Source organism: Triticum dicoccoides, chromosome 5B, assembly GCF_002162155.2.
Source record: "Triticum dicoccoides isolate Atlit2015 ecotype Zavitan chromosome 5B, WEW_v2.0, whole genome shotgun sequence".
In the NCBI taxonomy this organism is placed as follows: Eukaryota; Viridiplantae; Streptophyta; class Magnoliopsida; order Poales; family Poaceae; genus Triticum; species Triticum dicoccoides.
The window spans coordinates 696,454,390-696,516,071 of NC_041389.1; the positions used below are offsets into that span (position 1 = coordinate 696,454,390).

General features: G+C 47.5%; 1 protein-coding gene and 1 pseudogene across 1 annotated transcript in view; both read left to right on the forward strand.

Annotated features, from left to right (window-relative positions):
• The first annotated feature begins 21,159 nt into the window (after positions 1–21,159).
• LOC119310566 lies at positions 21,160–29,353 on the forward strand (annotated as a pseudogene).
• Positions 29,354–47,008: 17,655 nt separating this feature from the next.
• The window catches only part of LOC119310567 (uncharacterized acetyltransferase At3g50280-like), a 45,942-nt gene continuing 31,268 nt past the window's right edge, over positions 47,009–61,682 (forward strand). Inside the window, exons 1-4 of the mRNA XM_037586272.1 lie at positions 47,009–47,800; positions 53,256–53,601; positions 54,734–54,836; positions 55,526–55,726. Of these exons, the coding sequence (XP_037442169.1) occupies positions 47,009–47,800; positions 53,256–53,601; positions 54,734–54,836; positions 55,526–55,726 (1,442 nt within the window). The remainder of the gene's footprint in view (positions 47,801–53,255; positions 53,602–54,733; positions 54,837–55,525; positions 55,727–61,682) is intronic.

Here is a 61,682-nt window from a genome sequence, read left to right on the forward strand (position 1 = left end):
CATGTACATCGAGCGCTCTAGTCATGTCTCCCTGCCACACACAAACTTGACATGTGCCATCTAACGTTCCGGTAGGCCAGTCGCCCTATATCTTTGACTTGCACACACACACACAATTTCGATGGCTCTCTTCATCGATCTCGCACCCACCCACTTGATCCTCTAATCCACTCTATCGTTAGCTATGACCCCTCCCTCTCTTCTCGTGGATTGCCCGACCCTCTATGTATGATATGGACAGGCATCCATTTCACACACATTGCATGCCAAATTTTGTTTGAGATGTCATCGACACATATTCCCACAAATAATTCACGAAATCAAACCCCCACCCCACCCCACCCCCACCCAAAACAAAAAACACTCACGAACGCGGTTTGTATCTCTCACACACACCCACGTAGGTGGGGGACGTGCACGAAGAGAAGAGGTGCATGCACGGCGCACGTACTCCCATCTCTTTCCCAACCACACCCGCGCGGGTACACGGTGGAGCTCATTTCTGTACGAAAAAGGCAGCCCATGTGGTAATTTGGCACGTGTATTGGTTGTCCACTTGGTGGAGGGAGGATCGTCTACCACGGTGAACAAATTGCGACTTGACGTGTTATGTTAAAAAAGAGGCAAACCATGTGGGGACTACCTTAGAGGCAAGGCTCTATACACTGGAGTACTTTTGATGTGTCTCGTCAACTCGCAGAACGAGGAGAAGCTTGCTTAGTATGCCGCCTTCCCCGCCCACAGGCGCGGTGGCTCGCAGGATGAGGTGAAGGTTGCTCCGCCTTACGCCCGCTCCCTCGCCCATGCGCGCGGTGGCTCGCAGGACGAGGAGAAAATTTTACTACTCCCTCAGTTTACTCCTCGTTCCTACTACCTTGGTTATAGAGATTATATCATATTATTTGGAATTTATATGTCCTTTAGTAGATTTCAATATGAACTACTAGTACATACTCCAAACACTGATGTATATAGACGTATTTTAGAGGTGTAGATTCACTCATTTTGCTCCGTATGTAGCACTCTCCCTCGCCCCTCAACCCTCGCCCACGTGGTGGACGTGCAACAATTCATTCGGTCTCATATAGCCAGAATGATACATATTGCACTACCATTATTGCTCGACTTCCCAAAGAGGGGAAGAGCCAATCGCAAGGTTAATATTTTGGAGATGCCAAGCGCAAGGTTATAGAAGAACGAGTAGTAGGTGCCGCGTCATTTATAAATAAAGTTTTTTTCTTCAGTGGCACGTACGCAATATGATAGGTTCATATGGAGAGAAAAGGAAACCGCTCCACTATATACTTAGTCAGGATGGGCGAGCCTACACGGTTGCTTGCTGGGGTTGCTCTCTTCACACTCTCGCACAAAACGACTGTGGCCACATCTCTAACATCCCAGCGGATCACATCCGCTTGGGGAAGGGGTGGATGCTTAGTGTAGATGTGGTGGCCGTCGCCGACAGTGAAAACCCACTATCGGCACGTCCCGATAAGGGGTCCCCGCCGTTCACTCTCACAAAGCCAGTGAGGTTGCCTTCGTCCCTTGCTCACTGCCGCGACGTGGGCAGTTGCCGCCTCCCGCCGCCCTCCTCAAGGTTGAGCTACGTCCCTCAGGTACAACTCCCTTTACAACCGGTTGCACCACTGCTCCAACTGCACACATCACTCCTGTGGATATGTAACATCCCAAAATTTTCCAAATTTTGGAATGTTAATATATAATAAGATATTATCGAGTGAATTGCTATGATTTTCATGGGAAATTAAAAACCTTCTGATTCTTGTTTCAAATATTTCAATCCAATTGCTTTTCTTTTGGACACCTATGAAATATTCTGAAACCACAAATAAAAATGGAGTGAGAATAAAACGACTTTCTCAAAATGTGCTGGAAGAATGTTTTATGTGAAGTTCTTTGAATTTTTAGTTCCATCTGAACTTGGATCTTAATTGGAGTTTTTGTGCCATTTAAATATTTACAAATTATTCAAACAAAAATTGAATGAGAGGAGATAATGTGACTTCTCCAAAAATATATTTGGAAATATTTAATACGGTACAATTATCATTTTGGGAATTTTCAAAATCTAAATTGATTTTAGAGTAATTCAATTATGCCATAAATGTTAATAGTATTTTGCGCACACAAATAATTTCATTAGAATCTGGAACTATATTTTGTAGGCACCAAAGTATAATTATGTGTATGCCAACATTATCTATTTAAAGTTTTTTCTATGCAACAAAGGTATTAACAAAAATAAATAATGTATATAACCATGGCCCAACATAGCCCAGGTGGCCGAACAGCCCACGAGCTAAGGGCTCGTCTTCCTCCTCGTGCCAGTACAATACAAAGGGGCATCCATGGCCACGTACCACCCCCACCTCCTGCCCACCCCTTCCCCTTCTCTCCCTCGCCCTGAAACTCCTCGGAACGGAACCCCCTCGCCTGCCTCGGCCCCACCCATCCCTCAGTGCATCTAGGAGACTCCCATAGTGGCCATTACAAGGCAGAGGAACAGCCACCATTAAGAACCACCATCTGCTCGAATTCTGACCTCCCCTCTCCTATAAATAGTACCCATAGGCGCACCTAACATCCCTCGTCCCCTCCCAAGAAAACCCCTCTCTTCCTCGTCCTCCTCTGCGAGCAATTGCTCGTCGGAGTTTGGCAACTCCGGTGGCCGCTCCATGATATGTCTCCATCGTATCTATAATTTTTGATTTTTCCATGCCAATATTGTACAACTTTCATATACTTTTGGCAACTTTTTATACTATTTTTGGGACTAACATATTGATCCAGTGCCCAGTGTCAGTTCCTGACTGTTGCATGTTTTATGTTTCATAGAAAACCAATATCAAACAGAATCCAAACGGGATAAAAACGGACGGAGAATTATTTTGGAATATTTGGGATTTTTCGGAGGAAGAATCAACGTGAAGCAGTGTCCGAGGTGGCCACGAGATAGGGGGGCACGCCCTCCCCCTGGGCGCGCCCTGGCCTCTCATGGGCCACCCGTAAGGCGGTTGACGCTCTTCTTTTGCCGCAAGAAAGCTAATTTTATGAGAAAAATCTGGGCGAAAGATTCACCCCAATCGGAGTTACGGATCTCCAAATATAAAGGAAACGTGAAGGGGCAGAAACAGAGAACGCAGAAACAGAGAGATAGATCCAATCTCGGAGGGGATCTCGCCCCTCCCAAGCCATGGGAGACAAGGACCAAAGGGGAAACCCTTCTCCCATCTAGGGAGGAGGTCAAGGAAGAAGAAGAAGAAGGGGGCCTCTCTCCCCCTTGCTTCCGGTGGCGCCGGAGCGCTGCCGGGGGCCATCATCATCACCGCGATCTTCACCAACACCGCCGACATCTTCACCAACATCTCCATCACCTTCCCCCATCTATATCCAGTGGTCTACTCTCCCGCAACCCGCTGTGCCCTCTACTTGAACATGGTGCTTTGTGCTTCATATTATTATCCAATGATGTGTTGCCATCCTATGATGTGTGAGTAGATTTCCGTCGTCCTATCGGTGATTGATGAATTGCTATGATTGGTTTGAGTTTCATGCTTTATTATTGGTGTTGTCCTATTGTGCCCTCCGTGTCGTGCAAGCCTGAGGGATCCCCGCTGTAGGGTTTGCAATATGTTTATGATTTGCTTATGGTGGGTGGCATGAGTGACAGAAGCACAGACCCGAGTAAGTAGGTTGTTGCGTATGGGATAAAGAGGACTTGATACTTTAATGCTATGGTTGGGTTTTACCTTAATGAATCTTTAGTAGTTGTGGATGCTTTCTAGAGTTCCAATCATAAGTGCATATGATCCAAGAAGAGAAAGTATGTTAGCTTATGCCTCTCCCTCAAATAGAATTGCAATAGTGATTACCGGTCTAGTAACATAGTCAATTGCTTAGGGACAATTACACAACTCCTACCACAACTTTTCCATACTCGCTATATTTACTTTCTTGCATCTTTATCTAAACAGCCCTTAGCTTTTATTTACGTACTCTTTATTATCTTGCAAACCTATCCTTTCACACCTACAAAGTACTTCTAGTTTCATACTTGTTCTAGGTAAAGCGAACGTCAAGCGTGTGTAGAGTTGTACGTATCGGTGGTCAATAGAACTTGAGGGAATATTTATTCTACCTTTAGCTCCTCGTTGGGTTCGACACTCTTACTTATCGAAAACTGTTGCGATCCCCTACACTTGTGGGTTATCAAGACCTTTTTCTGGCACCGTTGCCGGGGAGTCATAGCGTGGGGTGAATATTCTCATGTGTGCTTGTTTGCTTTATCACTAAGTAATTTTTATTTGTTGTTCTTAGTTGTTTTCTATCTTTAGTTATGGGTAGGAAACGCAAAATACCAAAAAAATTAGTTGTACCTACTGCTCCAATGGTTGAAGAACCACTCAAAATCTATCACACTACTGAAGCTTTTTACTTGGATCATCTTCGATCCCTTTGTGCTCGTGCTGAAACCCCAACTAGCTTAGTTGAGGGCAAATCTTAAGATGAGCATGCTTGTTATGTGCGACACCATATATCTGAAAAAGGGAAAGTATTATGGGATCAAATTCAACGTTTGCAATGCTATGCTTGGAATTTATGTGAAATATATGATGTACTTGTTGTTCTGAAAAACCCTAAGAAACACCTTCCCTACCAATGTGAGTTTATTGATAATGGAATCGTATCTTCGTATGCTAAGGGTGTTTATAATTACTATGATGTTCAACAAATTGAAGATTCGTTGCTTTTAAGGGCGCTTTTGAAATTGCTTCTTTGATTGAAAAGTATGATGCTACTCTTTACAAATCTGAAAGTTTTGCCATACTTGAATATTGTTATGATAATTATGCTTCTAATGCCTATGTTAAACCATATATTCAGAAATTCTCCGCTGTCCAAGAAGAGATTAATATTTTGCAAGAAGCTATGGAAGAAGAAATTGATGAAACTATGAGCTCATTAGATGAAAAAGATGATGAGGGGAGCAAAGAACAAAAGGAGGAAGAGCGGATTAGCTACCGGTGCCCACCTTCTAATGAGAGTAACCCTTCAACTCATACATTATTTAATTCCCCTTCGTGCTTACTGAAGGATGATTACTATGATGATTGCTATGATCCCTTGAATTTGTTTGAAATATCCCTTTTTGATGATGCTTGCTATGCTTGTGGCCAAGATGCCAATATGAATTATGCTTATGGAGATGAACTTGCTATAGTTCCTTATGTTAAACATGAAATTGTTGCTATTGCACCCACGCATGATAGTCCTATTAGCTTTTTGAATTCTCCAAACTACACTATATCGGAGAAGTTTGTGCTTATTAAGGATTATATTGATGGGTTGCCTTTTACCATTACACATGATAATTTTGATGAATGTAATATGCATGTGCTTGTTGCTCCTACTTGCAATTATTATGAGAGAGGAACTATATCTCCGCCTATTTATGTTTCCAATATGATAGAATTGCAAGAAACTGTTTATACTATGCATTGGCCTTTACTATGTGTGCATGAATTGTTCTTTTATGACATGCCGATGCATAGGAAGAGAGTTAGACTTCATTGTTGCATTATATTTGTTACTTTGTGCTCACTACTAAATTACAAATCATTGTTAATTAAAATTAGCTTTGATATACCTTGGGATCCGGGTGGATTCATTACTTGAGCACTAAAATGCCTAGCTTAATGGATTTAAAGAAAGCGCTGCCAGGGAGACAACCCAGAAGTTTTAGAGAGTCATTTATTTCTGCTGAGTGCTTTTATATAGTTAAAAAACAAAAAAAATAAAGAGGGGAACCTAAAAACTTTTCAAAAAGGAAAGTGAAAGTGAGAAAGACAAGCATTGTTGAAGTGGGAGCTAGCCTTGAACTTTGTTCATGCTCACGGAAACTTTTCATCAAAAATAATTATCCCCTTGTACAATTCCATTGTTTTATAAAATAATGTGCCAAGGTTTGCCTTTAGGATGTTTACAATGCTTGTTGGTTTGTACAGTGCAGGACATAAACTTTGGCTGTAGTGCATGATTTTACATTTTTTACTGGAACGTCAATTGGTTCTGATTCCTTTTGCACTGTCTTGCTATACAACTTTTTTATTTTTAATAATTTTGGTAGAATTGTTGGGGTACCAGAAGTATGGTGGATGTTCAGATTGCTACAGACAATTCTGTTTTTGACAGATTCTGTTTTGGATGCATAGTTTGCTTGTTTTGATGAATCTATCAATTTATATTAGTGGATTAAGCCATGGAAAAGCTATATTACAGTAGACACAATGAAAAAATAAAATATGAATTGGTTTGCTACAGTACTTAGAGTGGTGATTTGCTTTATTATACTAACGGATCTTACCGAGTTTTCTGTTGAAGTTTTGTGTGGATGAAGTGTCTAATCGAGGAAGTCTCAATATGAGGAAAAGGAAGAGAGGCAAGAGCTCAAGCTTGGGGATGCCTGAGGAAACCCAAGTAAATATTCAAAGAGACTCAAGCGTCTAAGCTTGGGGATGCTCCGGAAGCCATCCCCTCTTTCTTCAACAAGTATCGGTATGTTTTCGAATTCGTTTCGTTCATGCATTATGTGCAAGTCTTCGAGCGTCTTTTGCATTTAGTTTTCATTTTTCTTTTATGCACCATGATGGTATGCGATATTCCTTGGTTGATTTATAGAATGCTCATTGCACTTCACTTAAATATTTTGAGCATGGCTTTATAGAATGCTTCATGTGCTTCACTTATATCATTTGAAGTTTGGATTGCCCGTTTCTCTTTACATAGAAAACTGCCATTTGTAGAATGCTCTTTTGCTTCACTTATGTTTGTTAGAGCGTGGGCATATATTTTTTAGAAAGAATTAAACTCTCTTGCTTCACTTATATCTATTTAGAGAGATGATAGGAATTGGTCAATAACATGGTTAGTCATAAAATCCTACATAAACTTGTAGATCGCTGAATATGATATGTTTGATTCCATGCAGTAGTTTTGCGATATAAAGATGGTGATATTAGAGTCATGCTAGTGGGTGGTTGTGGATTGTAGATTCACTTGTGTTGAGGTTTGCAAGTCCTGTAGCATGCTGAAGGAAATATGCCCTAGAGGCAATAATAAAGTTATTATTTATTTCCTCATATCATGATAAATGTTTATTATTCATGCTAGAATTGTATTAACCGGAAACATGATACATGTGTGAATACATAGACAAACATATAGTCACTAGTATGCCTCTACTTGACTAGCTCATTAATCAAAGATGGTTATATTTCCTAACCATAGACATGTGTTGTCATTTGATTAATGAGATCACATCATTAGAAGAATGATGTGATTGACATGACCCATTCCGTTAGCCTAGCACTTGATCGTTTAGTATGTTGCTATTGCTTTCTTCATGACTTATACAAAGTTCCTGCAACTATGAGATTGTGCAACTCCCGTTTACCGGAAGAACACTTTGTGTGCTACCAAACGTCACAACGTAACTGGGTGATTATAAAGGTGCTCTACAGGTGTTTCCGAAGGTACATGTTGAGTTGGCATAATTCGAGATTAGGTTTTATCACTCTGATTGTCGGAGAGGTATCTCTGGGCCCTCTCGGTAATACTCATCACTTAAGCCTTGCAAGCATTATAACTAATGAGTTAGTAATAAGATGATGTGTTACAGAACGAGTAAAGAGACTTGCCAGTAACAAGATTGAACTAGGTATTGGATACCGACGATCAAATCTCGGGCAAGTAACATACCGATGACAAAGGGAACAACGTATGTTGTTATGCAGTTTGACCGATAAAGATCTTCATAGAATATGTAGGAACCAATACGAGCATCCAGGTTCCGCTATTGGTTATTGACCGAGAATAGTTCTAGGTCATGTCTACATAGTTTTCGAACCCGTAGGGTCCGCACGCTTAACGTTACGATGACAGTTTTATTATGAGTTTATAAGTTTTGATGTACCGAAGTTTGTTCGGAGTTCCGGATGTGACCAAGGACATGATGAGGAGTCTCGAAATGGTCGACACATAAAGATTGATATATTGGAAGCCTATATTTGGACATCGGAAAGGTTCCGGGTGAAATCGGGATTTTACGGGAACACCGGGGGGTTACAGGAACCCTCCCGGGGGTTAATGGGCCTTAGTGGGCCATGAGGGAGAAGAGGAGGGCCGGCCAGGGCAGGCCGCGCACCCCCTCCCCCCTAGTCCGAATAGGACAAGGAAGGGGGGGTGGCGCCCCCCTTTCCTCTTTCCGCTCCCTCCTTTCCTTCTCCACCAAGGCAAGAGGGGGGAGTCCTACTCCCGATGGGAGTAGGACTCCTCCAGGCGCACCCCAAAGGGGCCGGCCTCACCTCCCCCTCCCTCCTTTATATACGGGGGCAAGGGGGCACCCCCTCCACCATATTCCACCTCGGTCATATCGTCGCGAAGCTTAGGCGAAGCCCTGCGCCGGTAGAACATCATCATCGTCACTACGCCGTCGTGCTGACGGAACTCATCCCCGAAGCTTTGCTGGATCGGAGCCCGGGGATCGTCATCGAGCTGAACGTGTGCTGAACTCGGAGGTGCCGTACGTTCGGTGCTTGGATCGGTCGGATCCTGAAGACGTACGACTACATCAACTGCGTTGTGCTAACGCTTCCGCTTACGGTCTACAAGGGTACGTGGACAACACTCTCCCCTCTCGTTGCTATGTCATCACCATGATCTTGGGTGTGCGTAGGAAATTTTTTGAAATTACTGCGTTCCCCAACAGTGGTATCAGAGCCTGGTTTTATGCGTTGATGTTATATGCATGAGTAGAACACAAGTGAGTTGTGGGCGATACAAGTCATACTGCTTACCAGCATGTCATACTTTGGTTCGGCGGTATTGTGAGATGAAGCGGCCCGGACCGACATTACGCGTACGCTTACGCGAGACTGGTTTCACCGTTGAAGGCACTCATGCTTAAAGGTGGATGGCGGGTGTCTGTCTCTCTCACTTTAGCTGAATCGAGTGTGGCTACGCCCGGTCCTTGCGAAGGTTAAAACAGCACCAACTTGACAAACTATCGTTGTGGTTTTGATGCGTAGGTAAGAACGGTTCTTGCTAAGCCCGTAGCAGCCACGTAAAATTTTGCAACAACAAAGTAGAGGATGTCTAACTTGTTTTTGCAGGGCATGTTGTGATGTGATATGGTCAAGATGTGATGCTATATTTTATTATGTGAGATGATCATGTTTTGTAACCGAAGTTATCGGCAACTGGCAGGAGCCATATGGTTGTCGCTTTATTGTATGAAATGCAAACGCCCTGTAATTGCTTTACTTTATCACTAAGCGGTAGCGATAGTCATAGAAGCAATAGTTGGTGAGACGACAACGATGCTACGATGGAGATCGAGGTGTCGCTCCGGTGACGATGGTGATCATGACGGTGCTTCGAAGATGGAGATCAGAAGCACAAGATGATAATGGCCATATCATATCACTTATATTGATTGCATGTGATGTTTATCCTTTATGCATCTTATCTTGCTTTGATTGACGATAGCATTTTAAGATGATCTCTCACTAAAATTATCAAGAAGTGTTCTCCCTGAGTATGCACCGTTGCCAAAGTTCGTCGTGCCCAGACACCACGTGATGATCGGGTGCGATAAGCTCTACGTCCATCTACAACGGGTGCAAGCTAGTTTTGCACACGCAGAATACTCAGGTTAAACTTGACGAGCCTAGCATATGCAGATATGGCCTCGGAACACGGAGACCGAAAGGTCGAGCGTGAATCATATAGTAGATATGATCAACATAGTGATGTTCACCATTGAAAACTACTCCATCTCACATGATGATCGGTTATGGTTTAGTTGATTTGGATCATGTGATCACTTAGAAGATTAGAGGGATGTCTTTCTAAGCGGGAGTTCTTAAGTAATATGATTAATTGAACTTTAATTTATCATGAACTTAGTCCTGGTAGTATTTTGCAAATTATGTTGTAGATCAATAGCTCGCGTTGTTGCTTTTATATGTTTATTTTTATATGTGTTCCTAGAGAAAACTATGTTGAAAGATGTTAGTAGCAATGATGCGGATTGGATCCATGATCTGAGGTTTATCCTCATTGCTGCACAGAAGAATTATGTTCTTGATGCACCGCTAGGTGACAGACCTATTGCAGGAGCAGATGCAGACGTTATGAACGTTTGGCTAGCTCAATATGATGACTACTTGATAGTTTAGTGCACCATGCTTAACGGCTTAGAATCGGGACTTCAAAGACGTTTTGAACGTCATGGACCATATGAGATGTTCCAGGAGTTAAAGTTAATAGTTTCAGCAAATACCCGAGTTAAGAGATATGAAGTCTCCAACAAGTTCTATAGCTAAAAGATGGAGGAGAATCGCTCAACTAGTGAGCATGTGCTCAGATTGTCTGGGTACTACAATCGCTTGAATCAAGTGGGAGTTAATCTTCCAGATAAGATAGTAATTGACAGAATTCTCTAGTCACCATCACTAAGTTACTAGAACTTTGTGATGAACTATAGTATGCAAGGGATGAAGAAAATGATTCCCGAGCTCTTCGTGATGTTGAAATCGACGAAGGTAGAAATCAAGAAAGAGCATCAAGTGTTGATGATTGACAAGATCACTAGTTTCAAGAAAAGGGCAAAGGGAAAGAAAGGGAACTTCAAGTAGAATGACAAGCAAGTTGTCACTCCCATGAAGAAGCCCAAAGCTGGACCAAAGCCTGAAACTGAGTGCTTACACTGCAAAGGAAATGGTCACTGGAAGCGGAAATGCCCTGAATATTCGGTGGATAAGAAGGATGGCAAAGTGAACAATGGTATATTTGATATACAGGTTATTGATGTGTACCTTACTAGTGTTTATAGTAGCCCCTGAGTATTTGAAACTTGTTCGGTTGCTAAAAATTAGTAACTCGAAACAGGAGTTACAGAATAAACAGAGACAAGTTGAAGGTGAAGTGACGATGAGTGTTGGAAGTAGTTCCAAGATTGATATGATCATCATCGCACACTCCCTATACTTTCGGGATTAGTGTTGAAACTAAATAAGTGTTATTTGGTGTTTGTGTTGAGCATGAATATGATTTGATCATGTTTATTGCAATACGGTTATTCATTTAAGTAAGAGAATAAATTGTTGTTCTGTTTACATGAATAAAACCTTATATGGTTACACACCCAATGAAAATGGTTCGTTGGATCTCGATCGTAGTGATACACATATTCATAATATTGAAACCAAAAGATGCAAAGTTAATAATGATAGTGCAACTTATTTGTGGCACTGCAGTTTGGGTCATATCGGTGTAAAGCGCATGAAGAAACTCCATAAAGATGGATTTTCGGAATCACTTGGTTATGAATCATTTGATGCTTGCAAACCATGCCTTTTGGGCAAGATGACTAAAACTCCGTTCTCCGGAACAATGGAACAAGCTATTGACTTATTGGAAATAATACATACCGATGTATGCAATCCAATGAGTGTGGATGCTCGTGGCAAGTATCATTATTTTTCTGACCTTCACAAGATGATTTGAGCAGATATGGGTATATCTACTTGATGAAACATAAGTGTGAAATAGTTGAAAGGTTCAAAGTATTTCAGAGTGAAGTGGAAAAATCATCGTAACATGAAAATAAAGTTTCTACGATTTGATCGAGGAGACAAATATTTGAGTTATGAGTTTGGTCTTCAATTAAAACAATGTGGAATAGTTTCACAGCTCACGCCACCTGGAACACTACTACGTTATGGTGTGTCCAAACGTCGTAACCGCACTTTATTGGATATGGTGCGATCTATGATGTCTCTTACTGATTTACCACTATTGTTTTGGGGTTATGCATTAGAGACAGCTGCATTCACGTTTAATAGGGCAACGTCTAAATCCGTTGAGACGACACCGTATGAACTATGGTTTAGCAGTAAACCTAAGCTGTCGTTTCTTAAAGTTTGGATTTGCGATGCTTATATGAAAAAAGGTTTTCAACCTGATAAGCTCGAACCCAAATCGGAGAAGTGCGTCTTCATAGAATACCCAAAGGTAACTATTGGGTACACCTTCCATCACAGATCCGAAAGCAAGATTCGTTGCTAAGATGGATCCTTTCTAGAGAAGGAGTTTCTCTCGAAAGAAGTGAGTGGGAGGAAAGTAGAACTTGATAAGGTAATTGTACCTTCTCCCAAATTGGAAAGTAATTCATCACAGAAATTAGTTCCAGTGATGCCTACACCGATTAGTGAGGAAGTTAATGATGATGATCATGAAGCTTCAGATCAAGTTACTACCGAACCTCGTAGGTCTTCCAGAATAAGATCCGCACCAGAGTGGTACGGTAATCCTATTCTAGAAGTCATGTTACTTGACCATGATGAACCTACGAACTATGAGGAAGCGATGATGAGCCCGGATTCCGCAAAATGGCTAGAAGCCATGAAATCTGAGATGGGATCCATGTATGAAAACAAAGTATGGACTTTGGTTGACTTGCCCTATGATCGGCAAGCCATTGAGAATAAATGGATCTTTAAGAAGAAGACTGACGCTGATGGTAATATAACTGTCTATAAAGCTCGACTTGTTGCAAAAGGTTTTCAACAAGTTCAAGGGGTTGACTACGATGAGACTTTCTCACCCATAGCGATGCTTAAGTCCGTCCGAATCATGTTAGCTATTGCTGCATTTCATGATTATGAAATTTGGCAAATGGATGTCAAGACTGAATTCTTGAATGGATTTCTAGAAGAAGAGTTGTATATGATGCAGCCGGAAGGTTTTGTTGATCCAAAAGGTGCTGACAAAGTGTGTAAGCTCCAGCGTTCCATTTATGGACTGGTGCAAGCATCTCGGAGTTGGAATAAACGCTTTGATAGTGTGATCAAAGCATATGGTTTTGTACAGACTTTTGGAGAAACCTGTATTTACAAGAAAGTGAGTGGGAGCTCTGTAGCATTTCTAATTTTATATGTGGATGACATATTATTAATTGGAAATGATATAGAATTTCTGGATAGCATAAAAGGATACTTGAATAAAAGTTTTTCAATGAAAGACCTCGGTGAAGCTGCTTACATATTGGGCATCAAGATCTATAGAGATAGATCAAGACGCTTAATAGGACTTTCACAAAGCACATACCTTGACAAAATTTTGAAAAAGTTCAAAATGGATCAGGCAAAGAAAGGATTCTTGCCTGTGCTACAAGGTGTGAAGTTGAGTCAAACTCAATGCCCGATCACAGCAGAAGATAGAGAGAAAATGAAAAATGTTCCCTATGCTTCAGCCATAGGCTCTATCATGTATGCAATGCTGTGTACCAGACCTGACGTATGCTTAGCAATAAGCTTGGCAGGAAGGTACCAAAGTAATCCAGGAGTGGATCACTGGACAAAGGTCATGAACATCCTGAAATACCTGAAAAGGACTAAGGATATGTTTCTCGTATATGGAGGTGATAAAGAGCTAGTCGTAAACGGTTACGTCGATGCAAGCTTTGACACTGATCCGGACGATTCTAAATCGCAAACCGGATACGTATTTTTATTAAACGGTGGAGTTGTAAGTTGGTGCAGTTCTAAACAAAGCATCATAGCGGGATCTACATGTGAAGCGGAGTACATAGCTGCTTCGAAAGCAGCAAATGAAGGAGTCTGGATGAAGGAGTTCATTTCCGATCTAGGTGTCATACCTAGTGCATCGGGACCAATGAAGATCTTCTGTGATAATACTGGTGCAATTGCCTTGGCAAAGGAATCCAGATTTCACAAGAGGACCAAGCACATCAAGAGACGCTTCAATTCCATCCGGGACCAAGTCCAAGTGGGAGACATAGAGATTTGCAAAATACATACGGATCTGAATGTTGCAGACCTGTTGACTAAGCCTCTCTCACGAGCAAAACATGATCAACACCAAGACTCCATGGGTGTTAGAATCATTACTATGTAATCTAGATTATTGACTCTAGTGCAAGTGGGAGACTGAAGGAAATATGCCCTAGAGGCAATAATAAAGTTATTATTTATTTCCTCATATCATGATAAATGTTTATTATTCATGCTAGAATTGTATTAACCGGAAACATGATACATGTGTGAATACATAGACAAACATATAGTCACTAGTATGCCTCTACTTGACTAGCTCATTAATCAAAGATGGTTATGTTTCCTAACCATAGACATGTGTTGTCATTTGATTAATGAGATCACATCATTAGAAGAATGATGTGATTTACATGACCCATTCCGTTAGCCTAGCACTTGATCGTTTAGTATGTTGCTATTGCTTTCTTCATGACTTATACAAAGTTCCTGCAACTATGAGATTGTGCAACTCCCGTTTACCAGAAGAACACTTTGTGTGCTACCAAACGTCACAACATAACTGGGTGATTATAAAGGTGCTCTACAGGTGTTTCCGAAGGTACATGTTGAGTTGGCATAATTCGAGATTAGGTTTTGTCACTCCGATTGTCGGAGAGGTATCTCTGGGCCCTCTCGGTAATACTCATCTCTTAAGCCTTGCAAGCATCATAACTAATGAGTTAGTAATAAGATGTTGTGTTACAGAACGAGTAAAGAGACTTGCCAGTAACGAGATTGAACTAGGTATTGGATACCGACGATCAAATCTCGGGCAAGTAACATACCGATGACAAAGGGAACAACGTATGTTGTTATGCGGTTTGACCGATAAAGATCTTCGTAGAATATGTAGGAACCAATATGAGCATCCAGGTTCCGCTATTGGTTATTGACCGAGAATAGTTCTAGGTCATGTCTACATAGTTCTCGAACCCGTAGGGTCCGCACGCTTAACGTTACGATGACAGTTTTATTATGAGTTTATAAGTTTTGATGTACCGAAGTTTGTTCGGAGTTCCGGATGTGATCACGGACATGATGAGGAGTCTCGAAATGGTCGAGACATAAAGATTGATATATTGGAAGCCTATATTTGGACATTGGAAAGGTTCCGGGTGAAATCGGGATTTTACCGGAACACCGGGGGGTTACCGGAACCCTCCCGGGGGTTAATGGGCCTTAGTGGGCCATGAGGGAGAAGAGGAGGGCCGGCCAGGGCAGGCCGCGCGCCCCCTCCCCCCCTAGTCCGAATAGGACAAGGAAGGGGGCGGCGCCCCCCTTTCCTCTTTGCCCTCCCCCCTTTCCTTCTCCACCAAGGCAAGAGGGGGGAGTCCTACTCCCGGTGTAATGTTGAGTTGTAACGTTGTAATGTTGAGTTGTAAGTAAATAAAAGTGTGATGATCATCATTATAGAGCATTTCCCTATAAAAAAGAAAAAAGAAAAGAAATGAAAGGCTAAAAAAGCCTAAATAAAAAAAGGAGGCCAAAGAAGCCCACCCAAAAAAGAAAAAAAAGGGGGCAATGTTACTATCCTTTTTCCACACTTGTGCTTCAAAGTAGCACCATGTTCTTCATATAGATTGTCTCCTATGTTGTCATTTTCATATACTAGTGGGAATTTCCATTCTAGAACTTGACTTGTATATTCCAACGATGGGCTTCCTCAAATGCCCTAGGTCTTCATGAGCAAGCAAGTTGGATGCACACCCACTTAGTTTCTTTTGTTGAGCTTTCATACATTTATAGCTCTTAGTGCATTCGTTGCATGGCAATCCCTACTCCTCACATTGACATCAATTGATGGGCATCTCCATAGCCCATTGATTAGCTGCGTCGATGTGAGACTTTCTCTTTTTTTGTCTTCCCCGCATAACCTCCATCATTATATTCTATTCCACCTATAGTGCTATATCCATGGCTTGCGCTCATGTATTGCCTGAGTGTTGAAAAAGCTGAAGCGCATTAAAAAGTATGAACCAATTGCTCGGCTCGTCATCGGGGTTGTGCATGATGGGAGCATTTTTGTGTGATGAAAATGAAGCATGGCCAAACTATATGATTTTGTAGGGATAAACTTGCTTTGGCCTTGTTGTTTTGAAAAGACATGATTGCTTTATTAGTACGCTTGAAGTACTATTGTTTTTATGTCAAATGATAGACTATTGCTTTGAATCACTCGTGTCTTAATATTCATGCCATGATTATACATATGATCAAGATTATGCTAGGTAGCATTCCACATCAAAAATTATCTTTTTATCATTTACCTACTCGAGGATGAGCAGGAATTAAGCTTGGGGATGCTGATACATCTCCGTCGTATCTATAATTTTTGATTGTTCCATGCCAACATTCTACAACTTTCATATACTTTTGGCAACTTTTTATACTATTTTGGGACTAACATATTGATCCAGTGCCCAGTGCCAGTTCCTGTCTGTTGCATGTTTTATGTTTCGCAGAAAACCAATATTAAACGGAATCCAAACGGGATAAAAATGGACGGAGAATTATTTTGGAATATTTGGGATTTTCCGGAGGAAGAATCAACGCGAAACAGTGTCCGAGGTGGCCACGAGATAGGGGGGCGCGCCCTCCCCCCTGGGCGCGCCCTGGGCTCTCGTGGGCCACCCGTAAGGCGGTTGACGCTCTTCTTTTGCTGCAAGAAAGCTAATTTTACGAGAAAAATCTGGGCGAAAGATTCACCCCAATCGGAGTTACGGATCTCCAGATATAAAGGAAATGGTGAAGGGGCAGAAACAGAGAACGCAGAAACAGAGAGATAGATCCAATCTCGAAGGGGCTCTCATACCTCCCAAGCCATGGGAGCTAAGGACCAGAGGGGAAACCCTTCTCCCATCTAGGGAGGAGGTCAAGGAAGAAGAAGAAGAAGGGGGCCTCTCTCCCCCTTGCTTCTGGTGGCGCCGGAGCGCTGCCGGGGGCCATCATCATCACCGTGATCTTCACCAACACCACCGTCATCTTCACCAACATCTCCATCACCTTCTCCCATCTATATCCAGCGGTCCACTCTCCCGCAACCCGTTGTACCCTCTACTTGAACATGGTGCTTTATGCTTCATATTATTATCCAATGATGTGTTGCCATCCTATGATGTCTGAGTAGATTTTCGTTGTCCTATCGGTCATTGATGAATTGCTATGATTGGTTTGAGTTGCATGCTTTATTATTGGTGCTGTCCTATTGTGCCCTCCGTGTCGCGCAAGCGTGAGGGATCCCCGCTGTAGGGTTTGCAATATGTTTATGATTTGCTTATGGTGGGTGGCGTGAGTGACAGAAGCACAGACCCGAGTAAGTAGGTTGTTGTGTATGGGATAAAGAGGACTTGATACTTCAATGCTATGGTTGGGTTTTACCTTAATGCATCTTTAGTAGTTGCGGATGCTTGTTATAGTTTCAATCATAAGTGCATATGATCCAAGAAGAGAAAGTATGTTAGCTTATGCCTCTCCCTCAAATTGAATTGCAATATTGATTACCGGTCTAGTAACATAGTCAATTGCTTAGGGACAATTTCACAACTCCTACTACCACTTTTCCATACTCGCTATATTTACTTTCTTAAATCTTTATCTAAACAGCCCCTAACTTTTATTTACGTGCTCTTTATTATCTTGCAAACCTATCATTTCACACCTACAAAGTACTTCTAGTTTCATACTTGTTCTAGGTAAAGCGAATGTCAAGCGTGCATAGAGTTGTATTGGTGGTCGATAGAACTTGAGGGAATATTTATTCTAACTTTAGCTCCTCGTTGGGTTCGACACTCTTACTTATCGAAAACTATTGTGATTCCCTATACTTGTGGGTTATCACTCCACGCCGCCACGGGACGAGGCCGAGCCCGGGACATTGCCCAACGGACTTACCTCGTCGACCTCTTTGATGTCCTCCTTCTACTTGACGTCAGGGAGCTTCTTCTACTACTCCGGTGACCTTCTTCCGCAACTCCGGCGACCAACTCCGGTGAGCTCTCTCTAAATCCCGTAATTCTTTCTTTTCAAAAAAATATCAAAATTCAGAAATTCGTATCTCCCAAACCATATGTCCGATTTTGACAAATAAGATATTCCCGGATTCGTTGAAACCTGTACATTTTTATGAAAGTATAAAATCTCACTTTTGGGCAATATAAAATTTAGTTTTGATTTAAATGGTAAGATGAGTATTTTTACTATATCTTTTGTTGTGCAAATCTTATAAAAATGTTTTATATATGAAAGTTGGACCTTAGGACCTGAGTTTTCTGTTAGAACTCATTGCATGAATTTTCAGCAATGTTGAGTTGATGTTTTAACATCAACATCTTAGTTTGACCTTCTTTGATGATCGTTTAATAACTTTGTTAAATTAGAATTTGACTATAGGTTAAATCTCCTAGATGGATCCATAGAAACCCTCTCTGGTCATTTGAAACCACCACAAAATTTGGAGTTACAAGATTAAGAATTTAATTCTTTTATCTTGAAACCTATGCCATGTCATTGTCGTTTCCCCAAGTCAAATATTCCGAATAGTCTTGTGATAAATTTGTCGTAGAACCCGATCTCACAACCCTTCAAATCAAATCCTCACTTAGTATCAATATTAACCAATCCTAGAATATGACTATGTCATATTTTCTTCCAATACCACAGCTGATCCTATATTAACCCTAACCGTGCCCTAGAAATTATGATAATGGCAATCGAATAATTTGTGTTGTTATTTGGATCTTCACTTAGATTTTTATTGTGTGTTGAATTCTTGCTTGAATCATTGTTATGTGAATGTGGATATGCCGAGTGTCTTACTTGAGTTATTTATCGCGTTAGATTGCGATGAGTGCGAAGGTGAATTCTACAAGGAGGTAGAACCCTCTGAATGCGAAACCGAAGGCAAGTTGCAATTTGATCATGCCCTGACCTATATTATTTAAATTATGCATATCTCTTTAAATGTAATATTATGCATGTTTTAAAAAAGTTTGCAAAGTATTTTTAGTAGCTAGAGCCTTAGGTTCAAGACTTACTACCACGCTTGGCTGCGCTTGCAAATGGGTGGGTTGAAAATCAAACAAGTTTTAAACAAATAAACTTGCCATCTTTTGGGCAACGTATTGTGAAAACTTTTTAAAAACAAAAGTATATACTATTTTACTTCTACTCCCTGGGCAGAATGGTATTGACAGGAGCGTCTACAAGTGATTGCGCCCATCGGGGTCTTGCAGTGAATGCGCCCGACTGGGGTCTTGCACACACGTTTTTGGTGGGGACCGCCGTCCAGGGGACTGAGATCTTCCCAGTACAGTTTGATGTAGCTTCCAGTATAGCCACATGCTACTATGGGCTCTAGCTTAGCTTAGTACTAACAGGAAACCCTACCCCAGGACCGCCATCGGAGAGAGGCCATCATGCCGAAGTTGCGGGCGGCTTGGCGGTATAGGGGGCTGTTACGGAAAGGCTTAGTCACAATCTCCTCCTAGTCGTACACCCAAGTGTGTCACGATAAATGGGGTTGGTTGTGTCATGTGGGGAACGTGTACGACCTTTGAAGAGGGTTTAACCTAATCGATTAGCCGTGCCCCTGGTTACGGGAAAATTTCAGCAACTGAAGACTTGGACTGAAGAAGAATCTCCCCTCTCTTTTCTAAAAGTCTATTTAAAGGGAAGGGAAAGTTGAGGAATGAGCACAGTGAATGTGTTTCACTTCAACCATATTTATGTTTTACCAAAATTTGGAGAATGAGCACTGGTGCGTATATCCATGTGTCTCACTCCTACCTTTTATACTAAAAAAACTATTTCTATTTCAAAAGAAGTTAACAAAAACTAGTATAGGAGAAAATTGGCTTTATGCAAAGGAAACCTCCACCAATACTATCCTGCATGTATATTCTATTAAACTTTCCTTTGCAACTTGCGAGTACATTCCACGTACTCACCTGCACCTGTCATGTGCAGATCTTGACAGATTAAAGGATGATAGGGTTATGGTCTACACTCAACGAGCCCAGTGGCGTTGATGGAGTCCTAACTTAGCGACTACGTATTATTCCGTTGTATTATGTGCCAGCACTGATCTGTGCCAATGGTATGTGTTTGTTTAATTCTGGATGTACTGTTGTAGTAAAATGATGTATGTTTTACTGATGTTCATTTTTGTTACTGTGTGTGCTAGCTATGATCCAGGGATAGCACAGTAAGCACAGAGACTTGGATTTTACCAAATCCGGGTCGTGACAAAATGGTATCAGAGCATACCTCGACTGTAGGACGTGACCCTAGAAAATGGTTTAGAAATAGGAAAACCTTGATAGGAACAACTTATAATTTCGATAGCACCGACAAGTATTCTCGTATCCTCTTCTTTTCTTTACTAAGCTCTCTTCTGCTCTCAAAAACATAGATGACCAACCTTCGAGACTCCAATGACTTTGACAATGATATTTGGTATGGATTTTTAAGAGCCAAAAGGTTACTTCACGAAATTGATGCTAAGCAAAGGCGTCTCCAATACTGAAGTTTAGATCCAAGAGGTTGAAGAAGAACTGAAGACACACAAGACTAAGATGAATCTTAAGATTTCCACTACCAAGGAATATCCTACTTGATTCAAATAGTATACAAGGCCACCATGAGAGTTGTGAAATAAACGAAAGAGTGCGAGTGATGTGCCCGACCATGAGAACTCATGTGGATAAGGGTACCATAGGAATTGTGTGAATGAAATGTTTGCGTGAAATTTGGATTTTTGTTGGAGTTCTTCGCCATTGATTTGAATTTTGTTGTCATTTGGAGTTGTGTGATTTAAAATGTTTCGTTGTTAGGATACGAATCACGTAGGTATGTACTATTTATTCAACCTTGAGAGGTGTAAGTTACGGAGGATTAACAGAAGACCTTCATATGAGTGAAACGTCACACACTGAAGACTTCCAAGAACTAAAGGATTGAAGACTTCAGGACGAAACCTTAGTAAACGAGCCTATTATAAACGCTAAGCAGGTAGGAGTTGGTTGTTGATTGTGGCGTGTGTTTGTGTGTGTGTGTGTGTGTGTGTGTGTGTGTGTGTGTGTGTGTCCATCTCTTTTCCTTCCTAAGCTTTATCTCACCTAGACCAAAACCTTAAACCATGGAAGAACCAACCACTAAACGTTTCCTCATGGAAACAACCACATTTCTTTGAAGGAGATACATACCTTGTTGTTTTGAACTCTACCTTTCCTTTAACCTGCAGATGGCAACCCTTTACGAGTCATTCCACAAGGGCCCAGAAATGATCATGACTTTGACTAGTGACCATGATTTTCCAAAGATCTTGAAGGATATGATGGGACATATTCACCTTGAAGGAGATGCTGTCTACAAGGGTTATCCTTTCATTGAAAATGGAGTGGAACTTTGGTACGTGGAAATACACCTCTTTCGTGAAAAAGGAGTTTGCCCAAAGACTACTGGGCAATACTTTTTCATTTCCCGAGTACCTCGAACCACCTTCTTTGACTCTGTTCGTGAAGCTGCCATGGAAGCCATACGTCGGATTGGGGAAATCCTTGAAGCCAGACTCCGTCATGCCCAAGAGTATTTGCGGGAAGTATATGTTGAGCTGATGGACATGAAGTTCATGGCTGTCATGAAGGAGCATAGGATTAAAGAGTTCAAGGACTACATCGCACGTTTTCAGCTGGACTAAACTTCTTACGAAGGAATAAGGAATAATGTTGGGTTTACACGCTTGACCATACCAATCCATGTGGATGGCAGCACTTGTAATAATCTATTTTGAACTCGAAATTGTACGAGAGGTTAAAGGATGTAATAAGGAATCTATTATAAGGAGAATGCAACTCTGGCACACAAAAGTTCTGCTATTTCTCAGATGTAAGTTATAACACGACTATGTAGTCAACATCACCCAAAAGCGTTTTACTAGGTTTGCAGGTGAAGACCTCTTTAAGAGGAGTGAGGAAGACTGAGTGTTAGAACACGCGGTTCACCTGTCTACATATGAAGTAATGATTTGAGTACGGGATGGATTGGCCCCCATACCGGAGACTCTTATTATATACTTTCCTATGTGTGATTGGTAAACCGGAGAGACTTGAAACCTAAGAAGAGTGTCATTGCGCAAGCCTAAAACCATAGAATGGTAAGATGTATTACCCTTATAGATAGGCTCTCGTGCCTAACGTAGATGGTATGGTAAGGACGAAACATGAAGGAGTTCTATCAGAAGCTTTCGACCACCATGAGAGTCTCGGTAGTAGTTTTGGTGTCTATGGATTATGAGAAAGACTTTTCTTTTGAGGAAAGCCCAGTTCTAAACCATAGAAACTCTAGGAAGAACCATCATGGAATTAAGAAATTATGGAACCCCCACAAGTTTGTTTTTAAGGGTGGTAGTTTCTCTACTTCTTTGCCCCGCACATACCTCTACTGGATTCTATGTACTGTATTTGTGATGAGTGTATGTCTCATCAACTAGTCCCAGTAATCTTATTCTAATCACGCTTCTTCAATTTCTTTGCCACAGGGATGCTCATCTCGATTTTGGTGAAACTGCACAAAATGATCCGATGGTCAAAAGGTTGCAAACTTCATTTATTAGGAAGCTCGAATGTTGCCAGCAAATTGAAGCCTGGTCAGGGCTCACGGTTCGAGGGCTAGGGACTGCATGGATTGTTTTTTCTTTAGCTGTCTCTGTTCCAAAATAAGTGTCAACTTTAGTAGTAGTACAACTTTGTACTAAAGTTTGCACAAAGTTGAGACACTTATTTTGGAACGGAGGGAGTACATATTTGCTATGATCTGTCAGTCATTGAGATGCAATAGCATGCATGTTAGTCTCCTTTGTATTTGATGAAATGTTGCAATGGGCAACCTTGGACGCAAGATACATGTAACAGAAGCTGGAAGCTTCATAGCATTGTACAAATTTATCTCGCTGATAAATTACAATACGTACTATACTAGTACTTCCTCCGTTCCTAAATATAAGTCTTTGTAGAGATTTCACCATGAACCACATGCGAATGTATATAGATGCATTTTAAGTGTAGATTCATTCATTTTGTTGCGTATGTAGTTCACCTAGTGGAATCTCTACAAAGACTTATCTACTAGTAATAGCTAGCCCCCACTACTAGGAATTCTCTATCCTCTCCTTGAGCCACATCATCAAAATTGATGTAGCCGTTAGATGAAGTAAACCAGTCCATAATAGCCGTCTGATCTAGACGTTGAGAGGCTCCGCACTAAGCCACATGCAAGCATGCAGAAGTACCGTGGCACATGCATGTGAGTGGGTTTTAAATCACATCAACATGTCTGCATGCAAGCATGCACAGGTAGCATGCATGTAAGTGAGCTTTTAAGTCCCATTAACATGTCAAAAAGAAATATATAATCCCATTATGAAGTAGGAGTTGGCTGATCTTTTTTCCTTACGTGGGATGATCTAAATGATGATAGGAGTTTATTTAGTTTGGCTACCACATTTGTCATGCGGTTATAGAGTTTTCTTAGTTCTATGAAATCGATAATTTTGCACAGAGGGATATACGGCTATTCCACGGAACCGCGCGGGGACTCATCTAGTAATATTTAGGAACGGAGGGAGTACTATGTAAAGAGTTAGGTGTCGCACGGTGATAGTGTGAGGTGGGCCATGTAATCACTGAGCATGCGTGTTTTCACTGCTCTTGCACAACTCTGATGTAAGAATGGAGAAAATTGTAATCTAGTATTAGTAGTACCTCCTTTGGCCAAAAGTGTGGGACATCCAGCAGTCCTACCACATCAGTAATAAAGACCAATGAGCCGTCAAATCACGTAGACCCAACAGTAAGTTGGACGAACGAAGCAACCATCACACTTGCGCTAGTAAGAGGTTGCGTCCGCTCTGGCCGGGCATGAATGCGGCACCGATTCTTTGGAGCGGCACTGACCATTTAGGGCGGGAAGCGCGCGCGGGCGATGGAGGAGCTTTGGGTGGGCCAGGCTGGCCAGGAGCGGGCGTGGCAGCTGTCCGCATGTCCCTACCGGACACGCCCGGAAACGAGAAGATGCACCGACTCTCGCGGCTAAAATCGTACACTACACACCATCTCTCTGTAGGAGTAGGTCGATCTGTAGCTCTCTCTCTAACACACACATGCTGTTAAACACACACACGCACACGCACGCACCTTGGTCCCGTTGTACCTTCTAACGTGACTTATTACACCTAGACGGAGGGAGTAGTAAGTATACGAGATACGGTGGCACACTCACTTAAGTCAAATACAAGTGCCCAAAATATGTGTGCATGTTATAATAAGGATTCACTTAAAATAGTACGTGAGCGAACAGAGGGATCAATTGGACAGTGTTCCCGAGCAGTAGCGAGATGTGTGAGGTAAGATACACCGCTGGCGCTTTCAATTTTTCTTATCAATTTGTTTGTTTCACCCTCTGGCTGGTGGGACCCAACGTACTACGTGGAGAGAGGTAAGGTGACTAAGGCTGCATTATTTCTGCACCACTATGGATAGTCTTACCACCAAAGCCACATGACACGATTATGATTGAAATCCCAATGACTCCCACACACACACACACAAAACACGGCATGCTTGTCACATGAATGCAGGCATGTATAAAAGGTTATTTTCCTCTCGTTGAATATAACGGGAGGGTTGTGTAGCTGGTTAGCCTGTTCGCTCATCAAACTTGAGGTCTCGGGTTCGATAACTACACTTGAGCATAATTTGTGCCAGGAGGATTCTTTGACTGGTTAAAATGGATGGATACGGAGCTATATGATCTCGTAGTGATTGTATAATCACCTCATCACATATAAGCTGCAGCCTCGGCACTTGTTTTCTAGGGTTTGCACGTTTCACTCTCTCTCTCTCTCTCTCTCTCTCTCTCTCTCAAGTATATATATACACGCTGGAGCCTCAACGCTTGTAGTTGCTCTCTTCACACTCTCTCACCCTCTCCAGATCTAAACAAGACTTCGTTGGCCTCTCTCTCCCCTCACTGCTGCTCAAAGAGCTAGCAGGATCCGTCCGCCGGGAAGGGAAGGAGGCTTAACGCTGTCGCCGTCGGCGAGGGAGGGAATCCACTATGGCACAGCTGTTCACTTTCCACCCAGCGGCGGCGCGGGAGGTCCTCCGACCCCTTCTTCTTCGCTGCTGTCCCGTCGCCCACCGAACCATGCCCCATGAACCTTAAGGTATAATTTACTTACTCCACATGCATTGCTCTAGCTGCATGTATACCATGAATCTAGGATGTGGTTCAAAGAGGAAAGGAGTGGGGGAAAGTAGTGGGAAAAGTTGTATAGCATAAATCTAGGACATGGTTCAAAGAGGAAATGAAGGGGGAAAGTTATATAGCATGAATCTAGGACGTGGCTCAAAGAGGAAAGGAATGGGGGAAAGTAGTGGGGAAAGTTTTATCGCATAAATCTATGGTGTGGTTCAAAGAGGAAAGGAAGGGGCGAAAGTACTAGTTCAAAAAGGAAAGGAAGGGACAAGGCTGTAGAGTTTGAGCAGGACTAGATTTGATGCGCTCACATAGGGAAACGTGTCTAAAGATAACAAAACTGGGACCAACACAAATATGCTCCTTGGATAATTAATTAACCGAAGCTACCCACCTGTGTCCCGCTGAGCCGAACGGAAGCTTCAGTGACTTAACTGCAAGTGCAGTTGCGTAACTGACATGTAGCCTGTTGGGCCCACGTGTTAGTCAGCCAACTATACCAGCAGTTAAGTAGAAGCAGCGTTCTTCTCCAGCGCAGCTCTCCGACTCCACGTCGCCGCCAAGAAGCTAACCGGACGTCAATGGTCAACCCACCTAGCTTGGCTTCAACCGAAGGGTAGCAGCGGTGGCCTTTCTTGGACCCAAGCGGCGGCGACCTACCGTGTTCTACTCTTCCTCGTTTTCTGTGTGGCGCGGCCTCGTTGGCAGCGGGGCGGGGCCTCGGCGGAGCCGGCGATGTCCTCTGTCTCGTTGCCGGCAGGGTGGGACCTCGGCTGAGCCGGTGATGTCCTCTGCCTCGTTGTTGGCGGGACGGGGCCTCGGCGGAGCCGGCGGTGTCCTCTGCCACGTTGTTGGCTCCGTGGGGCCTCGGCGGAGCAGGGCCTCGTTGACGCCAGCGGAGCGGGGACTCGTCGGAGCCGGCATTGTCCTCTGCCTCATCCTCGGTCTTGCCAAACAGTGCCTCGCCCGCTTCATCGCCCTCTTTGCTAGCCTCTTTGTAGGTGGCCGCAGCCTCCGCCACCCGCATGTGGTACCGCCAGCGCTCGACGCGGCCCTTGCGGGCGGAGCGGTACGAGTCGACCAGCGCCTCCTGCTCCGCCCGCTCCGCGGCGATCCGCTCCTCCGCCTACAGGTGCTCCTGGAGGAGATGGTGGTTGTAGGCGGCGTCGGCCTGCGCCTCCCGGAACTGCTCCTCACGCATCTGCCTCACCGTGTCCATATATTGGGCACGGGCCTCGCCGATGGTCATGGTGCAATGCACTGGCAAGGATGGTGCGGAGGAGGGGGTTGGCGCCGGATCGTCGACTAGCATGTTCTCCATTGGGACGTCGTCGTCCTTCGGCTGCCTGCCGGCCAGCCGCTCGGCAGCAATGGCTACCATCTCCTTGTGGTCCATTGTCCGCCCGTCCCAAAGAGCGCTGGAGCGCGAGGAAGCCATGGTGGGCAGTAGTGGTGTGGACAGGAGAAAGGAAACGGATGCGGATGACTGCGGCTATGACCGGCGCAGCAGTTTATATAACAATGGTGGGCGGGCGGAGGGACGAACGTGTGGCGCCGGAGTAGCCGCCTCGGCAACCGCGTATCATTAATGTGGGCGGCAGATGGACGGACGGACGGCACTTGTGTCGTTTGAAGGCGAAGCAATCACCTGCACCCGGAAGCGGGGCGGGCGTCGCTGACTGTTTCGGGCGGAAAGCGCGCGCGGGTGAGGAGATGACTTTACTTGGAGAGGATGATAATGAGGACCCACCATATCCATAGCCTCACATATGCAAGTGCCTCCTTATTATATATATATATATATATATATATATATATATATATATATATATATATATATATATATATATAGTGACACTATTCTAACCCTGGATTAGAATAACTATTCGGATCTACAATCATGTACAAGCCAGGTGTCTTCCCAGAATCGAACCTGAGTACCGTCCCTAACCGAGAATGTTTCAAATTAGAAAAAAGAATTCCTTGGCCTTCATTACCCCCCTCCAAAAATGTGAATCACCAGGTTTTCAATAGACTTGAGAAATAGCATTGGATCCCACGTACTTGTTACGAATGATTTCCTGCCATACTCCATTCTCAGTGAGTAGTTTGTACACCCATTCGCTGAGAAGAGCAATTTTCTTAATCTCAAGGTCTCGAATTTCATGTGTCCCTTAAGTTTTAGGTCGACATAATACAGTCCACCTAACCGGGACGACATTTTGGCAGTTCTTCAACACCTGTCCAAGCTATGCCGTGCCAACGCCGGCGCTGCCGACGATGTCATGATCTCCACGCCATTGCCCGTGTTCGGCAGGAGCAAGAGTTTCCTCGGCGGCTGCTGCGCCGTTCCCGTCCCTCTGCCCTTCGGCAAGCTGGAGGACGCCGTCGGCCAGCGCGTACATGCGTTCCCGCCGGTGTAGGAATGCTTCCTACATTTCTCCTCCGCGAGCGTGAAAGAGATCAAGGCGAAGGCGAACGCGGAGATGTGAAGCTCCGGCACCACTACCACCATCTCCTCGCTGCAGGCTCTGCTCGCGCACTTGTGGCGCGCCATGTGGCGAGCCCGGCGGCTCATGCCGGACCAAGAGACGGCGTACATTGTCCTTGTGGGATTCCGTGGCCGTGTCGATGGCATACCGGCTTCCTACGCGGGCAATGCAGTGGGGAACGTCGCCGCTAAATCCACCGCCGGCGATATCGTGGACACATGGGCGGAGCTACAGGGTGGCCAGGGTGGGCCGCGGCCCACCCTGGGATTTTCGGTCAGGTTATATACCTATGGATTTCTAACTGGGCCAGGAACAAAATCAGCCCAATAACACTTAGCGATCAGATCAATCCAGCGAACGCAGCCATGCCCTCGTCTCGTCCACATCTCGCACAGGAGACAGGACAACATCCCAGCCGCCGTTCCTCGCCTCACCGGCTCGCCGACCTCCCGGCCTCGCCGGTCGCCGGCCGGAGCCCAACCCGCCTCTCCTTCCCGCCTGGCCCTCGGCTCCACCTCTCCAGTCGCTCCCCCGCGGCGCCCTACCCTCTCTGGCGGCGCCACTGACCTGGGTCGCCTAACCCTGCCGCCCCGCCCCTTCCTCCGGCTTCCGGCCTCCCTGCAAAGCCGCTGGCCGCCGCCGCTGCTCACTAATCAGTCTTCGGCGGCAGCAAGTGTGCAACCTGATTTAATGTACCGAAAACCCCCAATTTTGATTTAGGTTTTTTTTGCACTATGCTTTCCATGACATGAACTGATGAACAGATACATAATTTTGCTCATCATTTTCTGCCTCAATTACATTCATTGATATAAATTAATTTTTGTTGCAGACTTATTGAAGAATGAAGAGGACCGGACACATTGTTTCTCTTTTCGGAGAGAAGCTATGAAGATAGGAAAGAAGAAGGCAGAGAATCTGTCAGATGTTGGCGAAGAGCAAACCAAAGAACTTGTCTGTATGATGCTTGTGGCCGAAGAGCAAACTAGAGAACTTGTGTGTATGACGGTTGTGATTGAAGAGCAAACTCGACAACGAGCAGTGTCTTTGTCAAAAGTGACCATAGAGCAAACTGAAGGGCAAACTCAAGAACTTCTTAAGATATGTACTATGGTCCATATAGTATGTACTATGTATGCTTTTTTATGTAAAACTTGGACTTAATTGAGATTTTTCGTGTGTTTGTAACACCATATTGATCTATTTCTATGTAATTGATATCTAGTTAGAACGTTCACATGTCATATTTTTTTAAAAAAAAAATTGCGCACGGACCACCCTGATGTCAAATGCTAGCTCAGCCACTTCGTGGACAAGGGCCTGGGCTGGACGGCATGGCTCCTGAACCGGACCATTGCGTCGTTTGATGAAGCCATCGCTAGGGACAAGCTCGCGTCCTGGCCACAACAACCTAGCTTCATGCACCTTCCCGCGCTCTTGGCGGCCGCTGCCACGGGCACGATCACAGGAAGCTCGCCGCGGTTCAATGTGTACGGGAACGACTTCAGGTGGGGCGCGCCGGTGGCTGTTCGGAGCGGCTCAGGGAACATGGTGGATGGGAAGGTGACTGTGTATGCAAGTCGAGCCGGCGGAGGGAGCATGGCGCTGGAGGTGTGCCTCGCTCTAGAGGCGCTCGCTAGGCTCGTCGCCGATGAGGAGTTCATGAGCGCCACCGGTACCGTTGAATAATGAACGACCGAATCTCTCTTTTGCAGCAAAAAATTAGCAGTACTAGTTGGATCACTCATCTTCAATGACTGCTATCATTCTATGTTTTAAATAGCCCGCTATAGCTCCGCTATAGCATTGCTATAGTGTTTACAGAAGGTCTTGTGCTAAGAGACTTTGGTCCAAACAAATGAACAAACATTATAAATAGCGCGCTATAGCTCCGTTGTAGCATTTAGAAGAGGCCCGCAGCTAAGAGGGTTAGTGCGCTATTTAAAATTATGGCTATGAATGAGGTTGAACCGAAAGCAAATTAATGCACAATTTGGTTTATTAGGCCGACTAGACTAGATTTCTAGATGGTTCTATGTTCTAGCAAGCAAGCAGCCATAGTACAAAAAAGCCAAGTTCACTGATCTTGCAGGTCAGCTGCATGTGGGAAGATCGTCCAGGCACCAATGTCCAATGTGACGCTGATATGCATCAAAACCGGCCGGAGCGGGTGGTTACTACTTACTCCGCATACTTCATAGTTGCTACCGTGAGACCACTGGGGGATTGCAAGTGATCCTCGGATTTCTGAGGCCTCTCAAGCCTACCAAAGTTTAGCTGCTAAGTAGAAAATTGCCTTCACTCAACCTGTTTGATTTCTCTTCTATTCCTTCCTCTATTCTGACTATTCAGTGAACTACTAGCCAACGCCATGTTTGCTCTATCCCATCTTTTATAGCTTGGTTTGGGTAACATGTCGCGTGTACAATAATGTGTGTTATTTCTCTGTCGTGGCTATGGACAGGGAGCCAAGGAGCATGTTGGTCGTCTGAGAAAGATAAATACACATGGCACCATTTAAGAGTAGTTGGTAGTAATAGTTACTTTGAAAATGTAACATGCCCATGTTCGTCCATATCTCTTAAGGCATAATGTGCTTCCCATGCCTTGTTGGGTCGTCATGGAGTCGGAGCTACTGTGGAGGGGCCTTGGTGGTGACGATAACATGAGATGGATGGCCTGTTGCGGGGCTTGGCTCTGCTTTTTTCTCGTACAAGGTTCATCGCTAGAGTCAGAGCTGTCTGGTCACTAGCATGGGTGGCCGACTGTTTGGCATGGATCGGCATGGGTTCCACCATCTGTTGCAGCGCTAGCTTCGTCGGTGGTCGTCTAGGGTGAAGTCAGGAGTCGCTGGCTCCTGGAGGAGTGATGACGATGGCGCTCAATGACAACCTCGACATATGTGGGTAGCTAGGTTGGCTTGTGTGGCCTGGTGTGTGGGCATTTGTGATGGTTTTTGCCTGTTTTTTCGTCTGTTAACCGGACAATTCTCTTATTCTTCATTAATGAGATGAAACAAAGATTTTGCCTCCATTTAGAAAATAAGACAATGCAGGATGTACAACAAAGCGGGAGCACATTTTATCTGGTTATAATTCTGCTTTTTTATCAAAGCTATAATCCAATGGGAGATAATTTATTATGAGTTGATTCCCTTATCATTTCAGCTTCATCGTCACCTTACTTTTGCTTGGTTGAAGTTAAAGCGCATGAGAAGGGAGGAGGGTTGGCCAGAAGTAAGTGAGGCAAAAAGTAGGCTCCATCTCTGTTACATCTGTTTAGGAAACTAAATTTGCCCCTTTACTCATTTCTATTTCACTTGTGTATGAGAAGTGATACAACTTTATTTCCATTGCTGCCATTTTGCTTACTGTGAGCTAAATCTGTACAATCAATCGAACATTAACTGTAATGAGTGGAAGATGGCCTGATAGAGTGTTCTCTATAATGCATGGCTAGGTAGCCGTGTTTCATAACCCAAGGTGTTCACCTTCATCTAATAACTCCCAAGTCTTCTACCGTTCATCCTATGCTCGCTGAAACTACTGATTGAACTATTTTGTTATGCAATGTTTGTATCACGCAGTGTCATGTATATTCCCTTTCAGATTGAGTCACCACCAATGTGTGGTCCATCCACGTATTGAGTCACGCGGTGTCGGACGTCTTCGTCCAGCGTATACATGTGTTCCCGCCGGTGCAGGAATGCTTCCTCCATTTCTCCGCCGTGAGCGTGAAGGAGCTCAAGGCGAGGGCGATTACCGAGATGCCCATCTCCGACACCACTACCACTATCTCCTCACTGCAGGTCCTACTCGCGCGCCTGTGCCGCGCCGCGCCGTGTGCTGAGCCTGGCTGTTCATGCCGGACCAAGACTCCAGGAGACAGCGTACATTTGTCCTTGTGGTATTTCGTGGTTGCGTTGGTGGCATACCGGCATCCTACGCGGGCAATGCGGTGGGGAGCGTCAGCGCCATGTCCACTGCCGGCAATATGATGGGCAAGGGCCTGGGCTGGGCGGCCTGGCTCCTGAACTGAGCCATGGCGTCGTGCGACCAAGTCAGCACTAGGGACAAGCTCGCTTCCTGGGCTAACGAGCCTAGCTTCAATTGCCTGCCCGCATTCGTAGCTGCCGTTCCAACGGTGGGACATGGATCCTCTGACTTAGAAATCCCTGCCATAACCTGCCTTTGAGTCACTGACAGGTGGGCCCCATGGGCTATGAGACCCATGTGTCAGTGACTCAAAGGTAGGCTAGTCCAGGTAGGGGATCCTCGTCCCCGACGATGACGTTCACAAAGCTGGCAAAAATCACTATTCTGACTTGTGGACGAAGCAATATCACAAAATGAACCGTTGGCGAAGAAAAATCATCCAGCAGCCTGAAAATAAGTCAATATGCAACAATTGACAGCTAGACGCTACACTATACAATGTAGTGCCTAGTATCTAGGCGTTGCACTAGTGGCTGCACTATTTGCCACTACATCTTGAAGCGTCCACTAGTGTAGCGCCTAGCCGCTAGGCACTATTTCTCAGGCAGCCCTGCGACGTTGGCCAGCCGTGTAGCGTCTATCCCTCAGTCGCTGCGCAATGTAGCGTGTCGCCTAATTATCGAGTGCTACACAAAAAAATTAACCGGATGAAAAAATTTCGCCAACTATTCATTTTATGATATTGTTTTGTCCACTGATCAAATTTGTCGTTTTTGCCCACAAAGCTCGCCGCGGTTCAATGTGTACGGAAAGTCAGAAACGACTTCGGTAGTGGCGCACAGGTGGCTGTCCGAAGCGGCTCGGTGAACAAGGTGGATGGGAAGACGGCGATGTACGAGGGCTGACACGCTGGAGGCAGCATGGCGCTGGAGGCGCTCGCTAGGCTCGTCGAGGACGGGGAGTTCATGGGCGCAACCAGTACTGCTGATGCTGAATAATGACCAACCGTATCTCCGACTCTGTTGTGCAGCAAAACTTTGTATGATCGATCACCCATCTTCCATGATTACTTTACCTTCTTTTTTCTTCTTTCCTTTTTGCAAATGATTACTTTAGCCAGTGCCGCTGAATAATGTCGACTACTCCTATACACACGACAGCATATGCACGATGTTTGCACGAGAGACAATCAAGCCGTCCATGCATGCAACAGACGGCAGCACATCGCTAGGATGGGTCATCGTGCAATTGACGTCCAGACTGTTCATCGTGTGTGCAGCAGTTCCGAATAATGTTTGACCATGATCCTCTTACAACAAAATTTTGCACTCATTGTCGATGACTGCTATCGACGACGACCAAATCTAATCCATCCATACAACAATCGGCCAGGCCAACTCCAATTGTCGATCCAAAATGAACGTACGTTTTGTCCGGATTTTATCCGTTTCGGTCAGAAAAACATACTGCCCCGTCCTGTTTTCTCTTTCCGCCTACTAGGGCACCCAATCGGGCGGCTCCATCTCATTTTGTCCGGCTCGTGATAAAAAAAGAAGAAGCCCACCACACATCTAGAAACATAGAAATAAATTTAATTAAACCGTGCTAAAATATTTAAACCATCCAGAAAAGTCCGGCCGCACATTAAACTTAACTTAATACTTAAAAAACACTAAAAAAACTGGACGCAGCCGCCATGGCCGTCCTCGATGCCGCTACCATCTTCACGTGCCGATGTCCTCCTCGTCGTCGTCCTTGGTGAGGTCGATGTACGGCAATGGCTACTAGAGGTGTGCTGGCGGCCCCTGTGGCGGCTACATGGCCGGAGGTGCCTGCACAACCTCTTCCCGCGATGGGGACAACAACCACGCCTCACGCACCCACGAGGGAGGCACGGCCACGTACTCGGGCGTGCACGGCACCGTGTCCATCCACGCTCACCTTTGGCCCACCATTGCCGCAAAATGCAGCTCGACCGGTTCCTCCTCCTCCTTGATGACGGCCTCCTGCAGCTCCGGGGGATGGGAACATCGCACCAGTCGGTTTTCTTTCTTTTGGTCTCTGACCGGACTCTGTACATGGCCATCGGCCCTCTTCTTCTTCAATGAATAACAGCAGCTCTCGAACAGCTCAAAAACTTACATCTCAGCCTCGACTGAGCCCCCGCGTCGCTCCACACGAGCGACACGGGCGGCGATCCAGGCTCCCTCCGGCAGCCAGCCCCTCCGTCGTCTCCCTCCTCGCCGCCGCCGGGACGCGTCGCCGGGCGAAGCCCGTGTTGCAGAGGCAGAGGCGGGGCTTCTTCTCCAGGGTGCGGACGGCCCGTGGCTGGCTCGTGCGGCGTCGACGCGTGGTCGTCGCGAGCTCTGCGCCGGCGGGCTGGAGCTTCTCCCCTTTGGCGGGAGCGGCGGATCCTGGGCCCTCACGCCCGGATCTGGTGGTGTGCGGGCGGAGCGCGCAGGGAGGCCGCTGCGGGGATGCGGGCGTTCAGGGAGGCCACGGCGACGGCGCATGCGTGCAAGGGGCGAGCGGGGGTCTCGAGCGTGGCGGGCATGGAGCTCGGGCGTGGATGGAGCAGCTCGGGCGTGAGGTGCCGCAAGTGTCTCCGACGAGGCGTGCAGCCAACAACGGGTCCGAGGCGACGTGCAGCGGGAGCGACAGATCTGGTCCCTGTGGGTGCTCGGCGTGCGTGGTGCTCGCCGGTGCCCCTGATGTTTGGCTGTGGCTCGGAACCGTGGTGGTTTTTGGCCTCGGGCAGCGCTCATCTGTTCCTTCCCGGCATGGTGCTCGGCATGGAATGGTGGCTCGCTGCGTCCGGCGGTCATGGGTCCGGTCGGTCGCTGATGGTTCTGGTGCCTGCTAATGGAGTTTGGCTGCTGATGGACATGCAGCGAGGGAAGTTGGGCTGCCGGATTGGCTGTCGACCGGAGGATTATGAGGGCTGGGTGAAAACCCATCTCTGGCCATGGCCAGAGCCTGTGACGGTGGCGTCTATGGACGCCGTAACCTTGTTGAAGGCGTCGACAGGATGCTCTCTCTTCCTCTGCGAGGGACAACTCCGGGGGAAACCCCAGACCTGGAGGGTCGGTCGTTGGCGGCGTGTTGGCGTCGTTTCCCTCTCGAGGGCATCGATTTTGGAGTTCAATCCGGTCAGAGGGACCACCTGGTGTGTTTGGAGGTTGGTGGTATGCGTTGGTGTGGCGTCGAGGCTTCTGTGGCAACGACGATAGGGCAAGTGAAGTCGGAGACATTGCAGTGGTAGTCGGCTCTTCTTCGGCGTGTTCCCGGGATTACCTCGGTTTGGTTGTTGTGGTGAAGTCGGAGCTGCGGCGGCGGGGCCCCTGTGGCAACGATGACACGCAGCACGTGGTCCGTTCGGTGGTCTTCCACGACGCCAGTCTTGCATAGTTCTCCTTTGGATCTTTGCTTCAGAGTCGGAGCTGCGTAGCCCTCGATGCGGGTGGTTGAGTTCTGGAATGGATCTTCATGGTTTCCTACTCAGCCTCTGCGGTGAGTGTTGGTTCGACATTCGTCCACGGAGAAGTCGAAGTCGCTTGCTCAGGAATTAGGGATGGCGATGACGCCTGTTTGGGGGAGAAGTGATGACGCTGACGCTTGTGTGCTAGTTTGACAAGGCACTCTTTGTAAAGGTGTGCGTGGGATATCTTGGTGTGCCGCTCAGCGATTTGTGACGGTTTTCGTCCAGTTTTCCGTTGATTAACTGGGCAATTCTCTTCTGCTTAATTAATGGATGAGGCAAATTTTTTGCCTCCGTTTTGAAAAAATAATAACAATAACAGCAGCTCTCCGAGAGGGGCGTTTTGGCACCCGAGCTCACCTAGTCCCGATATCTGGACCGAGCAACGAGCAGTTGGGATCTGTGCCAAAATCATTTTTCCTGGAGAATACTGCGTGCGTTAATTCCGAATACATAGGCTGGAGTTAGTTACATTTATACCGCCTGGCCCACGATAGACGGTGCTGTTTGGAAGGGGCCGTTTAGTTTCCCTCTCGCTAGGGTTCTGTTCCTCCCGGGGCGATCTTGTCGCCGCCGTCGAGAGTCTCGTCCCCTACCTTCGCTTCTCCCCTGGCTCTCCCGATCGGGGGGTTCTCTGTTACGCCCTTCCCTGGCAGGCGGGGCAGGCGGGGGGTTAGGGATCCATCTGAACGGCCTGATCTAGTTTGACTCGGGTTAGGGTTTGAGATGTCATCAACCAAGCCTTCGGGATCGGCGGCGGCTGGTCCAGCGGAGATCGACGACGTAGATCGGCTGATGAAGGAGTTGGGGCTGCGAGAGGAAGACCTAGATGATGTGGTTTTTGATGCAAAGGAAGCACCGGCGGAAGCGGCTAGGTGGATCGCGCTTGCGAAGGTGCACTCTACCAAAACCTACTCGCAGTACTGGTTCTTCCGGAACATGAGAGCAGCCTGGGACCTTGCTCAGGAGGTGAAATTCAAGCCACTGGAGGAAAATCTCTATACAGTTCAGTTCTCCTGCTTGGGGGATTGGGAGAGAGTTACTCAGGAGGGTCCATGGCACTTTAGGGGAGACGCCGTTATCCTCAAGCCATATGACGGTATAACAAAACCCACCACTGTTCAGCTTGACACCATTGAGATCTGGGCGCAGATTCATGATGTGCCACCCCTGTATGCTCATCTAGTGCCATCTCTTGCGGCTAAGGTGGGCGAAGTAATTTTCACTGAACCGATATCCCAAGATTTCGCGGGTAACTTTCATCGTGTCTGGGTCAGGATCAATGTGACGAAGCCGCTGAAGAGTGCCGTATCTATGATCCGAGAGGGAAAGCGCCAAATTTACAGAGTTAGATATGAAAAACTTCCCGATTGGTGCGCCGTCTGTGGTATGTTGGGACATCTTTTCAAGGAGCATGGCAACGGAATCCATCCTCCATCGGCTTTGATTTTCAAAGACCTAAGGGCAACATGGGTAATGCGTACGGGTCAAGGTCCGGGAGGTGGACGTGGCCGCAGAGGGGGACGCAGGGGAGGACGCAACGGCGGACGTGGTAGGGGTGCACAGTACGTTGGCACTGAGCATGTGGAAGACCCGGCTGCAGATCAGGATGCTGAGATGGAAGAGGTGGACAACAGAAAGAGGTCGTCAGAATTAGCTACAATTCAGAATAGTGTGCCATCGTCATATATAGCAGCCAATACAGGGAAAAGCAACATGTTGGCGTTACCTCCATCCACTATTCCTGATAGTCCGAGTGCAAAACAAGAAGTTAAAAGAGCTAAAGTGGTGAACGAGGATGACCGGAATTCAAGCAAGACTGGAAACCAGGGGAAGAATGACTCAAGTTTGGCGGGCTCCGGAGAGGGGCGCCGCCAGGGCCAATGAGTGTTTTCTGCTGGAACTGCCGGGGTGCGGGTAAAGCCGCGGCAGTTCGCGAACTTCGCGATTTCGCGAGGAAGTTTACCCCTACCCTCCTATGTATTCTTGAAACTCAAATTGAAGGGGCTAGGGTAGAAGCATTAGCGAGTTCTATTGGCTTTGATAATTCTTATGCAGTAGATAGTCAGGGTAGAAGTGGTGGTATTGGTCTTTTTTGGAACAATTCAATAAAGGTTGAAATATTAGGTTACTCTGTGTATCATCTTGACGTGTCTGTTGAGGAGCAGGGAAAAGAAAAGTGGAGGTTGACCTGCATGTACGGTGAAGCGCAGACACATTTGCGGCATCAAACTTGGACGACTTTAAAAAACATTAGCACTTTGAGCAGCTTACCATGGCTATGCATAGGGGATTTCAATGAAGTCTTACATCCAGATGAGCATGTGGGAGTTGGTCAACGCAGCAACGCTCAAATTCAAGCGTTTCGAGAAGCCACGGATATTTGCATGTTGCTAGATATTGGCTATAAGGGCCGTTTTTGGACCTTTGAGAAAAAGGTGGCCGGGGGAAGTTTCACACGGTGTAGGCTTGACAGAGCGTTGGTGAGCGCGGAGTGGTTGGCGAGGTTCCCAACGGCTTCTCTGACACATCTCACGGCAGCTTCTTCTGATCACGCCCCGCTGCTGCTCGAGTTTGGAGGCCACCAGGAGACTCGGATAAACCATACGTTCAAGTACGAGCTGATGTGGGAGACTCATGAGCAGCTTAGAGAGACGATACTAAGGGGATGGGATCCAGGAGCGCCGTGTGCTACGGTCGAAGAGATGCGAGCCAAGCTCCAGAACTTGTCTCAAGGTCTTGGTAAGTGGAGCAATGATACTTTCGGAAGTGTGCGGAAGGAAATTAAAAAATTGAAGCAGATGTTGGAGGAGCTGCGTAATGACCCACTAAGGATGGCGCCGTCTCATGTAGAACTAAAAATCAATGAGAAGTTAATTGAGATGTACCACCGCGAAGAAATTATGTGGCGACAAAGGGCACGGTTGGAATGGCTCATGGAGGGGGACAAGAATACAAAATTTTTCCATCTGCGTGCTAGTCTCAGGGGGAAAAAGAATATGATAAAGGCTCTACAGAATTCTTTAGGGGTGGAAATAAGTGACCCGGCAGAGTTGAAGGAAATGGCAAATACGTTTTACCAGAATTTGTATGCTTCAGAAGGAGTCCAGAATATGGACGGAGTCTTGGCGCATGTTCCCAGAAAGGTAACAACAGCAATGAATGAGACATTATGTGCACCCTATACCAGTCAAGAAGTTAAAACTGCCTTGTTCCAAATGTTTCCCACCAAGGCACCCGGACCGGACGGCTTTCCGGCTCATTTTTACCAAAGACATTGGGATATTTGTGGGGAAGAGGTCACCAAGATAGTTTTGAGGATTGTTAGGGGACAGGAAAGCCCCGAATGCATCAATGACACAATTCTTGTTCTTATTCCCAAGGTAATGAACCCCACAATTTTAGCTCAGTTCCGGCCCATCAGTTTATGCAATGTTCTTTATAAGATTGCTTCAAAAGTAGTTGCAAATAGACTGAAAGTTATCTTGCCTGACATTATTTCGGAGGAGCAATCGGCCTTTGTCCCGGGTAGACTGATTACAGATAACATCATATCTTCTTATGAGTGTTTGCATTTTATGAAACAGACAAAATCAAAAAGTAACAGTTATTGTGCTCTGAAGTTGGATATGATGAAAGCCTATGACAGATTAGAGTGGTCCTACCTAAGAGCGATAATGGCCAAGCTTGGTTTTGCACGGCAATGGATTGATATTGTTATGAGTATGGTCTCCTCAGTTTCTTTCTCCGTGTTGTTCAATGGTGAGAAGCTTGATGCTTTCAAACCATCAAGAGGAATCCGACAGGGAGACCCAATTTCTCCTTACTTGTTCTTGATTGCAGCAGAGGGCCTTTCGTGCCTCCTGAAATCCAGTTCTCAGTCATCAAATTTAGCAGGTATTAAGGTGGCTCCCTCGGCGCCTACCATTAATCACCTTTTGTTTGCAGATGACAGCCTGTTGCTTTTCAAGGCCAATGTGGAGGGGTCAGTTGAAGTGTCAAACCTGTTGGATACATATTGCAATGCATCAGGACAGAGAATTAATCATGAAAAGTCCTCTATTTTCTTCAGTAAGGGGTGTCCTGGGCCGGTCAGAGAAGCAGTGAAGAATTCTTTGCAGGTCCATAATGAATCTCTCAGTGAACGTTATCTAGGGATGCCTACTGATGTTGGCCAATCCAAGAATGGGACCTTTAAATATCTAAGAGATCGAGTATGGGAGAAAATTAAAGGATGGATGGAGAAGCTTTTATCAGCGGCAGGGAAGGAAGTATTAATCAAATCGGTGGCACAAGCTATTCCGGTATTCTCTATGTCATGTTTCAGACTCCCCCGAGGACTGTGTGAGAACATCACTTCAATCATACGCCAGTTCTGGTGGGGCTCGAAGCAAGGAAGAAGAAAGCCAAGTTGGGTGGCATGGGACGTGTTGACAAGTCCAAAGCACCTCGGAGGTTTAGGTTTCCGGGACTTAGAGATCTTTAATTTGGCGCTCCTTGCTAGACAAGCATGGCGCATAATGACCAATGATACGTCCTTGAGTGCCCGAATGCTCAAAGCCATATATTTTCCGGGAAGTAATCTTCTAGACGCCGAGTTGGGGTCCCACCCTTCTCAGATTTGGCGGGCGATGTTGGATGGGCGTGACATTTTGGCACAGGGAATCATACGCAGAATCGGAGATGGGACAAGTACGGGCATATGGATACATAATTGGATACCTCGGGATAATTTCAAAAGGCCTATCACATCTCTGGTGACTAACCCACCGGCTATGGTGAGTCAGCTCATTGATACCTCAACCGCTGCTTGGAACGAGAACTTGATCAGAACAGTCTTCACACGTTTTGATGCGGAGGAGATCCTCAAAATACCTTTGTGTACAAGAATAATTTCAGATTTCTGGGCCTGGCATGAGGAAAGCAGTGGCATCTTCACAGTTCGGTCGGCATACCGAATGATCATACGTACAAAGCTTAGTAGAGAGAGTTGGATTGAACAGGAAGCTAGCACTTCGGCCTCCCAATCAGAGAGCAATCATTGGACATCAATATGGCACATTAAAGTTCCCTCCAAATTGCGAGTTTTTGTTTGGCGACTTGCAAGACAATCTATACCTTGCAGGGTTCTGCTCAACCATCGGAATATGGCTACGACATATACATGTTTGCTGTGTGGGGCCCGCGATACATGGCGGCATGCTCTACTCTCTTGTCCGATGGCAGGGAGCGTGTGGGCGCTCGCACCTGATAATATAGTGGAGACTATGAGTGGCCACTTGGAGGAAAGTGCAAAGGATTGGTTGTTTGCCTTACATGAAATATTAGCCAATGATGATTTTGTTCGGCTGGTGGTGACACTATGGGCGATCTGGGGAGCAAGGAGAAAGGCCATTCATGAAGATATATTTCAGTCACCACATACATTACAAGGTTTTATCAACTCTTATTTATCAGAGTTACAGGTGATCAAAGAAAGAGCTCCAGCCGCACGAACTAGCAGTGCCATATCGCAGCACATGGCCCGCTGGATTCCACCAGAGGCCGGATGTGCAAAGCTGAACGTTGATGCGGCGGTGTCACGCCGTGGTTTTGGGGCGATTGGAGTTATCTGCAGGGACCAACAAGGTGGCTATATGGGCGCTTCTGCCATTGTCTTCAAATATATTGCGGACCCAACAACGCTTGAAGCTTTGGCAATTAGAGAAGCTATGGATCTAGCCGACGATCTCTATGCCCAAAGAATTCATGTGGCATCGGACTGCAAGGTGGTGATTGATGATATTCAGAAGAAAAACTTGTCGAGTTATGGGGCTATAGTTCAAGAGATTATAAGCCATTCTCTTTCCTTTACTTTTTGTAATATAGTTCATGAACGAAGGAGTTCAAATTTTGAAGCTCACAATTTAGCGAAGCATGCACTTACCCTGGGAGCTGGCCGCCATGTTTGGCTGGGGCATCCAGGGAATCTTCCGTCCGTCCCTGTAAACATTGTGACGAATTAATAAAGCTTCGTGGAATTGTCTCAAAAAAAAAAGTTAGACGGACAGTGTTGTTTGGTACCTCGTCGTCGGCCTTTTTGAGTTCGAGATGAATCTGGATCGGATTCTTCCTCCCGATACCGTCACTGGCTGCCGGGTTCTCACTGGTGGCTGCGACCACCGGCCATTCCTCTCTAACGCGTCTGGGAACAAGGCGCTGCTCCTCGCCAAACATCACCACCAACACCTTCATAGCTGACGCAACTTTCTTTCCATCCTACGGCGGCCCGGGCTTCTCCGGCTCGATGTGGCGACCATCTGGAGCAAGATGTGGTTGCCGATGGTGGAGCTCGGCGGTGGCAGGAAGGGCTCGGACTCAGCAAGGTTGGAACTATCGTGTCCGACGCGTGGGAGCGAGGTGGCAAAGATGGGGCAAAGATGTGCATGCGCAGTTCGCGGTGGCTGAAGGAGCGCGCAGGTTGAATTGCGCCATGCACAGCGATATGGTCATGCTCGTGTTCGACTCGCGCCGCGGTTAGTGGCGGTGGCCGCCGCTGTATCTCATGTCGAGCACCCCGTGGGAGCACTGGCTGCCGGCAGAGTGCGCAGGGTTCCGTGCTCGCGTGGGAGCAACGCATGGCGACGCTGAGCGCGGGCTCGAGTGCGCCGGCACACGGCGACTTGTCGTGCTCGCGCCCCGTGGTGGGCTGGCCGCAGCACCGGTGCTGAAAAACGTGCTCGTGGCGAATCATGCCGCACGAGCGGCACGGTGGGCGTCGCCTTGCGCACACGTCCGGCATGGCGTGGATGCACTCTCCATCGACGGAGCACACATGGGCGCAGGTCTCGCGTATGAGCCACGGAACAGAAACCACGCACATCGGGGTACAGACGTTTATAGAAACTGTACTGGCAGTCCCGTGGCCCGAGAGCATTCATTGTAGGTAGGTCTCGTGTGGGACAGATGATTAAATAAACCGGATGGAAACTGGCTATACGATGTGAAATACTAGCTTGAGACCGAATCTTGATGTCCTTGAATGGTCTAGATTACGGGAGTAGATGAGCTCGAGCACCAAATGGGATTTCCGCAGCTCTCCTGTTTTGTTTCGTTCATGCTAGATTGTCCCCACAGCTACAGTACCTTTGCCAAGCACGCTCACTCCTTGCCCCTCCTCTACAACTCGGGCGGGGCTACCAGAACTGCCTCCAGCGCACGCCACGTCGAGTGCGTGCATGCTACAACCCCCTTTTTTTACAGGATCTGAGGACGATTGTAGCATTCAGCCACAATACAAAGCGACTTTTAGTGACCTTCCAGCTCAGCTTCGTGTGGGGAGGTCATTCAGGCATGGATTTTATGCTTGTGTGTATGAATACCGGAGCGGCTGGTTACTCAACCTAGTCCAACATTGCCACTGTGAATAATCAAACAAATAGACAAGCAATCCCCGAGTTTCTGATGTCTCTCAAGCCTACGAGAGTTGAGCTACTAAAAACGTTTGGCCTTTGCTCGACGTTTTTGTGTCTCCTCTTCCATTCATTCCTCTGTTTTGGGTACTATATACTCCATCCGTTCCTAAATATAAGTCTTTTTAAAGATTCCACTATGGATTACATATGAAGCAAAATGAGTGAACTACACTCTAATATATGTCTATATACATCCGTATATACCCCCTCCGTCCCATAATGTAAGAACGTTTTTGACACTAATATAGTGTTAAAAACGTTCTTATATTTTGAGACAGAGGTAGTAGTTTGTAGTGGAATCTCGTAAAAGACTTACATTTAGCAACGGAGGGAGTATGTGGTAGCCAACACCATGTTTGCTCTACACTAGCTTTTATAGCACGCTTTCGGTACCATGTTGCGTGTACAACAAAGTTTATTATTTCGCTACTGTGGTGCAACGGGGACCACTATTGACTCTGACATCCACGTCGACGTCAACATGCATGACCCACAATGTGTTTGACAAAATGCCCTCAAGGTCAGTAAATTTTATTTTTTTCCCTTTTGTTGTTGCTTTACAGAATACAAAGTGATGGTGATTTTTTTGTGATTATAGTTTTATGCATTTCAACAATTGTAGGCATAAATTGGTGTAATTTTATTTAGCAGCACATTTGTGTACATGTAATCCATCAACATAGATGTTATCTCCTTGTCCAACCCATTCAAGTGTTGATAAAGATGTCACTGAGGTTAACCCTAATCCTTGTACAAAGACAAAATGGGTAAGGTTAGCCAATAACTTGGTAAAAGAACATGAAGCCTCTTGGTTACGGCATGATCACAACACAATGACTTACTCGAACATCATTGTGGACCACTTTTACTGAAATGTAAAAAAGGCCCTCACACCGATCATTCAATTTACGTGGTCAATGATAGAGTTCAATTCAAGAGTGTTGCAACTGGTGTGTGAGTTGTGTTCATTAGGCTGATCATTCCTCATGAAAGTGGAGTGGCAACTAATGATCTAATAAGTAAAATATGGTCAAACAATGCATCTATATTTACTTATAGTATTTCAACCTTATTTGCTGTGAATTGTTCAAAATGACATATTAACTACAACCATGAGATGTACTCCCTCCATAAACTAATATAAGAGCGTTTAGAACACTACTTTAGTAATCTAAACGCTCTTATATTAGTTTACAGAGGGAGTACAAGCAAAGAGAACAGAAAAACAAGTGGGAAGCGAGAAGCAATGATTGCCATCAACCTAAGAAGAAGTCAAGCAAGGCATCACCTCTGGTCTAAAAAAGCCTTTGCCCCGCTTTATATATCAAGTGTCGAACCTCATACATATGAACCATACAACACGCAACCCAAATGCACACACCCAAAGCAAGATACAAAGGCGTTGAAGATCAGCAACACCGCCTCGAAGCAAACAACGTATGTTCAACAAGCACCACTACGAACACGACGGAGCTCTCCGCCGTGAATAGGTCACCATGAAGAATTCAGCTGAAGGTAGTGCCTTCAGGAAGGACACGACACCAAAGCGCCACCGCCACCCGATCCCAAGGATCAAGATTTTCATCCGAAGCTACACGGAGGATCAACAGAGACCATGATGAAGCCTACAAGAAGGGAATGACGCCGGCGGACGCCGCCACCGTCGGTCTGACCACAATTAGACAAGGATTTCACCTTGACATACCACTCCACCTCCGATCAAGGTGCGCCCGGTCGAAGCAACCTGCCCACTAATGCCACGGACCGCCGAGCCCCAGCCACCCCATCTCCCATGCAACCAAGGTCGCCAGTTCGCACCCGAGCTACAAGCTTCACCCACGAACACCGCAACTCCCACCACAGATCCGTAGCCCTACATGCCCCTCCCCCCATCGCCGGCCAAAGGAGCAAACTAATCACCACAAGAATAGGGGATCAATCATAGTCCTTTCCACAAGTAAGAGTGTCGAACCCAATGAGGAGTAGAAAGAAATGACAAGCGGTTTTTAACAAGGTATTTTCTGTAAGCACTGAAATTGTCGGTAACGGATAGTTTGATAGCAAGGTAATTTGTAACAAGCAAATAATAGTAACAGTCACAAAGTTTCAGCAAGGTAGCTCAATCCTTTTTGTAGCAAAGGACATGCCAGAACGGTCTCTTATAATAAGCAACGCGTTCTTGAGGACACACGGGAATTCATCGAGTCACTTTCATCATGTTTGTTTGATTCGCGTTCGCTACTTTGATAATTTAATATGTGGGTGGACCGGTGCTTGGATGTTTTTCTTACTTGAACAAGCCTCCCACTTATGATTAACCCCTCTCGCAAACATCCGCAACTACAAAAAAAGAATTAAGAAAAATCTAAACATGTGGATCCAAATCAGACCCTTACGGAATAATGCGTAAAGTAGGGTTTAAGATTTTGTCACTCTAGCAACCCATGATCTAATTACTACTCCACAATGTATTCCCTTAGCCCCAAAGATGATGAAGTGGCATGTAGTCGATGTTGACATGACACCACTAAAAGAATCAACAACATACGTATCATCAAAATATCGAACGAATACCAAATTCACATGATTACTTATGACAAGACTTCCCTCATGTCCTCAAGAACAAGAGTAACTACTCACACGTCATATTCATGTCCAAGATCAGAGGGGTATTGAATAGCATAATAGCGATGAACATATAATTTGCCACCAAATAAATCAACTAGCATCAACTACAAGATATAATCAACACTACTAGCAACCCACATGTGCCAATCTCAGGTTTTGACACAAAGATCGAATACAAGAGATGAACTAGGGTTTTAGATGAGATGGTGCTGGTGAAGATGTTGATGAATATTGGTCCTCCCACGATAAGATTATTGTTGGTGATGACGATAGCTTTGGTTTCCTCCTTTCGGAGGGAAGTACCTCCGGCGGAATCGCTCTGTCGGAGAGCAAAAGTGCTCCTACCCAAGTTCCATCTCGAAACGGTGGCGCTCCGTCCCAAAAGCCCTCTCCTTATTTTTTTCAAAGAAAAATGGGCTTATATACCAGAAGATGGGCACCGAAGGCTGGTCACGGGCCCCACAAGCCACCAGGGCGCGCCCAGGGGGTGGGCGCCCCCTGGTGCCTCGTGGGGAGGAAGAAGGAAAACAAAAGGTGAAGAAAAGAAGGATATGGTGTTGTGTTCCATACCATAGTCTAAGAGGTGATTGCACAAAGAGGGAGATGTGCTGAGAGAAATCAAGACAAGGTAAAGTGGTTGGAGGTCAAGGCCATGGTGGAGCATAAGGGGGCGTATGAGGAGCGCAAGGTGACGATTGAAGATAAGAGGCTGAGGAATGTGGGAGAGAAGGTGTCTGCGAAGAATATGCAGCAATAATACAAAATTCATGTTCATGGACAACATCGGGCCAGATGAAACACGTTGAGTATATGTGGAATGAATCCATGTCCAAGCATCAAGGATGTGAGGGAGTCGGATTGGAGCTGGGAGTGCCGATGATCTATGTTTGGGCCCTATGTTTAAAGTTTGAAGTTGAATTTGAAAATTGCGTATTTGAAATGATGTTGAATGGTTTGCAGTAGAGACATTATGTTTTGACATGGCGATGTGAAAAGAGAACTGATTATTGAGGACGAGTTACTGGAACTGCAAACGCACCCCCCCCCCTCCCCCTCGCACACGCGCGCTAATCTGAAAATGATATTGGGGCTACTAAGGATACCACTGGAAAGGGATTTGTACCATTCAGGTGCGGGGGTACGGAACCTCTTTTTCTTCCGGCTTTCAGATTTTATCTTTTAAGCCAAAAATTCAAATTAAGTTTTGTTTTCATATTCGTGTTTTTGATGAGGAGGGCTTTCAAATGTGATCCATTTTGAATACATTTTGGCGAGTTTTTAACAACTTTGTTAAGTTTCAACTTCTGAAACTTGATACGGGCGTCCGATAAAAACTTAAGTTCCAGAACTTGCGACCGATGACTTCTGAAACTTGGTATGAGCGGCTGACAAAACCGTAAGTTTTAGAACCGCGACTGGTAAAATAGTAAGTTTTAGAAGCTAAAATTTACAACTTGTTGTGCCCTCATGCTGGGTCCAATGACTTTTACAGATCACAAGGCAATCGGGAGGCCGACACGGCTGGGCTGGTGCGTGCCCCTGCTAGTTTTCAGTCATTTTTCTTTCTTGTTTTGTGTGTGTTTTATGATTGGCAGTACTCCCCTTTTTTTTGCGAAAGGATCCGTAGTACTCACTCACCGTGTGTCGTGCTGTAGTCGTCTTGGAGTGGGGCATCGATCATGGGACCAAAACATTGTGCACCAAGATGCGAAGATAAGGTACAAATGGCAGCCATATATATGTGTTTGATCTCATCTGCGCAAACCAATAACTTTCCTTTGTAACCACATGTACTGCTCACTCCGGCGCTCTCGCAGGGTAAACTGAGGCACATGGTGCGATGAGATTAATGGGCGATGTCCGAATCCTGTCTCGGCACATGGTACGGCCGGAGCCAACGTCCTCGCGGCCGCTGGAGCCGGAGACCATCCACCTGACGCCATCGGATCTCAAGTATATCACCGTGGAGCACATCCAGAAGGGCATCCTCCTGCCAAAGCCTCCCACCACCGGAGGACACGTCGACGTCGAGCGTCTCGCTTCTTCCTTTGCGCGCGCCCTTGGCCGCTTCTACCCTTATGCGGGACGCCTCGCCGTCGCCGTCGCGCCTCACAGTGAGAGCCTCACCATTTCGCTCCGCTGCAGCGGCAAGGGCGCGGAATTCGTCCACGCGGTGGCACCGGGTGTCACGGTCGCGGACTTCACCGCCTCGCTCGTCGTTCCGCGGGTGATCTGGTCCTTCTTCCCGCTCAACAGGCTGCTCGGTGCGGATGCCGCTGCCGGCTCGCGCCCTGTCCTGGCGGCGCAAGTTACCGAGCTTGCCGACGGCATCTTCATCGCCGTGTCGATGAACCACAGTGTCGCCGCCGGGACGACATTCTGGCAGTTCTTTAACACCTGGTTCGAGCTAAGCCGTGCCAACACCGGCGCTGGCGACAATGGCATGATCTCTACGCCGTTGCCGGTGTTTGACAGGTGTTTCGTCGGCAGCTGCTGCACTGTCCCCATCCCTCTGCCCTTCAGCAAGCCGGAGCACATGGTCGGCCAGCGTGTACACGTGTTCCCGCCGGTGCAGGAACGCTTCCTCCATTTGTCCGCAGCGAGTGTGAAGGAGCTCAAGGCGAAGGCGAACCCCGAGATGCCCATCCGGGTGTTAGACTGTATATGTATACGTAGACTTTGTTTATACGTAGACTTGTGTATACACCTTGTACTTGCACCCTTTGGTACTTATATAATGAGATAGCCGTACCCCCCCTAAGGGGGTCGAGCAGTTGCCCAATATACTGGTTTAACATGGTATCAGACTAGGGTTTTTTGTGTCTTCCGCTGCACCCCTTCGCGCCGCCGATCGCCGCCGCCGCCTCGCCGCGATGGCCTCCTCCAACCCCGCCGCTGCCTCGGCCGCCTCCACCGTCGTCGCGTCGATCGCCCCCTCATCCCCCTTCCTTGCGTCGCCCCCGCTCGCCACAGCCTGGCGGCAGCCATCGCTGCCCGCGGAGGGCCATCTGCAGGGCGGGCAGGAGCAGGGCGGGCAGGGCCATCTGCAGCCGCCGATCGCCGCTAGCGGCGCCACTTCCTCGACCCTCGCCTTCGCGCCGCTGCCCCTTCGCGGCCCTGCACCGACTGCCTACGGGATGGCTCCCCCTCAACCCTACAGAGCCCCTCCGCCCTACGGCGCCCCTCATCTATATGGCGCGCCCCAGCCCTACGCCCAGTGCTACGGCGCCCCTGCATCAACCTACGCCGCCGCGCCACCGCTGCCCCCTGCCTGGCCGGCATCACCCTATGGGTCGGCCCCTCCGTTGTCGTCTCAGATGGCCTCATCGCCCTATGGGGCGGCTTACAGTGCTGCACCCGCCGTGTGCTCGGGAACCACGCCCGGTTCGGTCGATGCCTCTGCTGGTCCTGGCTATGAGGCGTCCTTGGCGCTTGCTCCTCATGCTGATGTGCAGAACCTGGGCTTCCATGCGCCATCGACACATGTTTCTGCGGGTTATACTCCGGCGCCATCGATGTTCTACTTCTCGCATCTCCTTCCGGTGAAGCTTACACCGGACAACTACTTGTCCTGGCGGGCGCAGGTGCTCCCCCTCCTACGGAGTCGCTACTTGGAGGGCTATGTTGATGGCTCCATCCCGTGTCCGCCGCCGTATCATCCGGCTCATCATGTGTGGGTGGCTCAAGACCAGGCGATACTTTCGGCCATTCAGTCCTCGCTCACTCCGAGCGTATCGTCGCTTGTCATCTTCGCCGCGACATCTCGGGAGGCTTGGTCTGCGCTTCACAACAGTTTTGCCTCTCAGTCTCAGGTGCGTGCTCACTCTATCCGCACTGAGTTGTGAGAGACCAAGCTTGGTGGCCTCACTATCACGGAGTACTTCAACAAGATGTCCGGTCTTGCCGATACGTTGGCCTCAATTGGCCAGCCCCTTGGAGATGAGGATTTCACCACTCATGTGCTCAGTGGCCTCCATGATGACTATGATAATCTTATTGAGAACGTCCATGGTCGCGAGGCGCCTCTCCCGCCGCGGGAACTGTAGCGCGTCTCCTTGGCCGCGAACAGCGCATCAAAGCGCGTCGATCGGCTCCGAGTTTTGCCTCTGCTAACGCCGCTACCCGTGGCAAATCACAGAAGCCGTCGCTCCCTGCCAAGCCGACGACTCCATCTCAGACCTCACGGGGCACCGCGCCGTCCATCACAGATGGATCACGACCGGTGGCTTGCTGCCCCAGTTGTGGTGCTCAGCAGGCCTGCCAACTGTATGGGATTGAGCGTCACATAGCTTCTCGCTGTCATCGCCGCTACAAGCAAGATTTCCTTGGCCTAGGCAACAATGGCAAGGGGAATGAAAAACAGGCGGCCGCTGCGGTGGTGAGTCATGAGCACGGGCGTACTCCATCCTACTCGATTGATCCTACATGGTACATGGACACGGGAGCTACAAACCACCTCACCAACGACATGGGCAAGCTTTCCGTTCAGGAGCCATATCGCGGCCATGATCAGGTGCACACCGCCAACGGAGCAGGTATGCGCATCTCCCATGTTGGTCGGGCATCCCTTCTTGCACACAATTCACGAAAACTGCATATGTCTAACATTCTTCGTATTCCCACTACTTCGCGTAGTTTGTTGTCTGTTCCACAACTTACTCGTGACAATAATGTCCTTGCTGAATTTCATCCTTTTCGTTTCTTTATCAAGGATCGGGAGACGAGGGCCGTTCTGCTTAGCGGTCGTCTTCGCCGTGGCTTGTATGCACTTCACGCGCTGACCGCACCTCCCATGCAGTTTTCTCCTCAGGCGTTCAGTCGTATTCGTGTCTCACCTACACATTGGCACGCACGACTTGGTTATCCTGCTGCTCCCATAGTCCGTCATGTGTTGCATCGTCATGAGCTACCAGTTGTGTCAAATAAAACTGCTGAAACTATTTGTGATGCCTGTCAGCAGGGCAAGAGTCACCAACTCCCGTTTTCAGAGTCTAGTCGTGTTGTGAAACATCCTCTTGAGCTTGTGTTTTCCGATGTATGGGGTCATGCCCAAACGTCTGTTAGTGGCCACAATTATTATGTCAGTTTCATTGATGCTTATAGTCGTTTTACTTGGCTCTATCTTATTAAGAAAAAATCTGATGTGTTTGATGTGTTTATACAGTTTCAAGCACATGTTGAGTGTCTCCTTCGCCAGAAAATTATTCATGTCTAAAGCGACTGGGGGGGGGGTTGAATATCACAACCTCAACTCGTTCTTTAACAAACTTGGGATTGCACATCGTGTGTCTTGCCCTCATACACATCAGCAGAATGGGACTGCCGAACGTAAGCATCGTCATCTCGTAGAAACTGGCATTACTTTATTAGCTCATGCCTCCATACCTTTTAGGTTTTGGAGTGATGCTTTCTCCACTGCTTGTTTTTTAATCAATAGGCTGCCCTCACGACTACTGAATATGAAAACTCCACTTGAACTCTTGCTCAATGAAATCCCAGACTACACCTTTCTCAAAGTTTTTGGGTGTGCATGTTGGCCTCATTTGCGTCCGTATAATAAACATAAGCTAGAGTTTCGGTCGAAAAAGTGCGTTTTTCTTGGGTATAGTTCCGTTCACAAAGGGTACAAATGCCTACATGTTCCCACCAATCGCGTTTACATTTCTCGTGACGTTGTATTTGATGAGAATGTGTTTCCTTTTCGTGCACTTCCGAATACCTATATCACTTCTATGCCAGACGTTTCTTCTACCACACCTACGCCTGATCAATTTGTGGATGTTGCAAATACTCCTGTGTTGCTTCCTAACCATGCTACAGGTGTTGGCCGTGGTGCTCGTCTTGAGCTTCTTGAGGAACAGGCACCGTCACACACTCTGAGTCTGGAGGATGATCGCGTGCATGGGTCATGCATACCGGGTGGTACCCAGCAACCCGCGGGAGCTGCGCCCGCAGCCGCCTCGCGGGCATTGCCCTTGCCCGAAGCTGCCTCGCGGGCGTCGCCCTCGCCCTCTTTGTGGGCATCGCCCGAGTTGGCTTCGCAGGAGGTTTCTCCTGGGCCGGCCACGCCGGGCTCGCGTGCGCCGGCTTTGGCTCCTGATGGGCCGGCCTCGCCGGGCTCAAAACCGCCTTCCCCTCCAGCGCCCAGTGGCTCCGGCGTGGGCCCGGGCGACTCGGCCTCGCCGAGCTCTACACCGCCCGCCTCTCGAGCGCCAAGTGGCTCTGGCGTGAGCCTTGGCGACTCGGCGTCGCCTCCTTCATCGCCTACATCAAGCCCTGCGCAGCAACCACAGCCTGCTGCTCCTCGACATCGCACACGCAGCCAGACAGGTGTTTTTCAGCCTAAGATCCGGATCGATGGGACTGTAGCATGGCTCGCCGCGTGCATGGCTCATGCTGCTGAGGATCCCACTGCTGAGCCTCGCCATTTTCAGGCTGCACTAGGCATTCCTCACTGGCGTGCCGCGATGGAACAGGAGTTTCAAGCGTTACTGAAGAACGACACCTGGCAGCTTGTTCCCCCAGTATCTGGGGTCAATATCATTGACTCTAAGTGGGTGTTTAAAGTTAAACGACATGCTGATGGCTCCATTGAGCGTTATAAAGCAAGGCTAGTGGCTAAGGGCTTCAAACAGAGGTATGGTCTTGACTATGAAGACACGTTCAGTCCAGTTATCAAGCCCACTACCATTCGTCTGCTGTTGTCCCTTGCTGGTTTCTCCGTCAGCTTGATGTGCAAAACGCTTTTTTGCATGGAGTTCTGGAGGAGGAGGTTTATATGCGTCAACCGCCAGGGTTTGTGGATCCTGCACGTCCTCATCATCTATGTCGTCTTGTTAAGGCGCTCTATGGGCTTAAGCAGGCTCCCCGTGCCTGGCACGCACGTCTTGGCTCGGTTCTGCGGGCGCTGGGGTTTATTCCCTCTACTGCTGACACATCGCTGTTTCTTCTACATCGTCCTGAGGTTACGATGTACTTACTGGTCTATGTTGATGATATCATTCTCATCAGTTCCTCCGATGTTGCGGCAGATCGTCTTGTGGCTGCGTTGAGTGCTGATTTTGCTGTCAAGGATCTCGGTGCTCTGCACTTCTTCCTTGGTCTGGAGGTTTCACGGTCTTCTGCTGGAGTAACTCTTACTCAGAAGAAGTATGCTCTGGATTTGTTGCGTCGTGCTGGTATGCTGAAGTGTAAACCTGCCACTACTCCTATGTCTGCCACTGATCGGCTGTCTGCTTTTGATGGAGACCCTCTCTCACCTGATGATGCCACTGAGTACCGCAGTCTTGTTGGAGGTCTGCCGTATCTTACAATCACCAGACCAGATGTCTCTTATGCAGTCAATCGTGTCTGTTAGTTCCTCCATGCACCCAGCACATCCCATTGGTCAGTTGTGAAGCGTATCCTGCGTTATATATGTCTCACTGCATCTTATGGTTTGCTCCTCCAACGTGCGCCGTCTTATAAGATCTCAGCCTTTTCAGATGCAGACTGGGCTGGTAGTCCTGACGACCGACGATCCACGGGGGGATATGCAGTGTTTCTTGGCTCTAACTTGATCGCTTGGAATGCTCGCAAGCAGGCTACAGTGTCTCGCAGCAGCACGGAAGCCGAGTACAAAGCAGTTGCTGATGCGACGGCTGCGATCATTTGGGTTCAGTCTTTGTTGAGAGAGTTGCAAGTCCCTTCGGCTCATTCTTCAGTGCTTTGGTGTGATAACATTGGTGCTACATACTTGTCATCTAATCCAGTGTTTCATGCTCGGACAAAACACATTGAGGTTGACTATCACTTCGTTCGAGAGCGTGTTGCACAGAAGCTGCTTAACATCAAGTTCATATCATCAAAGGATCAACTTGCTGACATCTTCACGAAGCCTCTTCCACAACCACAGTTTGTAGGCTGCAGGCGCAATCTTAACTTAGTTTGTACTTCATGCTACAGTTAAGATTGAGGGAGGGTGTTAGACTGTATATGTATACGTAGACTTTGTTTATACGTAGACTTGTGTATACACCTTGTACTTGTACCCTTTAATACTTATATAATGAGATAGCCGCATCCCCCCTTAAGGGGGTCGAGCAGTTGCCCAATATACTGGTTTAACACCGGGCACCACAACCACCATCTCGTCGCTGCAGGCCCTACTCGCGCACCTGTGGCGCGCTGTGTGCCCAGCCTGGCGGCTCTGGCCGGACCAGGAGACAGCGTACATTGTGCTAGTGGGATTCCGTGGACGCGTTGGTGGCATACCGGCATCTTATGCGGGCAATGCTGTGGGGAACACCACTGCCAAGTCCACCGCCGGCGACATCGTGGGCAAGGGCCTGGGCTGGGCGGCATGGCTCCTGAACCGGGCCGTGGCGTCGTGCGACGATGGCAGCACTAGGGACAAGCTCACGTCCTGGCCCCAGGAGCCTAGCTTCAATTGCCTGCCCGCATGTTGTTGTCGTCTAACCGTAGCCCTAGCTCTTCTCTCTCTCTCACTCAGCTCACTCTCCTCCGCCGTGGCTCTGAACTACGAAGAGGGAGGAAGAAGGAACAGGAAAAGGGACACGGCGAGGTTTTTCTCGGCACTCGAACGCCTTCTCCCTTGAGCACGAACTCAATAACCCGCACCGTTACAACGATCGATGTCACGAACTTATATCCGGGCCAGCGCAGGGCCACGACCACCACGCCTCTACCCATTCCCGTGCCCGGTTCGGCCTGCTCAGCGCGCCCACGACCGCGTCTTCACGCGGTCGCCATGCCGAGCCTTCAACGAACCCCACGCGATCGCTGCATCCCGATCGCCAATGGCAACACCTACGCACACGCACACAACATGCACACGGACATGTCCATGCACCGCACGCACACACACACGCATGCCTACCCTGCGGACCCGGCGCGCCCGACATGTCCAGTGCGCACCCATAACACGCACCGGTCGCGCCCGGCTCACCGCCGCGACTTATTGCCCAACACACGCGCCCTAAGCCACGGCTCAGGGCAATCCACCGTCCTCGACGCCGGCGCCCGTCATCATCGCATGCTCTGCCACCGGCGCCTTCCGCAGCAGTGGGCACTCGCGCTTAAAGTGGCCTCGCTCGCTGCATTTGTAGCAGCGGTGGTGCCGGTTGGCTCCGTTGCCCGACGCCACACTTTGCGCGTCGTCGTTGTCCCGTGCACCACCCTGACGGCGCTCCCGAGCCCTCCGCTGCTCCGCCGTGTGCATGAGTTTCCCGTCAGCACGCTCGCCGCCCGCCTGCCCGCGTCGCCGCAGCCGCTCGTCGAATGCCTTCAGCCGCCCCAACGCGTCCTCGAACAACATCATCGAGATGTCACAGAACTGCTCGATCCCGACGAGTGGCGGTGTCAGAATCCATAGTTTGTGATGTCGTGTTAGCTTGTGTAGTCAATTTCCTGAAGTAATCTGCTCAAAAGTGTAATGTCCATACCAATATTGATTTGATTTACCAAATTCATGTGTAGTCATATGACTACACCGCTATAACGTGGCTTCGCCACTGATTCCGGCCACCGCCGCCTACAGGTGGCTTCGCTTCTTGACGAGCGTTGCATCCTCCAGGGTCCGCGCCCACAAACCTGGCCTTCAGGCTCGCCCACACTTCCGCCGCCGTCTTCTTCGACGCCACCTGTAGCAGCAGGTCCTCGGCGAGTGCGCTCAACAGGTAGGCGCGTGCGGGCTTGTCCTTCTTCGCGATGACCGCCGCCGCCGCGTCCTCCGGCACGACCACAGCCTCCCACAACCCGGCCGCGTCGAGGTTCGCCTCGACCTTGATGGCCCATGCTGTGTAGTTGTCGAGCTCTTCTCCCTCTCTCTCTCACTCAGCTCACTCTCCTCCGCCGTGGCTCTGAAGTACGAAAAGGGAGGAAGAAGGAAGAGGAACATGGACACGGCAAGGTTTTTACCTGCGCTCGAACGCCTTCTCCCTTGAGCATGAACTCAATAGCCCGCACCGATACAACGATCGACGTCGCGACCTTATACCTGGGCCAACGCGGGGCCATGACCACCACGCCTCTACCCACTCCCGTGCCCGGTTCGGCCTGCTCAGCGCGTGCACGACCGCGTCTCCACGCGCTCGCCACGCCGAGGCTTCAACGAACCTCGCGCGATCGCTGCGTCCCGATCGCCAACGGCAACACCTACACACACACGCACACAACGTGCACACCTGCACGGACATCCCCATGCACCGCACGCACGCACAAACGCACGCCTACCCCGCGGACCTGGCGCGCCCGACGCGTTCAATGCGCACCTATAACATGCACCGGTCGCGCCTGGCTCGCCGCCACGGCTTATTGCCCAACACCGTGTTCGTGGCCGCCGTTCCCACGGAACGTTCACACGGAGCTCGCCGAGGTTCGACGTGTACCGAAACGACTTCAGGTGGAGCGCGCCGGTGGCTGTCCGGAGCGGCTCGGGGAACAAGGTAGATGGGAAGGCGACTGTGTATGCAGGCAGAGGCGGGGGAGGCAGCATGACGCTGGAGGTGTGCCTCGCTCCAGAGGCGCTCGCTAGGCTCGTCGCCGATGAGGAGTTCATGAGCCACTGGTAGAAAAAGAGGCTTCCGTCCAGCCCCATTAGTCGCGAAACTGTAGGAACCGCGACTAATGAAGTCTTTAGTCGCGGTTCGGCAGACGAACCGCGACCAAAGGCCTGGGCCCAGGGCGCTCGGTGGCCAGCTGGTGCACGTGAGGGGCTTTAGTCGCGGTTGGCCAGGCCAACCGCGACTAAAGGTGCACAAAGGCCTTTAGTCGCGGTTGGCCAGGCCAACCGCGACTAAAGCTCCTCCCCTATATATACCAGTTCAGCACGCTCACTTAGCCATTTGGTGCCACTTCTCTTCACAAGCTTCACAAGGGGGTGTAGGTTTGCTTTTGGTTCCTCTTATGCACACAAGGTGTTTGATGAAATGCCCTAAGAGGGTGAAACAAACATGATATGAAGTGTTGGAGCCACACTTGAGGTTCCTCATTTATTTTTTCCTCCTCGATCGCGGTTAGCAACTTGAACCTTTCATGCATGTGTGTCATTGATAAAATATGCATGTGTGCAGTTCATTGTTTAATTTATATTGTTTGTAGCTAGTTAGTTTAACAAATGCATGATGGTTAATTATATATTTTATATTATAATAATGCAGATGAATCGGCAATGGATGTACGGTAACCGACTCTCCGGCGAGTTCACTACGGGTTTGAAAGATTTCCTCGTAGTGGCTAATGCGAACAAGCAGGGGGGTTTTGTTATCTGTCCATGTGTTATCTGTAAGAATCAGAAGGGTTACTCTTCCTCAAGAGATGTTCACATGCATCTGCTTCGGCACGGTTTCATGCCAAGCTATAATTGTTGGACCAAGCATGGAGAAAGAGGGGTTATAATGGAAGAAGATGAAGAAGGGGATGATTTCATCGATGAAAGCTATCTTGCTCATTTCGGTGATACTTTGATGGAGGATGCTGAAGGTGAAGGGGAAGGTGAAGAAGAGGCACGTGATGATCCCGTTGATGATCTTGGTCGGACCATTGCTGATGCACGGAGACGCTGCGAAACTGAAAAGGAGAGGGAGAATTTGGATCGCATGTTAGAGGATCACAGAAAGGCGATGTACCCTGGATGCGATGATGGTCTGAAAAAGCTGGGCTGCACACTGGATTTGCTGAAATGGAAGGCAGAGGCAGGTGTAGCTGACTCGGCATTTGAAAACTTGCTGAAAATGTTGAAGAATATGTTTCCAAAGGATAACGAGTTGCCCGCCAGTACGTACGAAGCAAAGAAGGTTGTCTGCCCTCTAGGTTTAGAGGTTCTGAAGATACATGCATGCATCAACGACTGCATCCTCTACCGCGGTGAATACGAGAATTTGAATGAATGCCCGGTATGCACTGCATTGCGTTATAAGATCAGAGGCGATGACCCTGGTGACGATGTTGAGGGCCAGAAACCCAGGAAGAGGGTTCCCGCCAAGGTGATGTGGTATGCTCCTATAATACCACGGTTGAAACGTCTGTTCAGGAACAAAGAGCATGCCAAGTTGTTGCGATGGCACAAAGAGGACCGTAAGTCGGACGGGGAGTTGAGACACACCGCAGATGGAACGCAATGGAGAAAGATCGACAGATGGTTCAAAGATTTTGCAGCTGACGCAAGGAACATAAGATTTGCTCTAAGTACGGATGGCATGAATCCTTTTGGCGAGCAGAGCTCCAGCCATAGCACCTGGCCCGTGACTCTATGCATCTACAACCTTCCTCCTTGGTTGTGCATGAAGCGGAAGTTCATTATGATGACAGTGCTCATCCAAGGTCCGAAGCAACCCGGCAACGACATCGATGTGTACCTAAGGCCATTAGTTGATGAACTTTTACAGCTGTGGGGTCATGTCCGTGTGTGGGATGAGCACAAACAAGAGGAATTTGACCTACGAGCGTTGCTTTTCGTAACCATCAACGATTGGCCTGCTCTTAGTAACCTTTCGGGACTGTCAAATAAGGGATACAATGCATGCACGCACTGCTTACATGAGACTGAAAGTGTACATTTGCCAAATTGTAAGAAGAACGTGTACCTTGGGCATCGTCGATTTCTTCCGAAAATTCATCCAGTAAGAAAGAAAGGCAAGCATTACAACGGCAAGGCAGATCACTGGCCGAAGCCTGCGGAACGCACTGGTGCTGAGGTATTTGATATGGTCAAGGATTTGAAAGTCATCTTTGGAAAGGGTCCTGGCGGACAATCAGTTCCGAAGGGAGCTGACGGGCACGCAGCCATGTGGAAGAAGAAATCTATATTCTGGGAGCTAGAATATTGGAAAGTCCTAGATGTCCGCTCTGCAATCGACGTGATGCACGTTACGAAGAATATTTGCGTGAACCTCCTAAGCTTCTTGGGCGTGTATGGGAAGACAAATGATACAAAGGAAGCACGGCAGGACCAGCAACGTTTGAAAGACCCTGATGACCGGCATCCGGAATGGTTTCAAGGTCGTGCCAGCTACGCTCTGACCAAAGAAGAGAAGGTCATCTTTTTTGAATGCCTGAGCAGTATGAAGGTCCCGTCTGAATTCTCGTCCAATATAAAGGGAATAATAAACATGGCGGAGAAAAAGTTCCAAAACCTGAAGTCTCACGACTGCCACGTGATTATGACGCAATTGCTTCCGATTGCTTTGAGGGGGCTCCTGCCGGAAAATGTTCGAGTAGCCATTGTGAAGCTATGTGCATTCCTCAATGCAATCTCTCAGAAGGTAATCAATCCAGAAGTTCTACCACGGTTACAGAACGATGTGATCCAATGTCTTGTCAGTTTCGAGTTGGTGTTCCCGCCATCCTTCTTCAATATTATGACGCACCTCCTGGTTCACCTAGTCGAAGAGATTTTCGTTCTCGGTCCTGTATTTCTACACAATATGTTCCCCTTCGAGAGGTTCATGGGAGTATTAAAGAAATATGTTCGTAACCGTGCTAGGCCAGAAGGAAGCATCGCCAAGGGCTATGGAAATGAGGAGGTAATTGAGTTTTGTGTTGACTTTGTTCCTGACCTTAAGCCGATTGGTCTTCCTCGATTGCGGCACGAGGGGAGACTAAGTGGAAAAGGCACGATCGGAAGGAAATCAACGATATGTATGGACGGCCATTCTCTGACTGAAGCACACCACACTGTACTGACCAATTCCAGCTTGGTGGCTCCGTACTTTGAGAAACACAAGAATATTTTACGCTCGGACAACCCGGGGAAGCCTGAATCCTGGATTAGGAAGGCCCACATGGAGACTTTCGGCAGTTGGTTGAAAAAACATTTAATGAATGACAATGATGTTGTAGATCAGCTGTACATGTTGGCCAAGACACCATCTTCGACTATAACGACTTTCCAAGGGTACGAGATAAATGGGAATACATTTTACATGATCGCCCAAGATAAAAAGAGCACCAACCAAAACAGTGGTGTCCGCTTTGATGCAGCAACCGAGAATGGGCAAAAGGTCACATATTATGGTTACATAGAGGAGATATGGGAACTTGACTATGGACCCTCCTTTAAGGTCCCTTTGTTCCGGTGCAAATGGTTCAAGCTAACAGGAGGTGGGGTAAAGGTGGACCAGCAATACGGAATGACAATGGTGGATTTCAACAATCTTGGTTACCTTGACGAACCATTCGTCCTAGCGAAAGATGTCGCTCAGGTTTTCTATGTGAAGGACATGAGTAGCAAACCGAGGAAACGGAAAGATAAGAAAACGATCAGTACATCATGCGATGATCCAAAGCGCCACATTGTTCTTTCAGGGAAAAGAAACATCGTGGGAGTGGAGGACAAGACAGACATGTCAGAAGATTATAATATGTTTGCTTATCGTGGGTGTTTTTTTAGGGATCGAGAGGGGACGGCGAGGGTTATAAATGTGTTGTCCTCGCCTCCCCTCTCCGTGACGCCGTCGTCTGCCGCCCCGTCTCGCGCTCTACCGCGACACCCTCTCCCACCCCTTCCTCGCCCCCTCCTTTTGCCACCGCCCTTTCGCCACCGCCACCGCCACCGCCCCCCTTCTTCACTTAATTAATTTGTTTTTACTACATGTTTTCAGGACTGACATAATGGCGGACGATAGAGCTGACCCGATTATGGACAACTATGATCCGGACGGTGAAGCACATATGTTCGGCATCATAAACGGCGATATTCTATATGTGCCGACCGGAGAAGAAGAAGATGATATCTCTTCTTATCTGAACCTTGACGATGAAGATGAAGGGCGCCGTCAGCAAGATGATGCCGAACAAACGTCGATAAACGACGATCTTCAAATGGAAGTAGCAACCACCTCCGGCGCCGAGGTATATATATACATTGAGCCTCTGGTGATACAAACTAACTGATTTGAATAAATATGTGTGTACTAACGCGCGCGACTCTTTCTTATTTTAGCCGTCGGCCGGATCGTCGAAACAATCGAGTACGTCGTCAAAGCGTGGCGCAACCAAGACGATGAAACAAGGAGAAACATGCACCATCGAGGTTGTCGACAGTGCAACCGGCAGGCCGCTGGAGCCCCGCAAGAACGCCACCAAGTTTGTCAGCCAATGCGGAGCCATTGTTAGAGACAACGTCTCGATCACCGTCCAGGAGTGGAATGAGCCAAAGAAGGCACGAATTGATGGTTTCACTTTTGTCGATAAGAGAACAAAAAAAGATTGCTTCAAGAAGCTTATGGAACATTTCGTTCTACCTCCGGAATACAACAAATTCGATGAGGAGGGTAACAAGATTGAGGAAAACAAGGAGAGGAGGAGGCTAGTCAAACAGTTCGCTCTTCATAAGATGGCCGACGCATTCCGGAAATTCAAGCAAAATCTAGTCCATGACTTTGTCAAGCAGAACAAGACTCCGGATTTCAAAGGACAATATGAGAAACTGAAACATGATTGGCCAGAATTTGTGAAGCAAAAGAAATCAGAGCAGTTCATTCAAATATCGAAAAAAATAAGGAAAATGCGGCTAAGAAGGAGTACAATCATGTTATGGGGCCAGGAGGGTATCGCATTTGGGTGCCTAGGTTGGAGAAGATGGAGAACGAGCTGACGGCGCGAGGAATCCGTCCAGGTACGGAGGGATGGGACCCAAGGGCCAAAAGCTGGTGGTACGGGCATGGGGGAACGCTGAACCCGGAGACAGGGGAGTGTGTTTACCGGGGCAAATTAATTAAACCCACCCAAGCCCTTATTAACGCAATGAGGGATGCTCAACAGGGGAAGATCAAGTTCAACAGAGAGAACGACGCGCTGACAAAAGCCCTCGGGAATCCTGAACACGGAGGACGTGTACGAGGCATGGGGCACATTCCGTGGAAAATAGGGTTCCCCCAGAACGATGACCCGTACGGTTACAGAAGCCGTAAGAGAAAGATGGATCGGGAAGCAGATGTTGTGGCGCGGTTGGTATCGGAAATGGATGTGATGAAGAAAACCATGAGTGTACTAGTAGCCGAAAGAGATGCAGCTCGGGTGCAGCATGAAGATCATCCAGCGGATCTCGGAAGCCAGCAGCGGAGAAGCAGCGTGGCTTCCACGGAGGCCCCACCGGCTGGTGCAGATGCACCGACAATCGAAATTACTGCACCGGAGCCTCTGGTGGTCGAAATTACTTCACCGGAGCCTCCTCGCTACCCCGTGGACGATATAAAGGAGATGAAAGAATGTCATCTGTATTATCCTATCGGGAACATGTCCATGAAGGTAGCCATCGGCAGTGCTTTACCATGTTTACCTGGAGCACTCCACCACAACAACCCCATTCAAGATGGCTATGCTCGTGTCACGGTGGAGGACATAGTCCAAGGGTTTGAGGACCTGGAGATTGACATTGCTACACCTGAAGGGGAGAAAAGACTTGGAGATGTCAAGCGCCATTTCATTCTATGGCAAAAGAAGTTTATCAAGTTTCCAGGCGAGGCGCCAAGGACAACAAGTCCACCCCCCTACGGTGGTGGTGGTGGCGGTGGCGGTGGTGG